General features: G+C 47.5%; 1 protein-coding gene across 5 annotated transcripts; it reads left to right on the top strand.

Moving 5' to 3' along the window:
• The first annotated feature begins 36,593 nt into the window (after nucleotides 1-36,593).
• On the top strand, nucleotides 36,594-65,870 carry CA6 (carbonic anhydrase 6). 5 transcript variants are annotated; one of them, XM_054440690.1, is made up of 9 exons: nucleotides 36,600-36,691; nucleotides 39,965-40,144; nucleotides 47,791-47,939; nucleotides 49,561-49,653; nucleotides 53,279-53,348; nucleotides 58,440-58,597; nucleotides 61,625-61,739; nucleotides 65,103-65,311; nucleotides 65,398-65,845. In XM_054440690.1, the coding sequence occupies exons 1-8, from the start codon at nucleotides 36,601-36,603 to the stop codon at nucleotides 65,276-65,278; spliced, it is 1,032 nt and encodes a 343-aa protein (XP_054296665.1). In that variant the 5' UTR covers nucleotide 36,600; the 3' UTR covers nucleotides 65,279-65,311; nucleotides 65,398-65,845. The 5 variants fall into 5 exon arrangements, with proteins under 5 accessions (XP_054296683.1, XP_054296693.1, XP_054296665.1 ...); XM_054440727.1 differs by lacking the exon at nucleotides 65,398-65,845 and adding an exon at nucleotides 61,895-61,897 and having other exon boundaries at nucleotides 61,625-61,743; nucleotides 65,129-65,219; XM_054440708.1 differs by lacking the exon at nucleotides 65,103-65,311 and having other exon boundaries at nucleotides 36,594-36,691; nucleotides 65,398-65,870.
• The last annotated feature ends 5,107 nt before the right edge of the window (nucleotides 65,871-70,977 follow it).

The raw sequence follows: 70,977 nt of genomic DNA, 5'->3' as shown, positions 1-70,977 counted from the left end.
GGACTGCCCAGTCTGTAGGCTGCAAAGCTGACGGCCACCACCCTCATGACATCATAGATGACATCAATAGTGGTGTGGTGGAATGCCCAGCTAATTAAGAAGCACAAAGGAAAATACTTCAATAAAGGATCATTTAACAGGCCGGGCTCAGTGGCTCATGCCTGTAATCCCAGCACTTTGGGAGGCCAAGGCAGGCGGATCACCTGAGGTCAGGAGTTCTAAACCAGCCTGGCCAACATGGTGAAACCCCGTCTCTACTAAAAATACAAAAATTAGCCGGGCGTGGTGGTGCATGCCTGTAGTCCTAGCTACCTGGGAGGCTGAGACACGAGAATCACTTGAACCCGGGAGGCAGAGGTTGCAGTGAGCTGAGATCGTGCCACTGCACTCCAGCCTGGGTGAAGGAGTGAGGATCTGTCTCCAAAAAAAAAAAAGGATTTTTTGACAACTAAAAATAAGAAAAGATAAAAAAGATATATAGGCTCCAGGCTCCAGGCTTCAGATACATTTCTCTAGGTGCTTCTCACCGTTTCTGTTGCTGCTCATGTAGGCTGGGTCTGCGTTACCTCTTGCCTGTGTCAGCATGATCGCTTGCTAACTGGCCACCCTGCTTCTGCCCTGGGCCCCCACAGCTTGTTCTGTGCACAGACTGCCCAGCTTAGTGACATCATCAGATCCCTGTCTTCTGCTCAAAATCTGCCAATAACTTCTAGGGAAAATCCAAGTGTCCTACCATGGTCTCTAAGGCCCCCCAGTATCTGCAACTCCAGTCACACTCTGACCTAATTTCTTATTATCTTCTCATTGTCTCTAATGTTGACATATTCGAGGAACAGGAGAAAGGGCAGTGTGGCTGGATCAAGTAAGAGAATGAGGGGGAGAGAGGTATAGGGAAGGGTTACACACGGAAGTGTGTCTTGTGGACCTCCTCTAAGAAAGAACTGGCCATTCAGCTGGGGAGTACAGTTAACTAGTAGACTACAGGTTTTCATCTTTTTTTTGTTTTGTTTTCTTGAGACAGGGTCTCACTCTGTACCCTGCAGTGGTACAATCATGGCTAACTGCAGCCTCCATCTACTGAGCTCAAGCAATCCTCCTGCCTCAGCCTCCTGAGTAGCTAGGATTACAGGCACATGCCACCATGTTTGGCTAATTTTTAAGAAGTTTATTTTTTTTGTGGAGATGGGGTCTTGCTATATTGCTCAGGCTGGTCTGAAATTCCAGGGCTCAAACAATCTTCATGCCTTGGCCTCCTAAAGTGCTGGGATTACAGATGTGAGCCACTGCACCCACCAGGCCTCCAGTTTGTGAGCCAAGGCCATGCTCTGTCTGGGTAGCCCCAAGACAATGACTAAGCATGCTGGGACACCAGGCCTGGTCATTTCTGCCCAATGGGGCTGTAATGATGGCCTGTATTTGCTCCAGAGCTCCCCGTTGGGTTAGCCAAGATGGTTCTGCATCATGATCTGAGACTCTCCCTGATAAATCCTGCTCCCTCCTTCTTTTTCTTTCACAGCTGCTACCCCCAATACACCGTTTTATTTTAATAGTTTTTGGGGAATAGGTGGTTTTTGGTTACATGGATAAGTTCTTTAATGGTGATTTCTGAGATTTTGGTACCCCCGTCACCCAGGAAGCACACACCATACCCAACGCGTAGTCCCAATACACTCTTTTTTGTTTTGTTTTGTTTTTTGTTTTTTGAGACGGAGTCTCACTCTGTCACCAGACTGGAGTACAGTGGGGCGATCTCGGCTCGCTGCAACCTCCGCCTCCCGGGTCCAAGCGATTCTCCTGCCTCAGCCTCCCAAGTAGCTGGGACTACAGGAGCACACCACCATGCCCAGCTAATTTTTGTATTTTTAGTAGAGAGGGAGTTTCACCATGCTGGCCAAGCTGGTCTCAATCTCTTGACCTCGTGATCCACCCACCTCGGCCTCCCAAAGTGCTGGGATTACAGGCCTGAGCCACAGCACCCGGCCCCAATACACTCTTGCATTCCTAAGTCCACCTGAGTGCCCACTTCCTGGAGGACCCCAGTGACTTAATAATCACATCACAAGACATCTTACACTCGTGAACTGTCCCTACATTAGGCCTAAAAACAGATGAAATCCCTGGACGCCTAAACCAAACCACATTCACCGCCACACGACCAGGAGTATACGACAGTCAACGCTCAGAAATCTGCGGAGCTAACCACGGTTTTATACAACCATCTGGAGAGGAGAGGTGGCCGGGGATTGGATCCTATAGGACCTTGTGGGCCGTGGTAAGGGGTTTGAATTCTGTTCTGGTTCTAATGGGAAACCATTGCATGGTTTTAAGGAGAGAAGGGCAATAGATTCATCTTTTTTTTTTTGAGACGGAGTCTCGCTCTGTCTGTACCCCAGGCTGGAGTACAGTGGCTCGATCTCTGCTCACTTCAACCTCTGCCTTCTGGGTTCAAGCGAGTCTCCTGCTTCACCTTCCTGTGTAGCTGGGATTACAGGCATGCGCCACCACGCCTGGCCTGGATTCAGCTTTAGAATGCTTTCCCTGGACTGTAGAAAATAGGAGTGAACACAAGAACCTGGTGGTGATCTTTCAGGAGACAGATCCCGCTTGGACTAGAGTTGCAGCAGCTAAAGTGCGAAGCAATGGTTGGATTCAGGACATGTGTTTGGAGGGAGAGCCAACAGGCTTACTGATGGGTGGGATGACTGGTATGAGCTACTGGTGATAACATTTGCTGAGATGGGGAAGACAAGGAGGGGAATGGAGCTGGAGAATGAGGAAGGTGGCAGGTTGGAGATGCCTGGTAGACCTCCAGGGGGAGGCTGAGAAGGTGGTTGGGATTACAAGTCTTGGAGGTGGGAGGAGAGGTCTGGTTGGAGACAGACATCTGGGAGGTGATATTTAAAGCAGCAGAGCTGGCTGAGACTGAGGAGAGAATGTGCCACCATTAAGCACAGATGTGCAAAGAAGGAAATGGGCAATTTCCTCATCAATACTCTATTACAGTACATACAAAATACTGAATGTGTTTCAACAATTAAAACAATGAGGTTGGCCAAGTGTGGTGGGGGAGGTAGGGGGGTGGGGGTGCGGCGGGGATCACTTTCACTCAGAAGATCGAGACCAACCTGGGCAATATGGCAAAATCCCATCTCTACAAAAAATACAGAACCCAGCCGGGTGGGCTTGGTGGCATGCCTGTAGTCCCAGCTACTCTGGAGGCCAAGGTGGGAGAATCACTTGAGCCCAGGAGGCAGAGGTTGCAGTGAGCTGAGATCACACCACTGCACTCCAGCCTGGACGACAGAGCCAGACCCTGTCTCAAAACAAAACAAAAAACCAATGAGGTTGATCTACAGTGTATGTACAATGTGGAAAAGGGTCCATAATACAGAAAGTGAAAAAAATCAAACCTCTGAACCAGGTGTGTAATAACCCAACTGCGTGTGTGCGTGACTTTGTGCATCTGGAGTCTGCAGAAGGGCATGACCACTTGGTTAACAGGTCAACAGCGGCTCCCTCTGCAGAGGGAGCTGGAGGGAAGACAGGAAACAGAGGGATTTGCTTTTGCTTCTCTACACATTGCTTGGATATTTTATTTATTCCTTCATTTTATTTCATTTAATTTTGCTTTGTTTTTAACAAAGGCATGTATTCCTTGTAGTGTACAATTTCCGGAGCCCACACCTGTTTGCCTGTAGCTGGGACTCAGATCAGATACAGTAAAGGGTGGCCAGGCAAGAGGCAGTGACATCCTCTGTTCCCTGGGGCAGATCCCAGAAGGGGACCATGGGGAGCAGGAAAGTGGGGACTGAGCGGCTAGTGGTACATCTGGGTTTTCCTCTTCGGTTCCTCCCTCCTCCGCCTATGAACCACAATCTAGCTAGAGCCCCTAGAGGGGCTGGGAGGATCCACTCTTCTTTCCCTTTTTTAAGGGGAAGGGTTTGTTTTGGGAGGAGTTCTTTTGTTAGTCAGAGTGGCCCTAGGGCTCCAGAGGTAAATACAAGCACTCCACTCTCTTCAGTCTCTTTTTATGTTGTCTTCTCCAGTGGGGTGTTAAGGGCTGGCCAGGGCATGCTTCCACAAGTTCCTTTGATTATTTAGAAAAAGCCTTACATAATTCAACCCAAAGGACTCTGAGAGATGAATCGAGTGTGCAGGAATCAAGTGGACAGTGGCCGAACAGAAAGTTCAAAATGTGTGAATAGTGTTATTTTGATTAATTAACCATCTCAGTCTCCCAGGGAGGGGTCTCTAAAGACTGGGCAGTAAAAAAAGCAACAACAACAACAAAAAACAACAAAAACCTCCCAAAACTGTGCAGTAATGTCTTTGCCTGTCCTGGAGGGCGCCTTGGGTAGGTTTTATATGAGCTCAGGTGTCTTGAGTGAGTCCACCATCTGGGAGGCAGGCAGTGCCAACCCAGGGGACCACAGTGGATGGGAGACTGGGTCAGGGGTGACCCCCAGGGGACCCTGGTCCACTGGTTGGCCAACTTTGTTGTTGTCATCTCTGAGGTTGGGCTGATTGAAAGTGGCCCAAAGACCCAGGGTGATTACAGTCTCTAGAAGATTCTTGCTATTCTCACTGAGTATTTTAAAACTACATTTTACTACATGGGAAACTCCTCAGAAATCATCCCAGTGTTCTTTTTCCTTCTTCTTTTTTTTTTTTTGAGACTGAGTCTCGCTCTTTCGCCCAGGCTGAAGTGCAGGGGTGCGATCTTGGCTCACTGCAACCTCCATCTCCCAGGTTCAAGCGATTCTCCTACCTCAGCCTCCTGAGTAGCTGGGACTACAGGTGTGCGCCACCACACCTGGCTAATTTTTGTATGTTTACAAAAATTAAATGGGGTTACAAAAATTAGATGGGGTTTCACCATGTTGGCCAGGCTAGTCTCAACCTCCTGGCCTCAAGTGATCTGCCATCCTTGGCCTTCCAAAGTGCTGGGATTATAGGTGTGAGCCACCGCGCCCGGCCATCCCTGTGTTATTCTTACTGATTGCTCTGTGTGTGTGTGTGTGTGTGTATTTGTGTGTGTGTGTGTGTGTGTGTGTTGGGGTGGGTGGGTGTGGGTGTGTTTTCTTTTCTTTAAAAAGTTTTTAAAATTTGAGTCAGGGTCTTGCTCTGTTGCCCAGGCTGTAGTGCAGTGGCATAATCGTGGCTCATGGCAGCCTCAAACTCTTGGCCTCAAGCAATCCTCCCATCAGCCTCCCCAAATCCTGGAATTTAACAGGTTGGCCAAGAGCAGTGAGCCATTGCACCTGGCCGTGTGCGTGTTTTCTAAAAAGTTCAGATAACTTACTCCCTGGTTTGTTTTCTTAGTGAGCTCATATTGTCTACCTTCTAAAGACCAAAGGGTCAGGACTGCAGAGCCCCATTCTGGCTTTGGCAAACACGTGGAGTGAGACTGGTTTCCACCTGAGAAATAACCCTTCTGGTTTCCCTCCGAGCATGCGCCTCTCCTGCGCGTTACCTACGTGGTAGGGAGATGGTGTTGCAGACTGTAGAGCCTCACCCCATAGAGGGAGAACTTCCTAAACTGAGCTGAGTCCTGGTGTCCCGTGAAACACTCTACAGAGGCTGCCTGGGGGTGTCTCTAGCGGAAAAGACTCCCCCAGGCAGCGAGGAAGGCAGGACCTGGCAGAGGGAGAACCCAGTGTTGCTGGAACTGAGGCCGATTCTGCAATGAAGCTCTGGTCCCAAATCGAGACATGAGATCTGAGCCTTTGCATCTCTGTTTCTTTTTACTTTTACTTTTAATTTAATTTTTTCTTTTTTTTGAGACGGAGTCTCACTCAGTCGCCCAGGCTGGAGTGCAGTGGCGTGATCTTGGCTCACTGCAACCTCCGCCACCCGGGTTCAAGTGATTCTCCTGCCTCAGCCTCCAGAGTAGCTGGGATTGCAGGTGCGCACCACCACGCCTGGCTAATTTTTGTATTTTTAATAGAGATGGGGTTTCACCATGTTGGTCAGGCTGGTCTTGAACTCTTGACCTCAGGTGATCCACCCACCTTGGCCTCCCAAAGTGCTGGGATTACAGGCGTAAGCCGCTGCTCCCGGCTCTTTTTACTTTTCAAAACTATGGCTACTTGAAAATTAAAATGACATCCAGGGCTCACTGGATTTGCTCATACAAAGGCAGGGGCGTCTAGACCGTAGAGAGTAATCGGTGCTGGTTCAATGGTCTTGAACACTACTCATTTTATCAATGAAAAATCATTCTAGCTCTCATTGTGCTAATTAACAAACCATCTGGTGTGGATTGGAGATAGAGCTAGAGTGGCTTTTGTTGAGCCTTTCAAATGTAGGTTCTAATCACCCCTGGAATTTCACCCTCCCAATTCCACAGCACTGACTGCCCCTAGAAAGCAGACTGAAGCTAAGTGACACGTACAGCTCAGGCTGAGGGTTTTTGAAGCAAATTACAGGCACCATAACACCCTTTTCAAGCTCTGAGCTCTTGAGAACACCACTGAGCTCAAAGTTAGTCCAACAAATAATGTTCATCATACACAGCATCTTCTGTTTAAGAAGACAGGAAATTGGCCGGGTGCGGTGGCTCACACCTATAATCCTAGGACTCTGAGAGGCCGAGGCTGGCAGATCACTTGAAGTCAGCAGTTCGAGACCAGCCCACATGGTGAAACCCTATCTCTACTAAAAATACAAAAAATTAGCCAGGCATGATGGCGTGTGCCTGTAGTCTCAGCTACTTGGGAGGCTGAGGTATGAGAATTGTTTGAACCCAGGAGTCGGATGTTGCAGTGAGCCCAGATCATGCCACTGCACTCCAGCCTGGGTGACAGAGCGAGACTGTATCAAAACAATCAAGCAAAAATGGTTGTTGTCAACGTAGTGGGTAACATCTAAACCAAACAAGCCAGGACATTGAGCACTTGGTTTTAGAAAACTTTTCATCCAAAAAGGGTTAACAGATTTATAATGTGAGTTTAAAGGGGTCATCTCGAGTTTTCAAGAACATTCATTTATGCCAAGCAGCTCCTTCTCCACTGATATCAAAGATATTTTACTGTAGAGGGCACCAAATATACCCCTTCATTATTTTCTCCTTTTAAAGAAAACAGGACAAATTAGTGACCTGGAAGCTTTGGATAAAAACACATCAGAGAAATCATGTTTTGAGAGTTCTTTTCAGCTTAATTAATTCACATTGGCTGCTCAAATTCATTTTAGGTCTGGAGGCGATTTTCAAACAAAATGTTATGACAGAGCTCATAACAAAGATTTGGAGCAAAGATTTCTGTTTGCTGAGCTGTCACTCAAGCTAAACAGATAGCAACAGGGAATCTTTGGGCAAATTAACTTTCCCCTGAATGGGTTCTTTTATCCCGTCCATCTGCATTCATTCCCATGGGTACTTGGAGACCGAGCTAACAAGTCAGATATACATAATAAAGAAAATTGCTCAAGGGAAAAAAAAATCAACTGTTCATTTGGGAAAATGTGGTGCTAGTCTACATAAAATTCTCTATTAATTTCAAGGGGTCTAAAAATCTGTCACCAGTTCTTCAAAAAGTTCAACAGACTTATCCTATGGCCCAGCAATTACATTCCTAGATATGCACCCCGAAGAACTGAAAACAGATAGTCAAACAAATACTTGCACACAAATGTTCATTGCAGCACTATTCTCAATAGCCAAAAAGTGGAAATTACTCAAAATTCCATCAACAGATGAATGGATAAACAAAATGTGATATATACATATACAACAGAATATCATCCAGCCATGAAAACAAATTAACTACTGATGTGTGATACAACATAGATGAACCTCAGAAATATGACCTTAAGTGTTAAAAGCCAGACGTAAAGGTCATGATTCCGTTTATATGAAATACATGAATGATCCCATTTATACGAAATATTCAGAATAGGTGAATTTATCAAGACAGAAAGCAGATTAGTGGTTGTCAAGGGATGGGGGAGGGGAGAATTAGGAATGACCAATAATGGGTATGGGGTTTTCTTTTGGGGTGATGAAAATGTTTTGGAACAAGATAGAGGGGCTGGTACACAGCATCTGTGAATGTACTAAATGCCACCAAAGTGTACTTTTTAAAAAGGTTAATGTGGTGAGGTGCGGTGGCTCATGCCTGTAATCCCAGCACTTTGGGAGGCTGAGGTGAGTGGATCACTTGAGGTCAGGAGTTCGAGACCAGCCTGGCCAACATGGTGAAACTCCATCTCTACTAAAAATACAAAAAAATTAGCCAAGTGTAGTGACGGGTGCCTGTAATCCCAGCTACTCAGGAGGCTGAGACAGGAGAGTCACTTGAACCGAGGAGGCAGAGGTCGCAGTGACCCGAGATCTTGCCATTGCACTCCAGCCTGGACAACAAGAGTGAAACTCTGTCTCAAAAAAAAAAGGTTAACGTGTCCAGTACAGTGGCTCAAACCTGTAATCTCAGCATGTTGGGAGGCTGAGGTGGGAGGATCGCTTGAGCCCAGGAGTTCGAGACCAGCCTGGCCCACAGGATGAAACCCTATCTCTACTAAAAATACAAAACTTAGCCGGGCATGGTGGCACGTGCCTGTAGTCCCAGCAACTTGGGAGGGTGAGGCAGGAGAGTCACTTGAACCTGGGTGGTGGAGGTTGCAGTGAGCTGAGATTGTGCCACTGCACTCCAGCCTGGGTTACAGAAGGAGACTATGTATCAAAAAAGAAAAAAAAAAAAAAAAAAAAGTCCGGGCGCCGTGGCTCACGCTTGTAATCCCAGCACTTTGGGAGGCCGAGGCGGGCAGATCATGAGGTCAGGAGTTTGAGATCATCCTGGCAAACATGGTGAAACCCCAACTCTACTAAAAATACAAAAATTAGCTGGGTGTGGTGGCGCGTGCCTGTAATCCCAGCTACTTGGGAGGCTGAGGCAGAATTGCTTGAACCAGGGAGTTGGAGGTTGCCGTGAGTCGAGATCACACCACTGCACTCCAGCCTGGCGACAGAGTGAGACTCCGTCTCAAGAAAAAAATATTTTAAAAAAGTGGCTCATGCCTGTAATCACAGCACTTTAGGAGGCCGAGACGGGAGGATTGCTTGAGCCCAGTAGTTCAAGATCAGCCTGGGCAACATAGCAAGACCCTGTCTCTATAAAACAGGGAGAAAAAAAGAGGTTAATGTTGTATTATATTACTTTAATTTTACCCCAATACAAGTTTGTAAACAAATCAAGTTCTCTGTAAACAAGTATGTGATGGTCTGGAAAATGGGATTGCCTCAGTATCCAAACAACTGTTTCTGGGCAGCTTCCTGACCATCTGGTAGGTTTCCTGGTCCAGCCCTGAGTCTCCTTGGCAATGCAGCAGGGAGACACCAGGCTCATTCCTCTTTCCTTGTAGCTCCCGTATCTGTCCATCCCTCAGCCCTCCACAGACCCAGCTGTTTGCAGTCACACCCTGGATCTCGTATGAAGCAAAAACATAAAAACAGGGCCAGGCGTTGTGGCTCATGCCTGTAATGCCAGCACTTTGGGAGGCTGAGGTGAGCAGATCACTTGAGGTCAGGAGATCAAGACCAACCTGACCAACATGGTGAAACCCCATCTCTACTAAAAATACAAACATTAGCCAGGGAAGATGGCCCACACCTGTAATCCCAGCACTTTGAGAGGCCAAGGTGGGTGGATCACCTGAGGTCAGGAGTTTGAGACCAGCCTGACAAACATGGTGAAACCCCGTCTCTACTAAAAATACAATAACTAGCCGGGCATGGTGGTGTGCACCTGTAATCCCAGCTACTCGGGAGGCTGAGGCTGGAGGATGGCTTGAACCTGGGAGGCACAGGTTGTAGTGAGCCAAGATCATGCCACTGCACTCCAGCCTGGGTGACAGAGCGAGACTCTGTCTCAAAAACAAAAACACAACAAAAATTCTGCACAGTATTTTTCTGACCACTGGGTGTCATGAGCGTACAATAAATGCCTGAGCTGGGAAAACTGCATATTTACAGGACTGCCTTCAATATGCTGGTGGTTCTCCTGACTGCCGGGGACGCAGCGGCAAGTAACAAGCCCTTCAAAAGCTGCTTTGTTTTTGCAAGCATGACATTGAGAAGCAAAGAAAATGTAGACAGTGGAAGATAAGCAAAAACACAGCACTGGCTGCTGCTTTGTGTTTTCCAGAATATTTCAGTGGAGCAGCTGTTATGGGAGGAATATAAAAATCTAAAGTAAGGCTGGGAGCAGTGGCTCACTACTGTAATCTCAACGCTTTGGGAGGCTGAGGCAGGAGGATTGCTTGAGGTCAGGAGTTCAAGACTAGCCTGGGCAACATAGCAAGACTGTCTCTACCAAAGCCAAAAAAAAAAAAAAAAATCTAAAATAAAGTATTCTTAGGGACACCTCTCAAGAATTGTAACTAAGAGGTGGGCAAGGTGGTGCTTGCCTGTTGTTTCAGCTACTAAGTTTCAGGCTGCAGTGTGCTAGGATCGCACTTGTGAATAGCCACTGCTCTCCAGTCTCGGCAACATAGCAAGACCCTGTCTTTAAAAAAAACAGTTCTGAAAGAAAAATGAGCAACCTTGAACCCTTTGGCCTCAGACAGTACAGGGCTTGCTCACCTAGAAAGTTAAAATAAAGAAAGCGGGCCGGGCGCGGTGGCTCACGCCTGTAATCCCAGAACTTTGGCAGGACGAGGCGGGTGGATCACCTGAGGTCAGGAGTTGGAGACCAGCCTGACCAACATGGTGAAACCCCGTCTCTATACAAAATTAGCCAGGCATGGTGGCTCATGCTTGTAATCCCAGCTACTCAGGAGGCTGAGACCAGAGAATTGTTTGAACACGGGAGGTGAAGGTTGCAGTGAGCCTAGATCGTGCCACTGCACTCCAGCCTGGGCATCAAGAGCGAAACTCCTTCTCAAAAAAAAAAAAAAAAAAAAGCAAGCAAGCAAGCAAGCAAGCAAGCAGTTGCTTATTGTCACTATCTGTATCCCAATGACTGGTCTTTTAATTTTACTAGAGAGCCACTTCCTTGTCAATTGCCCTGAACAGAGTTGATCTCACTTCAGAGCAGTATGATTATGAATTTTCAGCTCTACCAAGTTTTGGCACCAGCATTTCCTCATTGACAAAAGTACTCTTGGTTTCTTTCTCTCAGCTGGGGTAGCTCAGAGAGGCCTGAATGTGCAAACCAGTACCTTTATTTATTCTTCTTGGCTGTGGAAAATCGTCCATTATAGGAACATTGTTAACATTTTTTTTGCAGGGGTGGGGGTCGGAGTCTTGCTCTGTTGTTCAGGCTGGAGTTCAGTGGCACGATCTCGGCTCTCTGCAACCTCCACCTCCTGGGTTCAAGTGATCTCCTGCCTCAGGCTCCTGAGTAGCTGGGATTACAGGTGTCTGCCACCATGCCCAGCTAATTTTTGTATTTTTAGTGGAGACAGGGTTTCACAATATTGGCCAGGCTGGTCTCGAACCCCTGACCTCAAATGATCTACCCACCTCAGCCTCCCAAAGTGCTGGGATTACAGGCGTGAGCCACCGTGCCCAGCAACGTTTTTTTATATAATTTTTTTTGAGATGGAGTCTTGTTCTGTTGCCCAGGCTGGGGTACAGTGGTACAATCTTGATTCAGTGCAACCTCTGCCTCCAGGGTTCAAGCGATTCTTGTGCCTCAGCCTACTGAGTAGCTGGGATTACAGGCATACGCCACCATACCCAGCTGATTTTTGTATTTTTAGTAGAGATGAGGTTTTTTCATGTTGGCCAGTCTGGTCTCTAACTCCTGGCCTCAAGTGATCTGCCTGCCTTGGCCTCCCAAAGTGCTTGGATTACAGGTGTGAGCCACAGTGCCCTGTCAACTTTTTTTTTTTTTAATTAGGAAGGAAGGTCAACAAATTAAGTCGGAAGTAAATCGGGGCTCTTGACAGGTTAAATCTAACACTTCCAAGGACACCAGGGTCATTTATACCGACGGGGTCTGCCTACAAGTTATAAGGATTTTAATGTGTTTTATTTTAGAGATGGGGTCTCGCTAAGTTGCCCAGGCTGTATTTGAACTCCTGGGTTCAAGGAATGCTCCTGCCTCAGCCTCCCAAATTGCTGGGACTACAGGCGTGTGCCACTAGGCCCAGCTTAATTGTTCTTAAAAGCCTATCTATGTTCATGAAGGTCAAAGTGTTGAAATCTGGCCATGCAGGGTGGCTCACATCTGTAATCCTAGCACTTTCGGAGGCTAAGGCTGGTGGATCACTTGAGGCCAGGAGTTTGAGACCAGCCTGGCCAACATGGCAAAACCTCATCTTTACTAAAAATACAAAAAATTAGCTGGGCATGGTGGCATGCTCCTGTAATCCCATCTGCTTGGGAGGCTAAAGCAGGAGAATCACTTGAACCTGGGAGGGGGATGTTGCAGTGAGCTGAGATCATGCCACTTTTCTCCAGCCTGGGTGACAGAGTGAGACTCTGTCTCAAAAAACAAAAAACAGGATGGGTGTGGTGGCTCACGCCTGTAATCCCAGCACTTTGGGAGGCCAAGGTGGGCCAATCACCTGAGGTCAGTGTTAGAGACAAAGTTACCCCTCCCTTCCCCCATAAGCCTCACAAACAGCTCTTGTAACTGCTCTGTGAGGCTGCTAAACCGCTATAACTTCCTCCGTAGACTGCCCCCATTACCCGTCTTCTTTGTTCTATTCCAGTAATTGTTTTTGCAAAATTTCAAGAGGCCTGGCAAACAGACCCAGGATGTGGTCGCACCTGGAAAATCCCCAAGCCTTACCCCCTATATCAACCCCCTGCTTTGCTAGCTCGGGGTTGCCTCCTCTGACTATAAAGGAGCAGCCCGGCAGGTTAATAAACTTGCTGGCCTGACTTTGGGTCTACTTGTCTTTTTTCTCGGCAACCCTTACATTTTAGTGCCGAAACCTGGGAAGGGGATAGGCTCTGGCTGGACATCCTTAAGGGACTCTCCCTCTCTCTCTCTCTCTCTCTCTACTCCCCACCGCCATCACCCCCTCTCCCAGCTGACCTCCCCTTCCCAAACCTGCCAAAGACCCGAAGAATCTCTTAGACTCTTCCATTGCTGGAGACTGCATCCACCATTAGGGCCTCCACAGGGGTGAGTAAGAGAGACCCTCACCGTTTACCTGGAACCCTTGACCGACTCTTTCTTGCCCGAAAGACCCAGCACTGGGTCAAGGGCTTCCTCCAGCCTCCAGGCCTTTAGTTCCTCCATCTCAGGGATGCCTGATTCGGGGGTTACCTCCCTTCTCCTGGCACGATCGGCAGTACAGGGGATGCCTTCTCCTGTCGTTCTTGTCATTGGCAGTGTCTTATTCCTCTACCCTCTCCTTCCCTTCACCATGGGGGCCTCTCAGTCTACCCTTTCCAAGACCACCCCCTTCGGGTGTCTCCTGCACAATCTCAATGCTCTCCGCCTCAGTTCAGAGGTCCATCCTAAGAGGCTTATCTTTTACTGTAACACCACATAGCCTCAATATAAATTAGACAATGGTTCCCAATGGCCCGAAAACGGCACTTTTGATTTCAGTGTACTCAGGGACTTAGATAACTTTTGCCATTGCAATGGAAACTGGTCTGAGATTCCTTATGTCCAGGATTTTTTCACCCTCGGTTGCTACCCTTCTCTTTGCCAGTCCTGTTCAACCTTCCAAATCCTCCTTGCCTGCTCCAAGCCTGACTCGTCTTCTGCTTCCCTCCCATCAGCTCCAACTGACGACTCCTCTTCTTTTGATCCTGCTGACTTTTCCATTCCCCAACCGCACCCTAATCCTCCTCCTCATCACCCCAACCCTCCACCATATACCCCTGCTCCAGCTCTGTCCCCTTCTCCTCCTCTCTCAAACCACCTGGCTTCAGACTCTAAGTCCTCTCTGTCTCCACTTCTTACCTGCTCGTGGACCCAGCATGCCCTTCCTTACTCCCGCTCCAAGAGGTCGCAAGAGCTGAAGGAATTGTCCATGTCCATGTTCCTTTCTCTCTTACCGATCTTTTGCAAATCAAAAAGCATCTTGGGTCCTTCTCGTCTGATCCCAATACTTATATCAAAGAATTTAAATATCTCACCCAGTCTTATAAACTTACTTAGCATGATCTCTATATTATTCTCTCCTCTACCCTCCTTCTGGAAGAGAAGGAAAGAGTGTGGCTCTCAGCCCAGGCACATGCCAATGACCTCCATCAGCAAGATCCTACTAAGCCAGTAGGGGCCGCAGCAGTCCCCCAGGAAGAGCCTTCCTGGAAATAGCAACCCACAGACCCCAGCTGAGCGTCCCAAAACCATATGGTTACTTGCCTCATTGTAGGCCTTAACAAAGCTGCTCATAAAGCTGTAAACTTTAAAAAACTCAAAGAAATTTCCCAAAGGGCAGATGAAAACCCTGCTGAGTTTCTTTCCCGCCTTACAGAGGCTCTCCAAAAATATACCCGTGTTGATCCTACCTCCTGTAAAATGACTGTTGTCCTCAATACTCATTTTATTTCCCAATCAGCCCCAGACATTTGGCGCAAACTTAAAAAGGTCGAGGACAGCCCTCAAACCCCACAGCAAGACCTCCTTAACCTGGCTTTCAAAGTCTTTATAACAGGGTTGAGCAAAATAAATTAAATAAAGCCCAAAGAGATTGTGCTAAATACCAGCTTCTAGCAGTGGCTATCTGTCAGCCTAGGCATAGTACCGAAGGGCGCAAAAGATCTGATAGCAGCATCCCTCCCGGGCCTTTTTTCAAGTGCGGCAAGGAAGGCCACTGGGCGGAGGCATGTCCTAATTCACGAGTACCAAAGAGCCCTTGCCCGGTTTGTCAACAGACAGGTCACTGGAAATCTGACTGTCCCCTCAAAAAACAGTCAGACAAGCCTGTCCCTCTAGACCTCCACCTCTTCAGCAACACAAAGGACGAAGAGCCGCTTGCACTCTTGCATCTCCTTAGCATGGCCACTAAAGATTGACAAGGCCCAGGGCCCCCGGCCCCATCTGCAATCACTGCATCAGAGCCCAGGGTTACTCTACTAGTGGCAGGTATGCCAATCTCTTTTTTAATTGATACCAGGGCCACCTACTTGGCTTTGCCTGAATTTTCAGGACCCACTTATCCCTTCCAGGTCTCAGTTGTAGGGGTTGATGGACTTATTTCTCATCCACGTGTCACCAGGCCTCTCACCTGTTCCCTGTTTGAAACTGTCTTCTCACACTCTTTCCTTATCATGCCTTGCTGCCCAATCCCTATTTTAGGACGAGATCTTTTAGTCAAATTCAAAGTGTCTATCACTTTCTCCAGTCTCCCTCTACCGGAGTCTCTCCTGCTTCTCGCTGCTACTTCATCCCCTGACCCCTCTCCCCAGTACCCACTTCCCGTCTCCCTTGTCAATCCAATTATGTATGACACCACCACCCCTTCCTTAGCCACTCACCATGACCCCATCAAAATTTGGCTCAAAGACCCTTCCAAATTTTCCAATGTCCCCCAGTACCCTATTTCTCTGACTCACCAAAGAGGCCTACAGCCCATCATAAACAAGCTCCATGCATGTGGTCTTCTTAGACCAACACATTCCCCATATAACACCCCCATTCTCCCTGTTAAAAAATCAGATGGCTCATACTGACTTATCCAGGAACTCTGAGCCGTCAATCAAGCTGTCCTCCCTATTCATCCCATAGACCCCAACCCATATATGCTTCTCTCTCTCATCCCCTCTGACACTACCCATTACACTGCTATTGACCTAAAGGATGCCTTTTTTTTTTTTTTTTGAGACCGAGTCTTGCTCTTTCGCCAGGCTGGTGTACAGTGGTGTGATCTCGGTTCACTGCAACCTCTGCCTCCTGGGTTCAAGTGATTCTCCTGCCTCAGCCTCCTGAGTAGCTGGGACTACAGGTGCCTGCCACAGCATCTGGCTAAATTTTGTATTTTTAGTAGAGACGGGTTTTCACCATCCTGGCCAGGCTGGTCTTGAACTCCTGACCTCATGATCCACACGCCTCGGCCTCCCAAAGTGCTGGGATTACAGGTGTGAGCCACTACACCCAGCCAAGGATGCCTTCTTCACCATTCCTTTATACCTGGATTCCCAAGACCTCTTTGCTTTCACCTGGACTGACCCTGACATCCTCCAGTCACAACAACTCACATGGACTGTCCTTCCTCAAGGCTTCAGGGATAGCCCTCATTTCTTCGGACAAGCTTTAGCCCAGGACCTCACCTCCTTAGACCTCTCTCCTAGCCGTCTCCTTCAGTATGTGGACGACCTTCTCCTTTGTAGCCCTTCTCTAAAAGACTCTCAGACTCACACAGTCACTCTTTTAAACTTTCTCGCTGCCAAAGGGTATAGAGTTTCCCCTTCCAGGGCTCAGCTCTCCATCCCCAAAGTGACTTGCTCAGGATTTCAACTTTCTCCTGGGGCCCGGGCTATGACCCCAGCCTGAGCAGCACTCATAAACAATCTGCCCCCGCCTTCCTCCAAAGATGAAGTCCTTTCCTTTCTAGGGCTGGCAGGCTTTTTTAGAATATAGATTCCCAACTTTACCCTTCTGGCTCACCCCCTCTATGAAGCAGCCAAAGTCCCCCTCAATGAACTCCTAAACGCCTCATGTAACGTACTCCCCAATTTCCGCAAACTCCAAACCACTCTTCTCACTGCACCGGCTCTGTCCTTACCTGATATCACCCAACCTTTCACTGTCTATGCTGCTGAGAACCAAGGAACAGCCCTCAGTGTACTAGGGCAACAGAAAAGAAATCCTCCTTCCTTTTCCCCTGTAGCCTACCTCTCTAAACAACTCGATAACACAATCAAAGGATGGTCTGCTTGTCTTAGGGCTTTAGCAGCAGCAGCCATTCTAGCTCTAGAAAGCAGGAAACTAACATTCGGACAAAACGCCACCATCCACAATCCTCATAATCTACAAGATCTCCTCTCCTCCCGAGCATTAAGCTCCCTTCCTCCTTCCTGGATTCAATCACTCCATGCTCTCTTTATCAAAAATCCCGAATTCAGCCTTGCCAAGAGTGCTACCCTCAACCCAGCATCCTTCCTGGGAATACCTTACTCCCTGTATCCTCTTCCCCTCCTACTCATTCTTGCACTGAAATCCTAGACCACCTGCAGCCACATTTCCCAAACATTTCCTCTGAGCCTGTCACCGACCCTGATGACCAGCTATTCATAGATGGCTCCTCTTCTGGGCCCACTGGCTCCCCCAAAATTGCTGGATATGCAGTTGTTTCTCTTGACCGAGTAATTGAAGCCAAGCCCCTACCTCCAGGAACCTCCTCCCAAAAAGCAGAACTTACAGCTTTCACCAGAGCCCTAACCCTTTCCAAAGGCAAATGAGTCAACATTTATACAGACTCCAAATATGCCTATCACATCCTTCATTCCCACACCACCATCTGGCAAGAGAGGGGATTCCTTACTGCCAAAGGGAACCCCATCACTAACGGCCCCCTTATTTACCAACTCCTTCCGGCTGCACACCTGCCAACTCAAGCAGGAGTTATACACTGTCAAGGACCCCAAACAGGATCAGATAACATTTCAAGAGGGAACAGTAAGGCTGATGAGGCAGCAAAAGAAGCCTCCCTTTCTTCTGCCCCTGCTTCTCTCCTCCTCATTGCCCCTGCAATCCAACCCCAGTATTCCCTCACTGAGAGATCTTCACTACTACAATGAGGGGCTCTGCCTTTATAGACAAAGCCCTCACCCTCGCTGGAAACTATCCTACTGCCTTAGCTAACAGAGCTACCAAACTCCTCTCCACATGTACTGCCAGCTACGACTGCTCCAAGCTCCCTCACGCTACCATTCAAGGCCCCATAACCCTCGACACCACTAGAATTGGCCAAGTTCCCTTATGTATCACTTCTTCCAATAGACACGTACACATAGGCACCATCCTTCCTTCCACCTGTAATTCAACCCAAACCATCTCTCACCCTTCTTCCCACTCCTCACTCCGAGTAGATTATTCAGTCTTTCCTGAAGCCAGTGGTCTCTTCACTCAGCCCCTTCGCATCACCTCTCCCCTGGCCTCTCAGACATAGAAACTTCTTCCCCAAACACGGGTTCTCAAAGAGGTCTCTCGCTCCTCCTCACTCTGGGTTGCCGAAGCCAAGCCTAGTCCCTCTAAATGAGGAACGTACATGCTACAGCATCTGTTCTCAATTCACTTGTCTGTTTGTATCAACACCTCAGGCATCTTTTTCTTCTGTGGATCCACAACCTACTTCTGTTTCCCTACCAACTGGACAGGTACCTGCACCTTAATTTACCTTACCCCCAATATTAATCTCGTTCCCCCAGACCAAGAACTCCATATTCCCGCCACAGTCCATGCCTGTTCAAAGAAGGCAATACAATTTGTTCCTTTATTAGCAGCCCTCAGGGTCACAGCAGGTGTTGGACTAGGAGCCGGCAGCTTAGGAACTTCATTATCATATTTTCAGTCACTCTCCAAAGACTTTCAAGCATCATCAGAAGAGATTGCAGATTCTATCACTTACCTCCAAAATCAATTAGGCTCTCTAGCAGCAGTTACCCTACAGAACCGCAGACGCCTTGATCTTCTTACAGCAGAAAAGGGCGGTCTCTGTGTCCTTTTAGATGAACAATGTTGTTTCTATCTCAGCCAATCTGGATGAGTATGAGACGCAGTAAAAAAACTCAAAGACCGAGCACAAAAATTAAGGGACAGTCAATCCACATGGCCCCAGTAGTTCAGTAACTCCTGGGCTCCCTGGCTTCTGCCCCTCCTAGGTCCTGCTATAACCCTTTTTTTCTTTTTAGCATTTGGCCCCTGCCTCTTACGTCTCCTTACCCAGTTTTTACAGAACCGTATCAGAGCATTCACCCATGGAACAATAAAAGACATGATGCTGCTCCAAGGATACCAACCGTTCCAAACCCAATCTCCACCATCCGGCCTTTCCCCTTAACCAGCGACCCTCTTTAGCTTGAAGTAGCCAGAAGAGAATGGCGCCCCTCTTCTATTATCTATTATCTATTATCTATTATCTATTAAAAGGCTGAAATGTTTGAGGCAAAGCTACCCCTCTCTTCCCCCATAAGCCTCACAAACAGCTCTTGTAACTCCTCTGTGAGGCTGCTAAACCACTATAACTTCCTCCTTAGACTGCCCCCATTACCCATCTTCTTTGTTCTATTCCAGTAATTGTTTTTGCAAAATTTCAAGAGGCCTGGCAAACAGACCCAGGATATGGTCACACCCAGAAAATCCCCAAGCCTTACCCCCAATATCAACCCCCTGCTTTGCTAGCCCAGGAGGCAGAGGTTACACTCCAGCCTGGTTGATACAGTGAGACTCCATCACAAAAAAAAAAAAAAAAGGAAAGAAAAAAGAAAGTAACTGGGGCTCACACTGGGTTAAAGTGAACACTTCTAACCAGGGTTATTTTCACCCATGGGTGGGTCCATCTGTAAGTCTTAAGGATTTTAATGATTCTTAAAAACTACTCCCAGCTGGGTGTAGTGGTACGTGTCTGTAGCCCCAGCTACTCGGGAAGCTGAGGCAGGAGCATCACTTGAGCTCAGGAGTTTGAGAGCAGCCTGGGCAACACAGCGAGACCCTGATTCTTAAAAAAAAAAAAAAAAAAAAAAAAAAAAAGCCTATTCATGTTTATGAAGGTGGGAATATTGAAATCCCAGGCCCAATCCATTAACAGAACCTAACAGGACTACCTTCAATATATTTTCTAAGTTATGCTTAGAAAATATACACTGAAACAGTGTATATGTGAGGATGTATCACTTAGGAATGCTTTTAGATGCAAGTAGCAGAACATCCAACTACCAGTGACCCAATAAAAGAGGAGTGGCTGGGTGTGGTAGCTCATGCCTGTAATCCCAGCCCTTTGGAAGGCTGAGGCAGGTTGATCACGAGGTCAGAAGTTCAAGACCAGCCTGGCCAAGATGGTGAAACATCATCCCTACTAAAAATACAAAAATTAGCCAGGCATGGTGGTGCGTGCCTGTAGTCCCAGCTACTCGGGAGGCTGAGGCAGAGAATTGCTTGAACCCAGGAGATGGAGGTTGCAGTGAGCCTAGATCATGCCACTGCACTCCAGCCTGGGTGACAGAGCGAGACTCTGTCTCAAAAAAAAAAAAAAAAAGAAAGAGGAGTAATTTTTCTTGGAAAACAAGACATCTGGTGGCAATTGCTGACACTGCTTCAGGTGCCCTATGAAGCTTTTGAGGACCCAAGCTCTTCTTCTCTTCTGCTCTACTGTCATCAGCATCTGGCTTTTTATCTTCATGGCTGCAAGATAGCTGCCACAGCTCCAGGCATCAGACCTAATTTTAGGACCAAAGAAGGGAGAAGAAGCAATGTTGTCAGGCTCCCCTGCTCTCCTCTGGCCTGTTTTTTGTTTTTCTTTTTTTGAGACAGGGTCTGGTTCTGTTGCCCAGACTAGATTGCAGTGGCGCGATCACAGTTCACAGTAGCCTCTACCTCCTGGGCTCAGGTGATCCTCCTATCTTAGCCTCCCCAGTAGCTGGGACCACAGGTGTATGCCACCACATCTGGCTAACTTTTTTTTTTTTTTTTGAGACAGAATCTTGCTCTGTCACCCAGGCTGGAGTACAGTGGTGTGATCTCAGCCCACTGAAACCTCCGCTTCCTGGTTCCACCTTAGCCTCCTGAGTAGCTGGGACTACAGGCACATGCCACCACACCTGGCTAATTTTTGTATTTTTAGTAGAGCTGGGGTTTGACCATGTTGCCCAGGCTGGTCTCGAACTCCTGACCTCAAGAGATTAACCAGCCTTGGCCTCCCAAAGTGATGGGACTACAGGCGTGAGCCACTGCAGCTGTCGTGCCTGGCTAACTTTTTACATTTTTTGTAGAGATGGAGTCTCACTTTGTTGCCCAGGCTGGTCTCAAACTCCTAGCCTCAAGTGATCCTCCCGCCTCAGCCTCCCAAAGTGCTGGGATTACAAGCATAAGCCACCATGCCCAGTTGCCTATTTTTATAAGAAAGCAAAACCTTGCCCAAAAGTGTCTCCAGGGCCCTGTATGTCTCATTAGCTAAAAGTGAGTGATATGTCTGACCTTAGCCACAAGACGGGCTGGGAAGGGGACAAGGGAAGGGGATTGGTGTCCGTCACAGTTGAGTAAATGGAAGAGATTGATCAATAAAAGATGACACTTATATAAGGGACCAAAAAAGCCCAGCAAATATGGGCTGAAAACTACAAAAGTCTTGGGAAGATCATTCAGCCATTTATTCATTCATTCCTGCTATTCAATCCTGTTAGGATTTTTACATCTAAGTTCATGAATGGCACTGGCTTATAATTATTTTTCATGCTGTTCTTGTTAGATTTTGGTGCCAAAGATATATGAGCCTCACAAAATGAGTTGGAGAGAGTTCTCTGTTTTTGGCAAACTTTTCCTGTAAAGGGCCAGATGGTAAACATATTGGGTTTTCCAGGCCCTGTGTCTCTGTTGTGACTGCTTGGCGCAGCCGTTAGAATGTGAGAGTAGCCACAGACGATACGTAAAAGCCAAATTGGGCCCACAAGCTGTGGTTTACCTAGCCCTGTCTAAGCTATGTTTTATGTAATTTTGGAATTGTTTGTTTCTTCAATGTTTGGGAAAACTTGCCCATAATATGTTATGGGCTTGTTTCTGATTCATGAGAATAGTTTTCTACTGTTGGTTTGATTTCTTTAATAAATACAGAATTATTCTGGTTGTCTCCTCTTAAACATTGTTACGTTATATTCTTGTAGGAATTTGTCTATTGGATCTACATTCTCAAATTAATGGACAAAGAACTTTTCATTATTAACTTTTTTTTTAATCACAGTAAAATATACACAACATAACATTTACCATCGTAATCTTTTTTTTTTTTCTTTTTTTGAGATGGAATCTCGCTCTTGTCACTAAGGCTGGAATGCAATGGCGCGATCTCGGCTCACTGCAACCTCCGCCTCCCGGGTTCAAGCAATTCTCCTGCTTCAGCCTCCCGAGTAGCTGGGATTACAGGCACCCGCCACCACACCCAGCTAAGTTTTGTAAATTTAGTAGAGGTGGGGTTTTACCATGTTGGCCAGGCTGGTCTCAAACTCCTGACCTCAGGTGATCTGCCCACTTCGGCCTCTCAAAGTGCTGGGATTACAGGCGGGAGCCTCTGCACGCGTTCTGTCCTAATCATCTAATCGTCTTGAGGTGTACAGTTCAGCTATGCACGTTCACATTGTGGTGCAGCCAATCTCCAGAACTCTTCATCTTGTAAAACTAAACATTTAAGCCACTTTTTTTTTTTTTTTTTGAGACCAAGTCTCACTCTGTCACCCAGGCTGGAGTGCAATGGCATGATCTCAGCTCACTGCAACCAATGCCTTCCTGATTCAAGCAATTCTTCTGTCTCAGCCTCCCATGTAGCTGGGATTACAGGTGTGCACCACCACACCCAGCTAATTTTTTGTATTTTTAGTACAGACAGGGTTTCACCATGTTGGCCAGGCTGGTCTCAAGCTTCTGACCTCAAATGATCCATCTGCCTTGGCCTCCAAAAGTCCTGGGATTACAAATGTGAGCCACTGCACCCGGCCTTAAGCCACTTTTAAGTGTACAATTTGATGGCATTAAGTCCAGTCACACTGTTGTGCAACCATCACTGCTATCTATTTCTAGAACTTTTTCATCATCCCAATCTGAAACCGCGTATCCATCAAAAAATAACTCCCCATTCCCCTCTGTCTCCAGCCCCTGTTAACCACTATTCTACTTCCTGCCTCTATGAATATACCCATTCCAGGTGCCTCATATAAGTGGAATTATATAATATCTGTTCTTTTGTGCCTGGCTTATTTCACTTAGCGTAGTATTTCCAGCATTCATCTTCATCATAGCATGCACCTCTCAGAATCCCATTAGCTAAAAGTACATGACATGTCTACCTTTAGCCACAGAGGGGCTGGGAAGTCCGTGGCCACTTTATTTTTTTTTTTATTTTATGTTTATTTATTTATTTTTTTGAGATGGAGTCTCCCTCTGTCCCCCAGGCTGGAGTGCAATGGCACGATCTAGGCTCACTGCAACCTCCACCTCCCAAGTTCAAGTGATTCTCTTGCCTCAGCCTCCCAAGTAGCTGGGATTATAGGCACCCACCACCATGCCTGGTGAATTTTTTGTATGTTTAGTAGAGATGGGGTTTCACTGTGTTGGCCAGGCTGGTCTTGAACTCCTGACCTCAAGTAATTCACCTGCCTCAGCCTCCCAAAGTGCCGGGATTACAGGCATGAGCCACCGCACCTGGCCCTATTTTATTTTATTTTGAGACAGAGTCTTGCTCTGTTGCCTAGGCTGGAGTACAGTGGTGCCATCTCGGCTCACTGTGACCTCTGCCTCCCAGGTTCAAGTGATTCACCTGCCTCAGCCTGCCGAGTAGCTGAAACTACAGGCGTGTGCCACTGTGCTGGGCTAATTTTTGTATTTTCAGTAAAGAAGGGGTTTTACCATGTTAGCCAGGCTGATCTTGAACTCCTGACCTCAGGTGATCCACCAGCCTTGGCCTCTCAAAGTGCTGGGATCACAGGTGTGAGCTACCGCACCTGACCTCATTTAATTTTTTTAATTTTTAAAATTGAGGTGGGATCTCACTATGTTGCCTAAGCTGGCCTCGAACTCCTGGGTTCAAGTGATCCTCTTGCTACTGCCTCCATTAGAGATGATTTTGTGAACTGTACATTTATAATTTGTGCAATTTTCAGTAGATAAAACTTAAAACGTTAATAATCAGCCAGGCATGTTGGCTCACACCTGTAACCCCAGCACCACCAGAAGAAAGTTATACCCCAAAATAACTGTTACACCCCTGAGTAACTTGTCTCCTGGGTCAAAATCATGCCCAGCTCTCCTGGAGTCCCCCTTCCAATCATTTCTAACACTATAGGTCAGCTTTGTCCATTTTGGAACTTTATAAAGATAGAATTAGATTCTATACTTCTTTTATGATTGGCTTTTTTCATCAACATATTCTAAGATTCATCCATTTTATTGCCTGTATCTGTAGCTAATTCATTCTGTTGTATGAACGAACATAGCACCATTTATTTATCCATTATGCTATTAGTGGCTATTTGGTTTGTTTCCAATCTGGGGATATAATGAATAGGGTTGTTATGAACATTTCTTTTTTTTTTTTGAGATGGGCTGTGTTGTCCAGGCTGGAGTACAGTGGCATGATCTTGGCTTACTGCAACCTCTTCCTCCTGGGCTCAAGTGATCCTCTAGCCTCAGCCTCTGGAATAGCTGGGACTACAGGCACGTGCCATCACGCCTGGCTAATTTTTGTATTTTTTGTAGAAATGAGGTTTTGCCATGTGGCCCGGGCTGCTCTCAAACTCCTGGACTTTAGTGATCTGCCTGCCTCAGCCTCCCAAAGTGCTGGGATTACAGGTGAGAGCCACCATGCTCAGCCATGAGCGTTCTTATACATGTCGGTTGGCACCCAAATGTACAGGTTCCTGTTGGGTATATACCTACCAGCAGAACTGTTAGGTCACAGGATTTGGATATATCAACTTTAGTAGATAGTGTTTTCCAAAGTGGCTGAACCTGTTTCCTGCACCCTCACTAGCAATGAGCAATGTATGAGAGTTTGCATTGCTTTGCAATCTTGCTAACATTTGGTATTGTCGGTGTATTAGTCCATTTTCACACTGCTAATAAAGACATACCCGAGACTGGGTAATTTATACGTGAAAGAGCTTTAACGGACTCACAGTTCCACCTGGCTGGGGTGGTCTCACAATCATGGTGGAAGGCAAGGAAGAGAAAGTCACGTTTTACATGGATGGCAGCAGGCAAAGAGAGTTTGTGCAAAGAACCCCCTCTTATGAAACCATCAGATCTCGTGAGACTTATTCACTCTCACGAGAACAGCATGGGAAAGACCCTTCTCCATGATCAATTACCTCCCACTGGGTCTCTCCCACAACACATGGGAATTGTGGGAGCTACAATTCAAGATGAAATTTGGGTGGGGACACAGCCAAGCCATATCAGTTAGCCTTTTAAATTTTTGCCAGCAGGGTGAGGGTGACTTTGCAGTGGTATCACTATGGTTTTAATTTTCATTTCTCTCATCACTAAAGAGGTTGAACCTCTTCAGATGTTAATTGGCCATCTGGAAATCCTCTTTTGAAAGGTACCATGAGTCTTGGCCTGTTTGAATATGAGCTGGATTTTTTTTCTCATTTATTTATAAGTGTTCTTTATATATTCTGGATGTGGGTCATTTGTTGGTTGTATGTACTGAAAATATCTTCTCCTACTATGGGGCTTGACATCTCACTTGGTATGATATGTTTTGATGAACTAATGTTTTTAGATTTTCTTTTTTGGGGGGTAGAGATGGGGTCTTGCTATGTTGTCCGGGATGATCTTGAATTCCTGGCCTCAAGTGATCTACCTTGACCTCCCAAAGTGCTGGGTACAGGCGAGAGCTACCACGCCCCTTGAGTTTTTAACTTTTGTGTTGCTCAGATAGTCTTTCTCTCTCTTTTTTTTTTTTTAGATGGAATCTCGCTCTGTCGCCCAGACTGGAGTGCAATGGCATGATTTTGGCTCACTGCAACTTTGCCTCCTGGGTTCAAGCAATTCTCCTGTCTCAGCCTCCCAAGTAGCAGAGATTATAGGCACCACCACATCCGGCTAATTTTTGTATTTTTACTAGAGATGGGGTTTTGCCTTGTTGGCCAGCCTGATCTCAAACTCCTGACTGCAGGTGATCTGCCTGCCTTGGCCTCCTAAATCTCTGGGATTACAGGCATGAGCCACTGCACCCAGCCCTGTTTAAGAAATTCTTTTTTTTTTTTTTGAGATGGAGTCTCGCTCTGTTGCCCAGGATGGAGTGCAGTGGCACAGTCTCAGCTCACTGCAACCTCCGCCTCCTGGGTTCAAGCGATTCTCCTGCCTCAGCCTCCAAGTAGCTGGGACTACAGGTGCGTGCCACCACACCCGGCTAACTTTTTGTATTTTTAGTAAACCACCGTGTTAGCCAGGATGGTCTCAATCTCCTGACCTTGTGATCTTCCTACCTCGGCCTCCCAAAGTGTGCTGGGATTACAAGCATGAGCCACTGTGGCCGGCCAAGAAATCCTTAAAAAAAAAAAAAAAGAAAGAAAGAAATTCTTTAGTAGCACAGAGACTGAAGAAAAAAATTCTTGCCAATTCCCTCGTTTATTCAGGTATTGAATTTCTCTCAACAACCTTTGGCCAGGTGTGGTGGCTCACACCTGTAATTTCACACTTTGGGAAGCTGAGACAGGCAGGTCACTTGAGCTCAGGAGTTCCAGACCAGTCTGGGCAACATGACAAAAACCCATCTGTACAAAAAGTGCAAAAAAAATTAGCTGGGTGTGGTGATGCATGACTATAATCCCAGCCTCTCAGGAGGCTGAGGCAGGAGGATTGCTTGAGCCCAGGAAGTAGAGGCTGCAGTGAGCTGAGATCATGCCACTGTATTCCAGCCTGGGCAACAGAGTGAGACCCTGTCTAAAATAATAATAATCTTTTATTAGAGTTATTCATGGGTGTCTGATATTTTCTGATGCCATTGTATAATGGTAGAAGTTTTTAAAGAGAGACTTAATTTTAGTATAGTTTTAGATTTACAGAAAAGTTACAAAGACTGTGCAGACTTCTTATAGTGGTATAATTTTTAAAATAAAAAAAATTTACATTTCATTTTCTAATTGTTGCTGTTTTGTAGAAATACAATTGTATTTTGTATATTGACTTTTTTTTTTTGAGAGTCTCTCTCCCTGTTACATCTTTTTTATTTTTAGATCAATATAGTGAAAGTTTGCTGGGTGCAGTGGCTCATGCCTGTAATCCCAGCACTTTGGGAGACCAAGGCAGGATGATCACTTGATCTCAGGAGTTCGGAACCAGACTGGGTAGCACGGTAAGACCCTATTTCTACAAAAAATTAAAAATTAGTTGGGGATGGTGGTGCAAACCTGTAGTTCCAGCTACTTGGGAGGCTGAGGCAGAAGGATCACTTGAACTTGAGATTCTGAGGCTGCAGTGAGCTTTGATCATACCACTGCACTCCAGCCTGGGTGACAGAGTAAGACTCTAAGAAAAAAAAGTATGGGGCCAGGCACGGTGGCTCACACCTGTAATCCCAGCACTTTGGGAGGCTGAGGCAGGCGGATCACGAGGTCAGGAGTTTGAGACCAGCCTCGCAAACATAGTGAAAGCCCGTCTCTACTAAAAATACAAAAAATTAGCCGGGCGTGGTGGCGAGTGCCTGTAATCCCAGTTATTTGGGAGGCTGAGGCAGGAGAACCGCTTGAACCCAGGAGGTGGAGGTCGCAGTGAGCCAAGATCGCGCCACTGCACTCCAGCCCTGGTGACAGTGCGAGGCTCTGTCCCAAAAATAAATAAATAAATAAAAGAAAAAAAAATGATAGAAGTTTGTGTGGACACTAAGTAAAAGATTGCATATTTCTTTTTTCTTTTCTTTTTTTTTTTGAGACGGAGTCTCACTCTGTCACCCAGGCTGGAGTGCAGTGGTGTGATCTTGACTCACTGCAACCTCAGCCTCCCAGATTCCAGTGATTCTCCTGCCTCAGCCTCCTGAGTAGCTGGGATTACAGACACGCACCTGACTAATTTTTGTATTTTCAGTAGAGACGGGGTTTCACCACTTTGGCCAGGCTAGTCTCGAACTCCTGACCTCAGGTGATTTGCCCACCTAGGCCTCCCAAAGTGCTGGGATTACAGGCCTGAGCCACCGCGCCCGGACACAAGACTGTATATTTGTGGTGCGGAGCTTCCCTCTACGTGCCAGACTGTGATTCAGCCAAAAGTTGACTCTTGTGTCTTGGGTGAGGGAGGCCACATTCAAGGAGTGCTGGTCTGAGCACGGTCTTTTTTTTTTTTTTTTTTGAGACAGGGTCTCACTCTGGTGCCCAGGCTGGAGTGCAGTTGTGTGATCTCAGCTCACTGCAACCTCCGCCTCCTGGGCTCAAGCGATCCTCCCACTTCAGCCCCACAAGTAGCTGGGACTGCAGGTGCGAACCACCACACCTGGCTAGTTTTGTTTGTTTGTTTGTTTTTGAGACGGAGTCTTGCTCTGTTACCCAGGCTAGAGTAAAGTGGCGTGATCTTGGCTTACTGCAACCTCCACCTCCTGGGTTCAAGTGATTCTTCTGCTTCAGCCTCCTGAGTAGATGGGACTACAGGCATGCGCCGCCATGCCCAGCTAATTTTTGTATTTTTAGTAGAGACAGGGTTTCACCATATTGGCCAGGCTGGTCTCGAACTCCCGATCTCATGATCTGTCTGCCTCGGCCTCTCAGAGTGCTGAGATTACAGGTGTGAGCCACCGTGCCCGGCCCCACCTGGCTAATTTTAGTATTTTTCGTAGAGATGGGTTTTCACCATGTTGTCCAGACTGGTCTTTAACTCCTGAGCTCAAGTGATCCACCCGCCTCAGCCTCCCAAAGTGGTAGGATTACAGGCGTGAGCCAGCGAGCCCGGCTCACATTGGGTGTTTGACCCCACTTCTCTCTTTACTGTTTTGCAGGTTACCAGGACTTTTCCAGTCTAGTCAGCTGACCCTGGTCATATCACTGTGACCATTAAGAGCTCAGAAAAGTTCCTGGCAATAGTACATTCTTTGGACAGGCTAGCCCTTGTTCATTTGTCTCCTGTACGACCCTCTTCGTTCCTGGTATATTTCATGATATTGCTGAGTTATTACTCCGTTCTCTGAAGTCTAAATCCAATTTTTAGCAACTCATGGTTTAGTTTATCTTGGTAACTCCCAATATCTTTGTGGTAGGCTGAATAATGACCCCCCAAAAATGTCCACATCCTAATCCCCTGGAACCTGTGTATGTAACATTACAGAGCCAAGGGGACTTGCAGATGTGATTAAGTTAAGGATCTGGAGATGAGATCATCCTGGATGACCTGGGTAGACCCTAAACGTAATCACAAGGACCGTAATATGAGGGAAGTCAAGAAGATCAAAGGAGGAAGTGAGGGAGGGGGCAGTTAGGGGCTGGTTAGGCAGATAGAGAGGGAGGGTCTCTGGAGAAGGACAGAGAGGGACAACGTTCACAGGAACAACTGAAGAACAGCTAAGGGGAAGAAATGTGGTTAAGAATTTCCCCTTGTGCCAGGATGTTGCTCAAAAGTGACTGTCCCAACTAAGGTGCAGGTGCAATAAATTAATCTAAATGTCCTTCACTTGACCCAGCTCATTATAATGTCATTAACATAACATTAGCATTGTGGTTTTAGCCCCCCTGTGGGTTTTATTTAGACACTCATGGATAATAACCAAGATAGAGTCACTCTGGCCAACCCCAGGCATATACAGATGCAACACTCCTAGGAGGGAATTTTACCCTCCCATTTGAGCAAAGCCCACAAAAGACTTCCTGGCTTCTGCAGCATAAAAGACACAGAACTCAGCCCTGTTTCTGGCAACTTGCTTTTGTTGCAGTAAACTGAGGAATGGAGAGACCAATATGAGAGAAACAGGAGGATTGTTTATTTTCGGTATGCACTGGCTCAGTGGACTCACATCCAAAAAGCTGAGCATTGAACAAAGACAGAGTGGGGTTTTTGTAAGTGGCCTTACAGAAGCAAAACAAAAGCAGTTAATCATACAATGACAGGTCACGTAATCTATAGCATAGCATAACTTGTGACCTTGCATAGCTGGTGGCCTTGTAGCTGCATCGAAAGAAAAACAAGAACTGGCTAAATACAGACATTTGTAAAACATAATAATGCTTAAGAAGACTGAGAAAAGAGTAACAGTAAAAGAATCTGTCTTTCTCTCTCTCTCTCCCTCTTTTTTTTTCCCCTCAACCTTGCTCTGGAAGCAGGGGAGTGTCTGGAGCCCATTCCTTTGGCCTTGGCTATTCTGACAGCATTATAACAGTCCTTGAAATGAGCTTGCTAGGTAGAGGAAAGCTTGTTCTTTTCTTTTTCTTTTGAAACCTTGCCTTGCCACATTCTGGGCCTTAGCTTTTACTTTTCTTGGAGTGAATAAGTGCAGTACTTATTATTATTATTATTGTTATTTTTAAATTTCTGCCTTGCTTTCAGGACCCCTCTCTTTGCTGAGAGTTTTCCTTTTGTTTAATAAATCCTGTTCTATTCTACTCACTCTCCACTGTCTGTGTGCCTTATTCTTCTTGGTCATAGAGCAAGAACCCGGACCTAGCTGCACTAAGGACTAAGCAAACTACAAAGGAAGCAAGAGATTGGAGTGATTCAAGGAAGAGGCCACGAGCCAAAGAATGCAGGTGGCCACCAGGAGCTGAAAAATGCAAGGAACAGATGATCCCCTCAGAGCCTCTGAAGGAGCCAGCCCTGCCCACACCTTGACTTTAGCCCAGTGAAACTGGTTTTGAATTTCTGACCTTTAGATCTGTAAGAGAATGAACTTGTGTTGTTTTAAGCACTGAGTTTTTGGCAGTTTGTTACAGCAGCAGGAAACGAATACAATCCTCTGCTTGCATAATCGGTCCCTTAGGCATGAGGGGAGGGTGAGGACTCATTATGCATTTGATCAGGAAGGGTGGATTTGACCTGCTTATTGACCAGGGAAGGGTGGAGCTGAAAGACATACAAATCTGCCTTGCAGATGTAAACTAGGGGTGGAGCATACTGAAGAGATATAAGCAAGACCCTGGCCTACTAGGGGTGGAGCATACTGAAGAGATATAAGCAAGACTCATGGATAATAACCAAGATGGAGTCACTCTGGCCAACCCCAGGCATAAACAGAGGCAACACTCCTAGGAGGGAATTTTACCCTCCCATTTGAGCAAAGCCCACAGAAGACTTCCTGGCTTCTGCCGCATAAAAGACACAGAACACAGAACTCTACTTCTACAAGAAGTAGAAGGTAGAACCAGCAGGAGATACAAACAGAACATCCAATTCTCGTGGCAGGAGGATGGTGAGTTTGCACAGAGAAGGGACACAGGATGTTGATGGCAGGCTGAGCTGTAAATATTTTTAGGTATTTGGTTCCTATTTTGCTTATACCTAAATTAATGACAGAAAAGAGGATTTCCACTAGGGTTTTGGGCTGATTGCTTTTGGATGTGGGTTACTGGTACCCAGTGGGGAAGAGGATAGAGACACAGGAGGAGATGCCTGTTGGGAGACAACTCTACCCGACAGGTGCTGAATTCCAGGAGGATGTGTGAGGCTGGAGATGCTCTCTAAGACCAGGGAACTCATCACCAGGAGGCTAGTGAGAGAAAGCAAGGGCCCCCCCCCCGTGGAGTTGGACCTGACTGTAGCTGGATTTTCTGCGAGTGGGTTAGTTCACACAATGACTTACTTGTGTCGATGCTCCATTTATATGGATATAGCTGAAAGTCATAAAGGAAATAGAAATCTGTGAGTTTAGCATCGAAATGCCAAAGGCATTTCAGAGTGTGTGTATTTTAGATAGAGGACAGTCTCTGGGCTGTTGGCTTAGCTGTATCTATTCTTCTTGTATATGTAATTCTAAGAAGTGTGGTCATCTGGTTTCTGCCAAACAGATGAGGAAGCCAGGAGATGAGAACAGACAGACGACCCTAAGAGGCAAGAGCTGGAAGCCCATGTTAGAAATACTAATAGTGGGCCGGGCGCAGTGGCTCACACCTGTAATCGCAGCACTTTGGGAGGCCAAGGCAGGTGGATCACCTCAGGTCAGGAATTCAAGACCAGCCTGACCAACATGGCGAAACCCCGTCTCTACTAAAAATACAAAAATTAGCCAGGTGTGGTGGTGGGCGCCTGTAATCCCAGCTACTTGGGAGGCTGAGGCTGGAGAGTCGCTTGAACCTGGGCGGTGGAGGTTGCAGTGAGCGGAGAACACGCCATTGTACTCCAGCCTGGGTAACAAGAGTGAAACTCCATCTCAAAAAAAAAAAAAAAAGAAAGAAATGCTAACAATGAAAAAATCAATACACACACAATGACACAATGGTACCTCCAGCTGCTCCTGCTGCTCAGCCCTTCCCAAGAACTTCCCAATCTCCCTACAATCCACCAATCCAGGGTTAACTCCTGGCAGAGCAGGGAGCTTCCAGACTTTCCTCCACACCAAGTCTGGCTTCTGTTCTGATTGGTTGTGTCCCAGCCTTATGGATACCCATGAGCATAGATGTGCATTACTTTAGCAATCAATTAAGCTAGCTAACTTTCCCCTCTCAGTATCTGGTAAAAGAAATCCAAAAACATTACAGTTAGGGGTCATTTCTTTCCTTTCTTTCTTTTTTTCTATTTTCTTTTTTTTTTTTTTTTGAGACGATGGAGTGTCCCTCCTGAGCCTCCCGAGTAGCTGGGATCACAGGCACATGCCACCATGCCTGGCTACTTTTGTATTTTCAGGATAGACGGGGTTTCACCATGTTGGCCAAGCTGGGCTCGAACTCCTGACCTCAGGTGATCCGTCCCCCTTGGCCTCCGAAAGTGCTGGGATTATAGGTGTGAGCCACTGTGCCTGGCCAGTGGTCATTTCTTGCAGGGATAATTATATATATATATGTTATATGTTATAGGCCCAGCAGACATCAATATATTACAATGCAGGAGAATAATTGATGTTCATATTAGTGGGACTCAGTCATTAAGAAAAGTTTAATAAAATTCAGCTTTATCTATTGAAAAATGTACCGTACATTTTAGAGGTTTTAGACATCTTGGTGCTTACATAGGATTGAGCCTGTAACCATCTAGAACTTACTTGTTCAGAGTGACTCATTCTTCAGGATGAGCTCACACTCCTGCATGAAACAGAACAATAGCCTTTCTGTGTTACTTACAGCCGAGATAAGCATATTCTTGTGTAGCCAGACTCTTTCTTTTTTGTTTGTTTTTGTTGTTGTTTTTGAGACAGAGTATCGCTCTGTTGCCCAGGCTGGAGTGCAGTGGCGTGATCTCAGTTCACTGCAACCTCTGCCTCCTGGGTTCAAGTGATTCTCGTGGCTTGGCCTCCCAAGTAGCTGGGATTACAGGCACGCACCACTATGCCTGGCTAATTTTCATATTTTTAGTAGAGACGGGGTTTCACCACGTTGCCCAGGCTGGTCTTGAACTCCTGACATCAGGCGATCACCCACCTCGGCCTCCCCAAGTGCTGGGATTACAGGCGTGAGCCACCGTGCCTGGCCTGCCAGACTCATTCTTTTATGCTGGTCCTGTGCAGCCTGGGCTAATGGTGCCTCCCTAGTCATTTGGTTCATCATCTGTCCCTGCTCACCTGGGCTGATGGTGCCTTCTTGCCCACCTGGGCTGGCCATGCCTCCCTACCCCCTTCTTTTTCCTTGCCTCAGTGGGCCTTGTCGGGGGGCAGTGGTAGAAGCAAGGAAGAACAAAGGCTCCTTTCTCCCTTTGACCTTATGTTGTAATAATGATAAACTTGTCAACTCATCTCCGACAGCCAATCCAACCATAGGCCCTAGAAAAATAGGAGTTTAGAATTAAAAAAACCACCTTGATCCGCCAAGGATATGGTTGGATGAAGGCAGAAGGAAGCTCATAGCATAGAGAGACACACTAAAAATAAAAGCAACAAAAACAGAGCAGACATAGGGCATGCACCTGTTGCCCCAGCTACTTGGAGGGGATGAGGCAGAAGGGGGTGCTGCTGAGGCGGGAGGATCACCTGAGCACTGGGAGGCTGCAGTGAGCCATGATTGCACCACTGCACTCCAGCCTGGGCAACAGAGTGAGACCCTGTCTCAAAAAAGAAACCAAAAACCAAAAAAAACAACAACGAAAACCCACTGCCACCACCACCAACAAAAGCAAACCCAAACAAACAACGTGCCTCCCAAATCCAAGAAGAAGACTCATGTTCAAAGGTGATGGAAAATTTCAGGGTTGAAGTAGACAAGGAGTCATAAAATAGGCAACACTACTGACCACACCTGATTCTGGGTCCAGTATGTCCTTGGCAGGGTGTTGCACAGAGAAGGGAGGGGACCCTCTCTCTAGAAGTGTGCCCTCGTTGGCAGATGGCATTGCTTCTCCAAGAGGCCATCATCTGATCTGACCCCTTATTGCCTTAATTACTCACATTCACAACAATTCTCAACACCAGCCAGGTCAACAGGTTGCTGGCCAGCCCAGGCTCTTGCCTGCGCGAAAGGCAAAACCAGGGCAAAGCTTCAGATGTGATGGGTGGATACGCTGCACAGCAGTTCTGCAGCAGGGCTGCTGGCATCATGGCTTCACAGACGCAGCATGTGCACTGTATTTTAAGGAGCTGTGTGAGGCGAGGAACGTCCCAGAGCTCTCCTGGGAAGCCCCAAATGCTCACCGCAGGGCAGTGAGACCCGTGGGGCTGGGAGCTGCCAGGAGTGGTGGGCCCTCTCCATTTCACTGTGCTCTACCGCAAGCACTCCTCTCTCTGACTCTCCAGGGCCCCTTCCTGCCTCCCTCTCTGGGCAGTCTCCCCTCCTCGTTGGCCCAGGCTTTCTCTGAGCTCCTTCCCGCTCCAGTTCCCCTCACCTGGGCTCATCCAGTCCTCGCAGGCTTCCATGACAGCCTGACATTTTGGTCTCTGCCCGCCTGCAGCTCCCTGATTCTTTCTGGGTCTCCCAATTCAGATTCCCAAGCAAAAATTCAGATGACCGAGTTCGTGTTTTCCTGCCAGTTTGATGTCAAGGGTCCTGCCCGGGCTTGTAAAGGGTCTTGCTCTCCTCAGCAGAGGTGGGGCCTTGTGATTTACGAGGTGGCCCTTTCCACAGGGCTGGGAGTCAGCAAGTGGGCGTCACTGATTTAGCAAGGACAGAAGAGTAGGTTTCTCATTTTGGCAAATAAGTGGTCCATAAGCTGGAGATTGAAGCATTTTTCCTCCAGTTCCCTCACTAACCAGCTGGGCGGCAATGATAAGTCACTTCCTTTTCCTATAAAATGAGGGGTCTGAATAGATGCTAATGCCATTTGCTACACACCAGGCACTGCTCCAACTACTGCAGTCACATTTATTGCCAAATCCCCACAAAGGATGTGCTATCACTAACTCCTTTTAAAGAAAGGAGGCGGCCAGGTGCGGTGGTTCACGCCTGTAATCCCAGCACTTTGGGAGCACGAGGCAGGAGAATCACTTGAGTCCAGGAGTTTGAGGCCAGCCTGAGCAACATGGTAAAAACCTGTATCTACAAAAAATACAGAAATTAGCAGGGCATAGTGGCATGCGACTGTGGTCCCAGCTACTTGGGAAGCTGAGGCAGGAGGATTGCTTGAGTCCAAGAGAAGTGAGCTGAAATCGTATCATTGCACTCCAGCCTGGTGACAGAGAGAGACCCTGTCTCAAAAAAGAAAGAAAGAGAGAAAGAAAAGAAAGAAAGGAAGAGAAAAAAAGAAAAGGAAGGAAAGCTGAGGCACAGAGCACTGTGTTGCCCATGGTCACACAGTTAGCAGGTGGCACAGATCCTGTCTAGTTTCAGAATCCTTGTCCGTGAACATGCTTTGCTCTCTCTCTGAGATTCTTTCAGCTCTTGAGCTTTAGAAATGGAAGTTTCCAGCAAGTTCTTTGCAGCAGCTGATGTTCTCTATTAAATGACAGCGGGGAGTCTTTGAAATATTTGGGAGAGCCTACGTTTACCGCTAACATCCTTGTTGTGAAGGCCTGCTGCCGTTTGCCATTCCAGGACCAAGTGGATAATGAGTTAAGCTAGGCCAGGAGGGGGTTCAGCTCCCCACGACAAGGCAGGGGCGGCCCTTTGTGTCCGGCAGCCTGGTAGCCCCCCTGCAGGAGCTCCGGCTACCCTTTGTATTTGACCTTGTGGAAGGGCATGGGAAGCGCTGGCCTGTCAGCAGGCATAAACTCAAAAGTTTCTCCTTCAGCTAATTTCAGGGACTGTCTAGCCAAGTGAATACACAGGATTAGGTAATCCATGGATCCTGCGAGGGCAATTGGCTGATTGGCTTAGGTGTGCCCAAGCGCCCTGCAGGTGTCAGAACAAATCCATGCAGAAACACAGACGCCCACACCAGCTTGAATGGCATAAAGGCACGCATTGGAATGTGGCTCATGAGCTGGGGCCCAGGATCAACCACTGGTTTAAGGAGAGGACCGTGAAATGTCCAAACATGGAGGCCAGGCCATCTCCCTGGGTGCCCGGCTGAGGGCAGCCACGTGTCTGCAGCGGTGGCTTGTGTCCATGACTGAGACGGGCAGGGTTTGCAGGCAGTGGTGATCCCATCAGCAGTCCCCAGATCTCTAACGTCAGGAAAAAGAGCATGGGAAGTCCGACGGTCCAGGAAAGTCCTTCATCCTGCTTCTCCCTGCCTTGGGCCTTTTCCCATTTCCGCAGTCACCTGTCCACAATGGCTGCACTGTGTGGCCCTTCAGGTGTTCCTAAAACACTGAACAACCAAACCCATGGACTGACCGGATATGAAATTGACGTGGGAGGAGATCAGGCAGGTGCTAGGGCTGCCTGGCCCAATACACGGAGCCAGAAGTGCTGTTGTGGGGAGGGTGTTATTGTTTTAGTGGGTGCAGCAAAGGGTGGTTTAGCCAGCTGGGTGGATCAATTGTAAATTGTTATTTACAGTTTCTGAGCCTTTAAAAGAAGAGCTTCGCCGGAATCAGTCTTCATTCCAGATGTGCAGCACAATGAGGGCCCTGGTGCTTCTGCTGTCCCTGTTCCTGCTGGGTGGCCAGGCCCAGCATGGGTCTGACTGGACCTACTCAGGTAAGCCCCTAGCTTCTGCATGCTCTCTCAGTTACCCTCACACCCTTACAACAGGACAAGTGCCCTTCTTCTTCTTTTTTTTTTTTTTTTAGAGAGAGAGAGTCTTGCTCTGTCACCCAGGCTTGAGTGCAGTAGTGTGATGTTGGCTCATTGCAACCTCCGCCTCCTGGGTTCAAGTGATTCTCCTGCCTCAGCCTCCCGAGTAGCTGGGATTACAGGTGCCTGCCACCATGCCTGGCTAATTTTTGTATTTTTAGTAGAGACAGGGTTTCACCATGTTGTCCAGGTTGGTCTCGAACTCCTGACCTTAGGTGATCTGCCCATCTCCCAAAGTGCTGGGATTACAGGCATGAGCCACTGCGCCTGGCCAAGAGTCCTCCTTTAGGGCATTTCCCAGGATGGCCAGGCAGCCCACCTGCCATCTGTTGGGGGTCTGCTCATTGTGGCTTCAGATGTTACCTTTTCAGTGTCTCAGAAGGTATGGAGAACAAGCTGAACTTAAACTTCAAATAAGGAAAAGAAGGAAATAGCTTTCCCCTTCACAAACTCCTGATTTAATTACAGGCTTTTTGCTTTAAATTTTTTTCCACCCACGGTGTTGGCTGGTTCGAAAGCACACTCACTGCTTCTCTTCGTAAAACCATTTGCTTTGTTGGTCCATGTAAGTGGAAAATAAAGTTCTTAGAAAAGACTCTCGGTAACCTCACGGAAGGTGCTGTGGGGTTTGCGAGACCTTCTTTCTTGGAAATTTTATGGTAGGCAGTTTACCCAGAACATCTTGACATAAGGATCCAGTGCCCTTTGGTCTGTGGGCTGCCAAAACCAGAGGTTTTTTTTTTGTGTGAGACAGAGTCTTGCTCTGTTGCCCAGGCTGGAGTTCAGTGGCGCCATCTCGGCTTACTGCAACCTCTGCCTCCTGGTTTCAAGAGATTCTCGTGTGTTAGCCTCCCAAGTAGCTGGGATTATAGGCACTCATCACCATGCCTGGCTAACTTTTGTATTTTTAGTAGAGATGGGGTTTTACCACATTGGCCAGGCTGGTCTCAAACTTCTGACCTCAAGTGATCCGCCCACCTTAGCCTCCCAAAGTGCTGGGATTACAGGCATGAGCCAGCGTGCCAGGCCCCAAACCAGACTTTTAAAATGTGAAATGTAAAATCCTGGCATTCAACATGGGCTCTGGTCCACATGTGAGCCAAAGCTAGAAGGCCGTGTCTGTGGGGTTTGTGGACACTAAACAGCCCTTTCCAGGGGCAGTGAGGAGAGCTTCTTCCCGCGTACCCCTCCTTTCTGTACAGGACCACGGATTGGGGCCCATGAGGAGGCTGGTGGCCACTGGCCGATGCAGAAAGTGAGACAAACGTCTGCTTCCTGCAGAGTCCGCCCCAGTTCAGCTGCTCCGGAAGCATTCCTTCAGGGTGAACGAGATGATCTGTTAAGTCAAGGGCAACGGAATTAGGGACATCCTGGGAGGTTCAGAAAGTCCAGCCAACTCTGACCAACCGCTCTGTTCCTGAGCACAGTGATCTTACACATGGCAGTGCCTCGGAAGCCTGGGGCATTCTGCTTCACTTGGCCACGCAGTGCAGGCAGGTGGTTCAGAGGTGAAGGAAGAGAGAATTCAGACAATGAAGTCCTTGTCCTCCCCAGGCTCTGCCCAGCCTCTGAGACAGTGGGCTTCCTGGAAAACTGCTAGGGGCTCCGGGAGAACTTGAGAGTAGCTTTTGTAAATGCCTTCCAGGGAAACCTGAGAGATGTTCCAGTATTGACAGCGCCCTGGGCCAAAGCATCTTGCTCTGAGAAGGCGTTGTGCTACAGGCCTCTTGCCTTGATTACAAATCAAAAAGCGGTGAGGGCCTTAGTACAAACACCTCTTTTTTTTTTTTGAGAGTTTCACTCTCGTTGCCCAGGCTGGAGTGCAGTGGTGCAATCTCGGCTCACCGCAACCTCTGCCTCCTGGGTTCAAGTGATTCTCCTGCCTCAGCCTCTCAAGTAGCTGGGATTAAGGGCATGTGCCACCACGCCCAGCTGATTGTTTTGTATTTTTAGTAGAGACGGAGTTTCTCCATGTTTGTCAGGGTGGTCATGAACTCCCAACCTTAAGTGATCCGCCCGCCTCGGCCTCCCAAAGTGTTGGGATTACAGGCATGAGCCACCGTGCCCAGCCACAAACACCTTTCTTAAAACAAGCTGTGTACTCGCCACACAGCTACCCCCGAACAGGGAACAGAGGTGGGATTCTCCATGTCACATGGCTGACTCCAAGCTCCACAGCTGTTTGGGGGCCAAGTCACCGATGATAATGATTCACCTATGTTACTCTGTCCCCTATGATTATCAACCCTCTCTGAAAAGATAAACTTTCTCCTTATGAGTTTTAAAAAAGTACTCACTCTAGGTTGTCCTGGAATCTGATGCTTCCTTAGTTTCCCTGAATCCATAAGTGTAGACACCTAGATGGTCTTTACCATACTGGGAATCCATAAAAGGGGCTGGAGCAAGAAAATAGTGGTGGGGGGTTCCTGCAGCATGGGGAGGTGGGGGCTGTGTTCCTGTTGGGGACATGGAAGGACAACTGGGCCCTTGAGAGGAAATGAGGAAGAGGCCCCTGGAGCAGCACAGGAATAGCAAAGCCAAGGATCCCTCCATGCATTCATCAGCTGGAAATAAGTCAAACGAGAGCAAAAAGTTATGTATAAAAGACTCTCAGGCCGGGCGCGGTGGCTCACGCCTGTAATCCCAGCACTTTGGGAGGCCAAGGTGGGTGGATTATCTGAGGTCAGGAGTTAGAGACCAGCCTGGCCAACATGGCGAAATCCTGTCTCTAATAAAAATATAAAAATTAGCCAGGAGTGGTGGTGCATGCCTGTAATCTTAGCTACTTGGGAGGCTGAGGCAGGAGAATCTCTTGAATCTGGGAGGCAGAGGTTGCAGTGAGCCAAGATCACACCACTGCACTCCAGCCTGGGTGACAGAGCGAGACCCTGTCTCAAAAAAAAAAAGACTTTCATTGATTTCAAAACACTAAGTCTTGCTCCCAGGGCCAGCAGTTGCCATAGGAAAGTTAGAGGTTAGCACCAAGGCCCCCAAACACCAGAGTCCTTGGAGTTGACCTCGTTGTCTTTTTGGCCTCCTTCTGGGGGCCCTGCTTCTGCTTTCTGGAAGGTGCCTCCGTGGGTCCCCACCCAGCAGGCCCTGGTCTCTGGCCTGGTGAGTTTCCTCCAGAGTGGGCGTGGCCAGGCAGCCCCTTGAACTGTGTCTTTCCTGTCTTAGAAGGGGCACTGGACGAAGTGCACTGGCCACAGCACTACCCTGCCTGTGGGGGCCAGAGACAGTCGCCCATCAACCTACAGAGGACGAAGGTGCGGTACAACCCCGCCTTGAAGGGGCTCAACCTGACAGGCTATGAGACCCAGGCGGGCGAGTTCCCCATGGTCAACAACGGCCACACAGGTAAGGGGAAGGGGTGGCGAGGGGCTCCAGTCCACGGGCAGCCCGCAGGGGAAGGCAGGTGACAAGTGTCCCTGCCAGGAGTGGCTTGCACAGAGACACAGAGCACGGCCTCAGAGCTGGAGGCCTCGAACATGAGGGTCGAACATGAGGGCTGACTGGCCCCGAAACCTAGTGGCTCTTCCAGAGAGGGCAGCATCCATCTTTCGACTCAACTCCCTCCTGGTCCCTTCCTGCCGCATTATGCTCTTACCCGAACTCACCCAACCCACCCAGCAGGTGACAGGCAGGGCAGGCCATGCTGCTGAAGCCACCCTTCCCACGGGGGCTTTCTGTCCATCAGCTTGGGTCAGCTTTTCCACATTTCCTATATTGAGTCTATTCAGCTTAAAGCACCTGACAGGTAGGACCAGGGTTTCTCAGAGTTTTAAGAAGAAAGCTCTGGTTTTCTGCTCCCTACAAGAAAGAAGGTGAAGGTCAGACAGAAAAAGCAGGGCCGTGGGGATGCCCCACTTCAGGAATCCGATATGAGAAACTGTAAATTTTATTTATTTTTTTTGAGACAGAGTCTCACTCTGTTGCCCAGGCTGGAGTGCAGTGGCGTGATCTCAGCTCACTGTAGCCTCCACCTCCTGGGTTCAAGTGATTCTCCTGCCTCAGCCTCCTGAGTAGCTGGGATTACAGGCAAGTACCACCATGCCCAGCTAATTTTTCTTGTATTTTTGGTAGAGACAGGGGTTTCACCATGTTGGCCAGGCTGGTCTGGAACTCCTGACCTCAAGTTATCTGCCCACCTCAGCCTCCCCAAAGTGCTGGGATTACAGGCACGAGCCACCACGCCCGGCCTGGAAACTGTGAAATCTGTGCTTTACTTGTGCAGAACATCCTCCTGATTTTCCAAGTTGGCTTGACTCCTCTGAGCCTCATGACCACCCCAGGAGGGGGCATTTTTTAGGCAAGAAGTCTGAAGCCTCAGGAGGTCGAGGGACTCACCCAAGGCCACACAGTGTCTAACGGCCAAGATGGGCTCACACCCCCAGATGTCGGGTTTCTTGGCCACATCCTTCTTAGGTACTGCACTCTCTCATTCTTGCCTGGGTTGAGACACTTCCCTGCCTGCCACACAGTGATAGGACAGTCACTGGACTTGGCCAGGCATGGTGGCTCATGCCTGTAAACCCAGTACTTTAGGAGGCTGAGGTGGGAGGATCACTTGATGCCAGAGTTTGAGACCAGCCTGAGCAACTTGGTGAGACTTCATCTCTCCAAAAAAATCAAAACATTAGCCAGGAGTGGTGGTGAGTGCCTGTAGTCCCAGCTACTCGGGAGGCTGAGGTGGGAGGATCACTTGAGCCTGGGAGGCCAAGGTTGTGATGAGCCGAGATTACCACTGTACTCCACCCTGGGCAACAGAGTGAGACCCTGTTTCTTTAAAATAAAAAAATAAAAGGGTCACAGGACTTAGTTTTCTTATCTTGCACAATCAAGAAAATAAAACCAGCCTGGTGAGGTGGTTCATGCCTGTAATCCCAGCACTTTGGGAGCTCGAGGCGGGCAGATCACCTGAGGTCAGGAGTTCGAGACTAGCCTGGCCAACATGGTGAAACCTTGTCTCTACTAAAAATACAAAAATTGGTTGGGCGTGGTGGCGCGTGCCTGTAATCCCAGCTACTCGGGAGGCTGAGGCAGGAGAATCACTTGAACCCGGGAGGCAGAGGTTGCAATGAGCCAAGATCGCGCCATTGCACTCCAGCGTGGGCAACAAGAGCAAAACTCTATCTCAAAGAAAAAAAAAAAAAAGAAAACCAATTGTCCTTTATAGGGGTGGTGAAAGTAGCAAATTGGAGAATGAAGCTCTGTCTGTAAAAGGACTCAGGTTTATGTGGCCAGGAGCCCTGAAATACACAAAGAATGAACAAAAGCCTCATTTTCATGATAATGTCAAGCTCTTGTTTCCAAAATTACTCTCTGACACTTCCAGATTGGCAGGCGGAACTCTTCTTCCCCTCCTTGTCCTCTCCTTGTGGAGAAGGGGTGAAGCACAAAGGCCAAAGGCAGTGGCTTTGTTCACCCTCCCTGGACAGCGGGTGGGAAGCAATCAGTGCTGGAGGATCTCTATGGGCAGCCCTTGCTGAGTGCGGGCTTCCTGCTGAGGGCCCAGCAGAGGGAAGGCATATGGAAGAGAAGAGCCCAGCTTCCCAAGGGGCTTGCAGCGGCTCCCTCCTCCCAATTTCCAGAGGACCCTGTACCTTCTTCCTTTAGGAATCTGCTCAAATTTCTGTGATCCGGAAGCCTGTTCCTTTGGGGTTCTCACCTCACATGACAGCATGTCGGACATTAGAGTGCACCCAAAGTTCACATTAATTATATACATATTAAAAAAAAAATTTTTTTTTGAGATGGAGTCTTGCTCTGTCGCCCCAGCTGGAGTGCAGTGGTACAATCTTGGCTCACTGAAACCTCCACTTCCCAGATTCAAGAAATTCTCCTGTCTCAGCCTCCCTGGTACCTGGGACTACAGGCATGTGCCACCACGCCCAGCTAATTTTTGTGTTTTTAGTAGAGATGGGGTTTTGTCATATTGGCCAGGCTGGTCTCGAACTCCTTGCCTCAAGTGATCTGCCCACCTTGGCCTCCCAAAGTGCTAGGATTACAGGCACGAGCCACCAAGGCTGGCCATAATTCTATTTTTCAATGTAAAGGGTTTTTTTCTGAGATGGAGTCTCACTCTGTCACCCAGGCTGGAATGCAGTGGCATGATCTTGGCTCACTGCAACCTCTGCCTCCTAGGGTCAAGCAATTCTCATGCCTCAGCCTCCTGAGTAGCTGGGACTACAGGCGCATGCCACCACCCCCAGCTAATTTTTGTATTTTTTGTAGAGATGGGGTTTCAGCATGTTGGCCTGGCTGGTCTCGAACTCCTGACCTCAAGTGATCTGCCCACCTCGGCCTCCAAAAGTGTTGAGATTACAGGCATGAGCCACCGTGCCCAGGCGGATATAAAGTATTTTGAAAGATTTTTATAATTTAGCTTTTGAAGTTATTTGGCTATTGCCACTGGCTACTTTTCAGCAAGCTCCAAGCACATTCAGGAATTCTACTGAAGGGGGAAAAAAAAACTAATCTACAAACTTTGAATCTAATGAGATTTTGATGAACACTAAGCTTAACAGTAAAGTTGACATGACGTATTAAAGATTTGTTAATTTTTGGTTTTGCAAGGTTCTTTTATTTGAGACGAAGTCTTGCCCTGTCACCAAGGCTGGAGTGTGGCGGCATGATCTCGGCTCACTGCAACCTCCGCCTCCCGGCTTCAATCGATTCTCTTGCCTCAGCCTCCTCAGTAGCTGGGATTGCAGGCACGTGCAACCATGCCTGGCTAATTTTTGTATTTCTAGTACAGACGAGGTGTCACCATGTTGGCCAGGCTGGTCTCAAACTCCTGACCTCAAGTCATCCGCCCACTTCGGCCTCCCAAAGTGCTGGGATTACAGGCGTGAGCCACTGCGCCCAGTCAGGTTTTGACAGGGTTCTAATCACATGTATCGAGCAATCATTTCAGTGTCATGAAAATCTTGTGTTCCACCTGTTCATCTCTCCCTTCCTTCCTAAACCCTGGCAATCACTGATCTTTTTATTTGACCTATAGTTTTTTCTTTTCCAAAATGTCATATGGTTGGAATCACACAGCATGTAGCCTTCTCACGTTGGCTTCTTTCACTTAGCAATACGCATTTAAGCTTCCTCCACGTCTTTTCATGGCTTGATAGCTCATTTCTTTTCAGTCCTGAATATTCTATTGCCTGGATGAACCAGTTTATCCATTCACCTATCCAAAGACATCCGGGCTACTTCTCAGTTTTGGCAGTTATGAATAAAGCTGTTATAAAACCTGTATGCCGGCCAGGCATGGCGGCTCATGCCTGTAACCCCAGCACTTTGGGAGGCCAAGATGGGAGGATCACTTGAGCCCAGGAATTCAAGACCAGCCTGGGCAATGTAGTGAGACCTACGAAAGTAATAAAAAAATTAGCCTGGCATGGTGGCTCAAACATACAGTCCTGGCTGCTTAGGAGGTTGAGGTGCGAGGCTCACTTGAGCAGCTTGGGAGGTCAAGGCTGCAGTGAGCTATGATTGCACCACTGCACTCCAGCCTGGGTGACAGAGCAAGACCTTCTCTCAATGAATCAATCACTCAATCAATTCCATGTGCAGGTTTGTGTGTTTTCAGTCCATGTGGGTAAATACCAAGAGCTTGCTTGATTGCATAGATGTCAGAGGCATTTGAACCAGAGTGACCCCATCTTGAATAGTGGGTGGGTAAAATAAGGCTGAGACCTACTGGACTACACTCCCAGGAGGTTAAGGCATTCTCAGTCACAGGATGAGATAGGAGGTTGGCACAAGATACAGGTCATAAAGCTTGCTGATAAAACAGGTTGCAGTAAAGAAGCCTGACAAATCCTACCAAAATCAAGATGGCCACGAGAGTGACCTCTGGTTGTCCTCTCTGCTACACTCCCACTAGCGCCATGACAGTTTAAAGATGACATGGCAACGTCAGGAAGTTACCCTATGTGGTCTAAAAAGGGGAGGCATGAATAATCCACCCCTTGTTTAGCACATAATTAAGACATAACCATAAAAACGGGCAACCAGCTGTCCTTGGGGCTGCTCTGCCTATGGAGCAGCCATTCTTTATTCTTTATTCTACTACTTCCATTTTTTTTTTTGTTTGTTTTTTTGTTTTGTTTTTTTGGAGACAGAATCTTGCTCTGAGGCTGGAGTGCAGTGGTACTATCTTGGCTCCCTGCAACCTCTGCCTCCCGGTTCAAGTGATTCTCGTGCCTCAGCCTCCCAAGTAGCTGGGTTTACAGGCTTGCACCACCATGCCCCGTTAAGTTTTGTAATTTTAGTAGAGACGGGGTTTCGCCATGTTGGCCAGGCTGGTCTTGAACTCCTGACCTCAAGTGATCTGCCTGCTTCGGCCTCCCAAAGTGCTGGGTGGTGAGCCACCGCGCCTGGCCTATTCCTTTACTTTCTTAATAAACTTGCTTTCACTTTATTCTGAGGACTCACCCCAAATTCTTTCTTGTGTGAGATCCAGGAACCCTCTCTTGTGGTCTGGATTGGGACCGCTTTTTGGTAACATATAGACCAAGTTGGAAAGAATTGACACTGAGATAATATTACGTCTTCCTATCTGTGAACATGGAATATTTATCCACTTATTTAGTTCTTCCTGATTTATTTCATTAGTTTCGTGATTTTCCTTATATAGATTTTGTCCATATTTTGGGGCTATTTTTGTATTTTTAGTAGAGACGAGGTTTCGCCATGTTGGCTAGGTTGGTCTTGAACCCCTGACCTCAGGTGATCTGCCTGCCTTGGCCTCCTAAATTGCTAGGATTACAGGTGTGAGCTGCCGGGCCTGGCCTCCTCATTTTAAAATTAAATTTAAATTAGATTCAACATTTCAATAAAGAGAAATTCAAATTGAAACACAGGCTGTTGAGACAAAGACAAATTGCTACAAAATTTCTAAAACGAACTCCCAATTTCTCTGTTTTGCTGCAGACTAGTAACAGTTGGTGGGCCAGCACTGATCCATTAATATGTATTGCCCAGGTGCCGTGGCTCACCTACAATTCCAGCACTTTGAGAGGCCAAGGCAGGCGGATTGCTCGAGCCCAGGAGTTTGAGACCAGCCTGGGCAACATGGTGAAATTCTGTCTCGACAAATAAACTTAAAAATTAGCTGGACATGGTGGCGTGTGCCTGTAGTCCCAGCTATTTGAGGGGCTGAGGCAGGAGGATTGTTTGAGCCTGGGAGGTTGAGGCTGCAGTGAGCTGAGGTCATGCCACTGCACTCCAGCCTGGGTGACAGAGTAAGACCCTGTCTCAATAAAAAAATTTTTAAAAAAGCACAGTCACAGGCTCAGGGTTGTGGCTCTTTTCCAATTGGGCCTGTGTGGGCCTGTCAGTGTCACCAGAAGTGACACATTCCGTCTCCTGGGAGCTGTGTTTTGGGGAAATTGTGAGGGACCTCTCTCATTTCTCCTGTGGTGCTTACTGTCCATTTAGGGAGCTCTGCTCGGGTCCTCAGCTCCTCGGCTCCCGTCTGCTTTCAGCATCGCTGACCTTGCACACCTCCTTTTAAGGCCCTTCCGTCCTTTTCTTGCAAGCATTGATTTTTGAGGCCAGCCACATCTCAAGCTCTAAATACAAAGCAATTGTTCTGCCAAAGGGCCGGTGAAAACCTTTCAGGCCAAATTACTGCGTTACAGCACATTACGTTATGAATTTAATCATAGCTCCCCGCTCCTTTAGACAATTTGGAAAGGAAGAAGGGGGCACGTGACAGGTTTTAAATACCTCATATTTGCTATCTTTTAAGAAAATGTTCTTGTTTACAGCCACCATTGATGACTTTAAATAGGAAGATCTTGCCGGGCGCAGTGGCTTGCACCTATAATCCCAGCACTCTGGGAGGCTGAGGAGGTCGGATCACTTGAGGTCAGGAGTTCGAGACCAGCCTGGCCAATATGGCAAAACCCCATCTCTACTAAAAATACAAAAATTAGCCGGGCATGGTGGCATATGCCTGTAATCCCAGCTACTGGGGAGGCTGAGGCAGAAGAATTGCTTGAACCCAGGAGGCGGAGGTTGCAGTGAGCCTAGATCATGCCATTACACTCCAGCCTGGGTAACAGAGCAAGACTCTGTCTCAAAATAAATAAATAGGAAGATCTTGCTCATGAGACACATGCTGCCTGGCCCTTTCCAACGCCGAAATTATATCCTCATAGATATTTTTCTTAGTCACTTTTCTTAGTAACTGAGTCCATTTTTTCTTTTTGTGTAGTTCATTCCAAAAGGCAGAGATTTCAGCTGGGCGTGGTGGCTCATGCCTGTAATCCCAATACTTTGGGAGGCTGAGGCAGGTGGATCACTTGAGGTTAGGAGTTCGAGACCAGCGTAACCCATATGGTGAAACACCGTCTCTAGTAAAAATACAAAAATTAGCCAGACATGGTGGTGGGCACCAGTAGTCCCAGCTACTTGGGAGGCTGAGGTGATAGGATCCCTCGAAGCCAGGAGTTGGAGGCTGCAGTGAGTTGCTGCAGCGAGTCACGATCGTGCCACTGCACTCCAGCCTGAGCAACAGAGTGAGCGTGAAAAAAAAAAAAAGAAAAAAAAGCAGTTCTAAGAGGCCCCACTTCCTATTCTTATACCTTTGGCAAATTCCAAAATTGGCCAGAGATAGAGAGTAGAATTCTAGTTTCCATGACTATTGGCCATAATTTTTCAGGACCTTCCCTTTCCCTGGGGCCAGCAAGCTGGACCTGCCACTGTGTGGTCCTGCCTCTGACCTGTTGGTTCTCGGCGGGAAGGAGTGTGCTAGGGAGAGGCACTTGCCCAGCCTGGTTTACTTAGTGCCTGGCCTCCATCCTGACTTCTCCCTGTGCTCTGTGTGCAAACGCCTCTTCTCCTTTGGTGACCCTGCCTATGGCATTCTAAGCCAGTCTATGGTATTGGCTTGCCCTGGGCTCAGACTGGTGGGAGGTGAGCAGAGAAGCTACCCAGCCTGTAGGCCTGACCCCTCTGTGTTCACCTACTCTGCTCTCAGCCCCACCTCGTCTCTCCAGTGCAGATCAGCCTGCCCTCCACCATGCGCATGACAGCGGCTGACGGCACTGTGTACATAGCCCAGCAGATGCACTTTCACTGGGGAGGTGCGTCCTCGGAGATCAGCGGCTCTGAGCACACCGTGGACGGGATCAGACATGTGATCGAGGTACCTGAGGACCCCCACTGCATCCTCTTTCCTTTGAACCCCGTAGTCACTTTTCTTTTTTTTAATTTATTTTGAGACAGAGTCTCGCTCTGTTGCCCCGGTTGGAGTGCAGTGGCATGATCTCAGCTCACTGCAACCTCTGCCTTCTGGGTTCAAGCAATTCTTCTGCCTTAGTCCCCCGAGTAAATGGGATTACAGGCACCCGCCACCATGCCCTACTAAGTTTTGTATTTTTAGTAGAGATGGGGTTTCACCATTTTGGCCAGGCTGGTCTCGAACTCTTGACTTCAGGTGATCCACCCACCTTGGCCTCCCAAAGTGCTGGGATTATAGGCGTGAGCCACAGTGCCCGGCCTTCACTTTTCTTATTAAAATAGCCAAGGTCGGGTGCACTGGCTCACGCCTGTAATTCCATCACTTTGGGAGGCCAAGGCAGGGGAATTGCTTGAGCCCAGGAGTTGTAGATCAGCCTGGGCAACATAGCGAGATCCTGTGCCTAAAAAAAAAAAAAAAAATTAGCCAGGAGTGGTGGTGCACGCCTATAGTTCCAGCTTCTGAGGAGGCTGAGGTGGGAGGATCGCTTGAGGCCAGGAGGCTGAGGCTGCAGTAAGTCCTGATCATGCCGCTGCACTCCAGTCTGAGTAACAAAACAAACAAACAGAAACAGCCAAAAGACTTTGTGCAATGGTAGCAGTTAAGTCATCCTGAAGTTGAGTTTATTTTTTATTCACTCAGCAACTATTGACAGATCTCCACTTTGTGACAGGGTTTCAGGCAAGGTCCTGCCCTCACAGGACTCAGGTTGGTAGGACTTCACAGCCCACACAGGGTGTGGCAAGCCCTCCTTTGTTTCAGCTGGATTTCTATGTGTTAGATTTTCTTTTTTTGTTGTTTTTTGAGACAGAGTTTTGCTCTTTTGCCCAGGCTGGAGTGAAGTGGCATGATCTTGGCTCACTGCAACCTCCGTTCCCTGGATTCAAATGATTCTCCTGCCTCAGCCACCCGAGAAGCTGGGACTACAGGCACCTGCCACCATGGCCGGCTAATTTTTGTATTTTTAGTAGAGACGGGGTTTCGCCATGTTGGCCAGGCTGGTCTCAAACTCCTGACCTCAAGTGATCCACCCGCCTCGGCCTCCCAAAGTGCTGGGATTACAGGCATGAGCCACTGTGACTGGACTGTGTTAGATTTTCTGAGTTTCCTCTTTTGCCAGAATCCATCCATAGGATGACTACACGTTAACAGTGGTTGCCTGGGACAAGGGGCGCAAGCTCACTCTCCCTGCAAAGCCCCCAGACACCCCAGGAGAACCCAGCGTCCTCATGTGATCCCTTCAGACTCTGCCAGCTTGTCTGCCTGGAGGGAAGTGTAGTCAGGAAATGGCCTCGAACTGCCATCTTCCAGAATCCTACTCTTGCGCTTTCCATTCTTGGGGAAGTTTCTGCTCTTGATAGATGGAATTTGCAGCCCAGATGGAGGGAGATGGAGGTCCAAGTTGCTTGTGTGGAACAGTCTGAGGCCTCAGACAGAGCACCTTTCTTTCTCTTCCTCCTTCCCTGGAAATCTTAAGCACTTGAATTTCTATGAACTGCCCTTGACCCACTCTACGTTGCTCTTACAGATTCACGTTGTTCACTACAATTCTAAATACAAGAGCTACGATATAGCCCAAGATGCGCCGGATGGTTTGGCTGTACTGGCAGCCTTCGTTGAGGTAGGCAGAGACTACCCATGTGTGTCTGCATTTGAAGTTATAGGTTGATGTCCAAACAAGGTGTGAAGACTAGTTGAACAGTCTTCTTTATTATCACTCTTCATCTTTTCCCGAGCTCACAGTTCTTGGAAACATTGACTCGATGGAAGATCACTGTGCTCCTTCTGTGCTGTCAGTCTCCAGACCTTGGTTAACGTGGACAAGCTGACTTAAAAGAGCTGGAATCCCAGAGGGGTTGCGTAGATGCAAATTGTTCAAAGGGCAAGGGGAAACCTGCAACTCAATCAGACAAAGGCAACACCTCTGCATTTCTGCATTTCCTTTTTTTTTTTTTTTTTGAGACGAAGTTTCACTCTTGTCGCCCAGGTTGGAGTATAGTGGCACAATCTCGGCTCACTGCAACCTCCGCCTCCCAGGTTCAAATGATTCTCCTGCCTCAGCCTCTCAAGTAGCTGGGATTACAGGCGCCTGCCACCACGTCTGGCTAATTTTTGTATTTTTAGTAGAGACAGGTTTAGTAGAGACCAGATGTTGACCAGGCTGGTCGTGAACTCCTGACCTCAGGTGATCCACCCACCTCGGCCTCCCAAAGTGCTGGGATTACAGGCATGAGCCACTGCGCCCAGTCAACACCTCTGCATTTCTAAGAAAGTCTAGATGGTGGGGCCGGGCATGGTGGCTCACATCTGTAATCCTAGCACTTTGGGAGGCCAAGGTGGGTGGATCACTTGAGGTCAGGAGTTCAAGACCAGGCTGACCAACATGGCAAGACCCCATCTCTACTACAAACACAAAAATTAGCTGGGCATGGTGGCGGGTGCCTGTAATTCCAGCTACTTGGGAGGCTGAGGCAGGAGATTCACTTGAACCCGGGAGGCAGAGGTTGCAGTGAGCCGAGATCGTGCTACTGCACTCCAGCCTGGGCAATAAAGCTAGATTCCGTCTCAAAAAAAAAAAAAAAAAAAAAGCTGGGCGTGATGGCTCATGCCTGTACGCCCAACACTTTGGGAGGCTGAGGCAGATGGATCACCTGAGGTCAGGAGTTCAAGACCAGACTGACCAACCTGGGGAAACCCCATCTCTACTAAAAATACAAAGGTAGCCAGGCGTGGTGGCGCACGCCTGTAATCCCAGCTACTTAGGAGGCTGAGGCAGGAGAACTACTCGAACCCAAGAGGCAGAGGCTGCAGTGAGCCAAGATAATGCCACTACACTCCAGCCTGGATGACACAGCGAGACTCTGTCTCAAAAAAAAAAAAAAAAAAAAAAAAAAGTTGGGCATGCAAAGAAATAGGAAAACATAATCCATATTTAGGAGGAAAAAATAACTCAAAACAATCTCTAGAAACTGACCTGAGTGGACCCAGAGTAATTAAGCAGACAGGACTTTAAAACATCTATCAATGCTGTGGCTGGGAGAAAAATTAAAAAAAAAAACCAACTATCATAAATGTTTGAAGAATAAAGGAAACTATGTTCAAAGAATTGAAGGAGAATATGATGACAATGAGTCAAAAAAGGAATCTCAATGGAGAAATAGAAACTTTAAAGATGCACCAAATGGAAAGTCTAGAGTTGAAAATTACAATAAACAAAATGGAAAAAAAAAATCACTAGATGGGCCCAAAGAAGATGTGAGGCAGCAGAAGAAAAAAGAATCAGTGCATTTGAAGATAGAGCAATGAAATTATCCAACCTGAAAAAGAGAGAAAAAAGACAGAAGAAAAATGAACAGCCTTGTAGACTCATGAGGACAAAATCAAGTATAGCAACACATACACACACACACACACACACACACACACACACACACACATATATAAAATGGGAGTCCCAGAAGGAGAGGAGAGAGAGAAAGTGGAAGAAAAACACAACACAAAACAAAACAATGGTCCAAAAGCCTCAAATCTGAGGAAAAACATAAATTTATCAATCCAAGAAACTAAAAAAACCCCAAGTCTGATAAATAAACCCCAAGTCTAGATACATCAAAAATCAAACTGCTGAAAGCAGCAAGAGAAAAGGGATTTATTATATGTAGGGGAATGACAGTACAATTAATGAATGACTTTTCAAGTCATCAGAACACAGTGGAATGACTGTCAATCAAGAATTCTATATCCAATAAACCACCCTTCAAAAATGAAGGTGAAACAAAGACATTCCCAGATATATGAAACCCAGTATAATTGCTAGCCAGTCTATCTTACAAGTCATATGTAAGCATGCTCTTCTGGCTGAAAGAAAATGATACCAGATAGTAACTCCGATCCACAGAAAGAAGTGAAGAGTACCGGAAATGGAGAATAGAAAAGACTACATACATATATTTTTTGTGTTTTCTTCTTTTAATTTCTTTTTAAAAACCATCAAGATTATTTAAAGCAATGACTATACCACTGTGTGTACCACTGGCTTATAATATATGTAAATGTAATGCATATGACAAAAATAGAAGAAAGGATGAGGACAAAATAGAGCTCTTTTGAAGCAAAGTTGCTATATTTTACTGAAATTAAATTAATATTAACCTGACATAGATTGTGATTGAGTTGTATATGGTAATCATTTGAGCAACCACTGAGAAAATAACTAAAAATGATTAAATGGTACATGAGAAGTATTTGCTTAACACAAAAGAAGGCAGTAAAGGTAGACCAATGCAACAAAAAAGGCACGAGACATCTAGAAAAGAAACAGCAAATGCAATCATAAAGCCAAGAAAGCCAAATTTATGCACAGTGAAAGAGATCGACACCACTTGACTGAAAACAGCCATTGAAAATAGATCTTTTTCACCCAAAGCAACTTTTCTGACTGTTAAAGTCAATACTCATACAGAAAGAGTGACCTGGTGTTGGGGGAATTGTAGTTGTTCTGCCTTGGATATCTGGCTCTCTGTTGGAAGTCCTAAGGATGAGGAAGGGAGCTTGTGAGATCAAGCCCTCCTCATCACAAAGAATCTGACCGTGGCTGACACTGCCCAAAACAAGTGCACAGGCCAGGCGCGGTGGCTCACGCCTGTAATTCCAGCACTTTGGGAGGCCGAGTTGGGTTGATCACCTGAGGTCAGGAGTTCGAGACCCGCCTGGCCAACATGGTGAAACCCTGTCTCTACTAAAAATACAAAAAAATTAGCCAGGCGTAGTGGTGGGCACCTGTAATCTCAGCTACTCGGGAGGCTGAGGCAGGAGAATTGCTTGAACCCTGGAGGCAGAGGTTGCAGTGAGCCGAGATCATGCTGCTGCACTCCAGCCTGGGGAAGAGAGCAAGACTCTCTCTTAAAAAAAAAAAACTCACAAACAAACAAAAACAAGCGCACAGGGGACTTTTTTAGAGTAAGAGTTGGCCATTTCTGAGGGCATCACCAATGACCGAGAAGCTTCTTTCCCTGGAAGCTGCCAAAATACTTCAGATAGTGCCTTTCTGGAAGGACTCATGAACCTGCGTGGTTGGTAGCAAAGAACAGCCAGACTGTCTCTGCCAAAACACAAGACGGCACAGGCTGCCTCTCCTTACTCTCTAGGCTCGGTCCAATCAGCTAGAAAGCTGAGTGGGTGGATTAGTAGCGATGGTGCTGGGGCCTCTTCTTCACTTATACTCAGTGCTTTGCGTTTCTTTGCAGGTGAAGAATTACCCCGAAAACCCTTATTACAGCAACTTCATTTCTCATCTGGCCAACATCAAGTACCCAGGTAAGGGAAGCCAACTGTGGCTGCAGGAGGGAAGGGGAATGAGTGCGAGTGTGAGTGGGAGGTGGGCCCAGGGGGCAGGGGATTGATGCTGGTGGGGAGGGTGGCCCGTGGGCCCTGCCAAGGGAGTCCACCCCTCCCTGTGCCAGGTTACTTATTCCAGTGATTTCTGCTGTTGGCTTAGGCAGCAAACCTCTCTGAGAAGCCTGTGCATAAATTCGATGTGTCAGTTCCCATGATTGGAACTTCTGGCTGGAGTTGCACTAAGTAGGCATATCCTTGCTTCGATGACTGTCACCTCAGCTGGCAGTGACAGTCCTGGCGGCTAGAAAGATGTCCACCTGGCTCCAAGCTGAGATGAACGTCAAGAGGGAAGCCCTTGTCACACCACTTGGACATACAGACACTCGGGGTGTTCTTCCGTCCCCTCTCCTCCAGAGGGTGGCATTCTTGTAAGAGCCATCTCCCACCCAGGGTCAACCCTTGACTTTTGAGCTATAACCACATTAGCTCTGCATCCCCGACTTCACACGTCCCATTCCGGCCACACCTCCCAGCCTCCCAGTCCTCTAACTTCAGCACCCAGCCCCTCCTGCAATTCACCTGACCGAGTCCTCCAAACCTGGGACTTCCATATTCTCACTCCTAGTGACGCCTGTGTCCTTTCATCTCTCTCCCAGCTTAGATTCCACCCCGACACTCTCAAGTCTCCCTTAACACTCCCATGCAAACACCCTCTAGCCCTTACCCCTCCACCCCTCCACAAACTCACCTGGCAAAGCTCCAGACCAACTCAGAGCTGGCAGTCAAACAGCTGAATGCAACTGGACAGAAATCCATAGACATCTAACTGGTATTATTATCGTTATTATTTTTGAGACATGGTCTCACTCTGTCGCGCAGGCTGGGGTGCAGTGGTGCGGTCATGGCTCAGTTCAGCCTCGACCTCTGAGGCTCAGTTGATCCTCCCACCTCAGCCTCCTGAGTAGCTGGTACTACAGGTACACCACCATGCTTGGCTGGTTTTTTGTATTTTCAGTAGAGACAGGGTCTCACCATGTTCTCAGGCTGGTCTTGAACTCCTGGGCTCAAGTGATCCGCCTGCCTCAACTTCCCAAAGTTTTGGGATTATAGGCATGAGCTACCACACCTGGCCAATTGGTATTATTTTTTATTCATAGCTACAAATATGAACAGTACCCAGAAATCCTAAAGTACCACCCTGGGCATTTTCTTTTTGACCTCCCAAACTCTTGTCACACGCTTTCTCCTCTCTCCTGAAGCCCCTGTGCCTGGGCTCCAGCAACTCCCCTGGAGCTGACGCTCCCACTCCCACTCCATTGAGAAGACAGAAGCCACAGGCCAGAAACACTCCGCTCCTTAACCCACGTGCATCTGGACCAAATTCCACATCCCCTCTTCAGCTGCAACAGATGACAAATCCCTGCTCTTGTCAACACTACCCCTCCCACGTGGGGCCCAACCCCACTCCTCTCCCACACTCAGGGCCTCCTTTCCTGCCATTTTCTCCCTGGTCTTCTGCATCGTTGATTTCTCTCTCTCTCTCCCTTTTTTTTTGTTTTTTTGAGACGGAGTCTTGTTCTGTCACCAGGCTGGAGTGCAGTGGCACGATCTCAGCTCACTGCAACCTCCGCCTCCTGGGTTCAAGTGATTCCCCTGCCTCAGCCCCCTGAGTAGCTGGAATTACAGGCACACACCACCATGCCTGGCTAATTTTTTGTATTTTAGTAGAGACAGGGTTTCACCATGTTGGCCAGGATGGTCTCGATCTCCTGACCTCGTGATCTACCCGCCTCGGCCTCCCAAAGTGCCGGAATTACAGGCATGAACCACCGTGTCCGGTCTGCATCGTTGATGTCTTACTCTTTATTAAAGCCTCCTGCTCAGCACACACATCTGCCCTAATTCGTCCCACCTCCAAACACAAGCAAACAAACATTATCTCCTGACCTTACCATTCCCCGGCTTCCCCCCAGTTCTCTGGCTCCCCTTGAAAAGGTCATAGAATAGTCCTGTTCTCCGTTCTCACCCACCCCACCCTGAGCTGGCCCCACTGCTCCACGGAGCCAGAGTGACGGTCAGATCTATGGGCCACTCTTCTTCTCTTGTCTTAGTTTACCTTCAAAGGGTGGTCTGGCACGCCCCAGCTCTGCCCTCTCACTCTCTTTCTGGCTCCTGCCCTAAATGTTGGGTGGAGTCAGGCTCTGTCTCATCTCAGTGACTCCATGCAGTCCCACAGCCTGAATTAAAACTTACCACTTAAGGCTGGGTGCGGTGGCTCACACCTGTAATCCCAGCACTTTGGGAGGCAGAGGCGGGCGGATCACCTGAGGTCAGGAGTTTGAGACCAGCCTGGCCAACATGGTGAAACCCCGTCTCTACTAAAAATACAAAAATTAGCCAGGCGTGGTGGCGCACGCCTGTAACCCCAGCTACTCGGGAGGCTGAGGCAGGAGAATCGCTTAAATCCAGAAGGTGGAGGTTGCAGCGAGCTGAGATTGTGCCGCTGCACTCCAGCCTGGATGACAGAGCGAGACAACATCTCAAACAACGACAACAACAACACACTTACCACTTAAGCCATTTTAAATGTACAGTTCAGTAGCATTAAGAACATTCACAATGTGATGCAACAATCACCCCCCTCCATTGCCGGAACTTTTTTTCGTCTTCCTAAACTGAAACTCTGTACCCATTCAACAGTAACTCCCCATCTCCCCTTCCAGCTTCTGGTAACCACAGTTTCTGTCTCTAAGAATTTAACTATTCTAGGTACCTCATATAAGTAGAATCAAACAGTATTTGTCTTTTTTTTGTGGTCTGGATTATTTCACTTAGCATAATGTCTTTTAGGTTTGCCCACATTGTAACATGTTATCAGAATTTCATTCCTTTTAAAGGCTGAAGTGGCTGAGCAAGGTGACTCACGCCTGTAATTCCAGTACTTTGGGAGGCCAAGGCTGGTGGAGCACTTGAGGTCAGGAGTTTGAGACCAGCCTGGCCAACATGGTAAAACCCCGTCTCTACCAAAAATACAAAAATTAGCCAGGTGTGGTGGTGGGTGCCTGTAATCCCAGCTACTGGGGAGGCTGAGGCAGAAGAATCGCTTGAACCCGGAAGGCAGAGGTTGCAGTGAGCTGAGATTGCGCCACTGCACTCCAGTCTGGGTGACAGAGTGAGACTCTGCTTAAAAAAAAAAAAAAAAAAAAGGCTGAAGTATATTCCATTGTGTGGCTATATGATATTTTGATATTTTGTGTATCCATTTATCTACTGGTGAACATTTTGGTGGCTTCTACCTTTTGGCTATTGTGAGGTAATGCTGCTATGAATATGGGTGTATAACGCTGCTATGAATATGGGTGTATAACGCTGCTATGAATATGGGTGTATAACGCTGCTATGAATATGGGTGTATAACGCTGCTATGAATATGGGTGTACAAGTATCTCTTTGAGTTCCTGCTTTCATTTCTTTTGGGTAGATAGGAGTAGAAGTGCTGGGTCACATGGTAATCTATGTTTTTTTAATTTTAATTTTTTTTGTTTTTTGAGACAGAGTCTCGCTAGGGCGGGAGTGCAGTGCCTCGATCTCGGCTCACTGCAACCTCCACCTCCCGAGTTCAAGCGCTTCTCCTGCCTCAGCCTCCCAAGTAGCTGGGATTACAGGCACATGCTACCATGCCTAGCTAATTTTTGTATTTTTAGTAGAGATGAGGTTTCACCATGTTGGCCAGGCTGGTCTCAAACTCCTGACCTCAGGTGATCGGCCCACCTCGGCCACCCAAAGTGCTGGGATTACAGGTGTGAGCCACCATACCTGGCCGTATGTTTATTTTTTCAGGAACCATTATACTATTTTCCATGGTGGCTGCATCATGATTTTGGAATTCTTGACTTTCACTTAAATATATTAGAGTTACAAAAATAAATCTCTACCACAGAGCCCTTTTGGAGGTTATATCTTGAAATCTTCCAATAATAATAAAACTTAGAACTCTTTTGCCTACTCATGGGCTTATGCACTCTGAGACATTGTGGCCTTGGTTGAACAGCCCTATCTACATATGTATCAAAACTATGTTCTCTGCCTTTAAGAAGCGCAGAAGTGCTCAGGGAAGGTGAAGCAAAATCCATCTCAATCTTGTGTTGCCTTGAGAGTCTTGTGCTGAGCTCAGGGGCTCAGTGTTGTTGACATGAATGAAACAAGGACCTCTCTAGAACAGGAGCAGGTGTGGCTGCTGCAGGAGCTTTGCAGGCCTGGTGGAAGTGGCCCCTCCCTATGCCCCGCCTGTGTCTGGACTTGGTTTCCAGCGGTCGTGGCAGGAAGAGCTCAGGACCAAATGCCTGTACCTGGACCCTACCTTGGTTCTGATTCTGCATTTATTATTTAAAAAGATTTTTTAAAAAACTTATTGTAGAGACGGGGCCTCCCTGTGTTGCCCAGGCTGCTCTTGAACTCTTGGCCCCAAGCAGTCCTCCCGCCTTGGCCTCCCAGAGTGTTGAGATTACAAGCGTGAGCCACTGCACCCAGCCTGATTCTGCATTTACAACTGCTGTCTACCCACTTCTCAATGAGCCCAAACCAAGGCATTTTGGTCTTTTCTTCGAGTGCACTTACCCAGAAGTCTCCAGGGGCCATATTTATTTCTTTCATTGATCATAAAATGTGTCCTCTGCCTAGCCATGATAATGGTGACCGCAGCAGTTACACTTAGGAGTACTTCCCTATGTAATGGTTCAATGCCAGTCGCTTATCCAGACGTTATTCCTCCTTACCCTCACAGCAATCCTGATGATTATTCCCTTTCTACAGATGAGAAAACAGCAGCAGGGTGAGCACCCGGCCAAGAGCACTCAGCCAGGAGCAGGTGTCTGAGTGCGTCTATCCCCAAAGTCTCTCCTCTCAATCCCTTCCAGGGAGAAGTAAACTGGGAAATTGTTTCCTAATCATCAGCTTCTATGTTCTGCTGAACTCAAGAGATTGGAACCTGGCGAGGCCTGGGCCTGAGCTGTCCTCCCGAGGGGCAGCGGTGGTCCCTGACATTCTGTTACCCTCTGTCTTCTCGGTCAGGACAAACAACAACCCTGACTGGCCTTGACACTCAGGACATGCTGCCCAGGAACCTCCAGCACTACTACAGCTATCATGGCTCGCTCACCACGCCTCCCTGCACTGAGAACGTCCACTGGTTTCTGCTGGCAGATTTTGTCAAGCTCTCCAGGACGCAGGTAATGTATGGCATCACTTTGCCGAAGTCTTCCCATTCGATTGCCTGGTTAACAAGGTTTCTCCCCAGCATCTCAACGAACGTCAACAACTGGGGGGTCCTGTGTTATTTTCTGTGTGCAGGGCTACTGTGCCTCATCTAGCCAACCTTTTTTTTTTTTTTTTTTTTTTGAGACAGAGTCTCGCTCTGTCACCTGGGCTGGAGTGCAGTGGCACGATCTTGGCTCACTGCAACCTCTGCCTCCCGGGTTCAAGCAATTCTCCTGCCTCAGCCTCCTGAGTAGCTGGGACTCCAGGCATGTGCCACCACGCCCGGCTAGTTTTTACTTTTAGTAGGGACAGGGTTTTACCATGTTGCCCAGGCAGGTCTCAAACTCCCGGGTTCAAGCAGTCTGCCTGTCTCAGCCTCCCAAAGTGCTGGGATTACAGGTGTGAGCCACTGCGCCTGGCCATCTCCTTTTCTTAAACTTTTCATTTCCTTAGAAAAAGGTGGAAAAGACCCCTGTTCAAGGACACCCACACCCCAAAATGTTGCCAGTCAGGCTAGAAGTGCCCCCAGACTCCTGACAAAAGCAAATGGTAAATTATCTCTGGGAAAATGACCTTAAATCCAGACCTAGAAGAATTTTCACAAATAAAGTTACCTGAAATTAGCTCAATTAAGAAAAAAAATACAAAACATATGAGAAAAAAAGACATTATAAATGAGAACCAACAGAATCAGACCTACAAAGACTTCAGTTAGTGGAATCATCAGACAGTTAATATGACATAAGAATGTTTAATACGTATAAAGAAATAAAAGGTTTAAATACGAGAAAAGAGCAAAAAAGTATAAAAATGGACATCCAGACTTGGGACAAAAACTCAAATAGAATTTCTAGAAATGGAAAAATAGTATCAAAAATTAATAATCCAGGCCAGTTGCAGTGTCTCACGCCTGTAATCCCAGCACTTTGGGAGGCCAAAGTGGATGGATCACCTGAGGTCAGGAGTTTGAGACCAGCCTGGCCAACATGGTAGAACTCCGTCTCTACTAAAAGTACAAAAAATTAGCCAGTCATGGTGCTGGGCGCCTGTAATCCCAGCTACCCCAGAGGCTGAGGTGGAAGAATCACTTGAACCTGGGACGTGGAGATTGCAGTGAGCCAAGATTGCACCACTGCACTCCAGCCTGGAAAACAGAGCAAAACCCTGTCTCAAAAAAAAAAAGTTTGCCGGGCATGGTGGCTCACACCTGTAATCCCAGCACTTTGGGAGGCCAAAGCGGGTGGATCACGAGGTCAGGGGTTCGAGACCAGCCTGGCCAACATGGTGAAACCCTGTCTCTACTAAAGATACAAAAAATTAGCTGGGCATAGTGGTGCGAGCCTATAATCCCAGCCACTCAGGAGGCTGAGGCAGGAGAATCGCTTGAATCCAGGAGGCGGAGGTTGCAGTGAGCTGAGATCATGCCATTGCACTCCAGCCTGGGCAACAGGGCAAGACTCCATCTCGAAAAAAAAAAAAAACAAAAAAAACCCAATGAGTGGGTTTAACAGCATGTTAGATACAGTTTGAGAGAGAATTAGTAAATTGGAGACAGCCAATAACATTATCTAGAATGCAGCACAGAGAAAAAGAGATGGAACTATGAAAAGAAGTGAAGAGACATTGTGTACTGGAAAGGTCTAGTAAATGTCTAATCGAAATCCTAGAAGGAGAAGAAAGGCAGAGTAGGGAAGAGGCATGATTTGACAAAATATTGGCTGACAATTTTCAGGAAGAGATACCAAGTCATATATTCAAGAATGCCAATTAGTTTCTCTCTCTGTCTCTCTCTCTCTCTGGGTGTGTATATATATGTGTGTGTGTATACACAACACCCTGCACTAAATGCATCACATTGAAATCATCAAAGACAAAGAAACAATTTAAAAATTAGCCAGAAAGAAAAGACAGATTATCACGAAAAGAGTATTATCAGACAGAGTTGATTTAACAGCGACAGTGAAAGTCAGAAGGGAGTGGAAACATAATTTCAAAGTGCCGAGGGAAAAAAAATAGCCAATATAGAATTGTATGTGCAGCAAAAATGCCTTTCAAGGATGTAGACAAAATACAGACATTTTCAGGCCAGGTGAGGTGGGAGGCTGAGGTGGGCGAATGGCCTGAGGAGTTTGAGACCAGCCTGGCCAACATGGTGAAACCCCATCTCTACTAAAAATATACAGATTATCTGGGTGTGGTGGCGGGCGCCTGTAGTCCTAGCTAGTCAGGAGGCTGAGGCAGGAGAGAATAACTTGAGCCCGGGGGTGGAGGTTGCAGTGAGCCGAGATGGCTTCACTGCACTCCAGCCTGGTGACAGAGCGAGACTCCGTCTCAAAAAAAAAAAAAAAAAAAAAAAGAAAAACCCGACATTTTCAGAAAAACAAACAAAAATTGAGTTTGCCACTTGATATATTTCTGCTTCTTCTTTCTCTCCTTTCTACTGTTGGACAAATACTCATATAAAAAGCTGAAAAGAGAGCTTGTGTGCAGATACCAGAAGAATGCACGGATAGATTAGTTCTGGAATAATGCCTGACACACAGCACCCAGAACCTCCCCTGGACTTGAGATCTTCTTACAGTCACTTCATCAGGGTTATATAAATCCAAGCTCTAGCCCAGTTCTTAATTCTTTTTTTCTTTTTCTTTTTTTTTTTTTTGAGACAGAGTTTCGCTCTGTCTCCCAGGCTGGAGTGCAGTTGCGTGATATTGGCTTACTGCAGCCTCTGCCTCCCAGGTTCAAGCAATTCTCTTGCCTCAGCCTCCTGAGTAGCTGGGATTACAGGTGCACACAACCATGATCAGCTAATTTTTAGTAGAGAAGGGGTTTCACCATGTTGGCCAGGCTGGTCTCCAACTCCTGAGCTCAAGTGATCTGCCCGCCCCAGCCTCCCAAAATGTTGGAATTACAGGCGTGAGCCACTGTGCCTGGCCAATTGTTATTTCTTTTAAATTACCCAGTGCCTCTGCCCCTCCATAATGCACTCATGTTGCCCCCAGGTTTGGAAGCTGGAGAATTCCCTACTGGATCACCGCAATAAGACCATCCACAATGATTACCGCAGGACCCAGCCCCTGAACCACAGGGTAGTGGAATCCAACTTCCCGAGTCAGGGTGAGTGAGACCGACTCTTGATCATGCTCTGCAGTTTAACTCCTGTTTTGCTCCTTCCTCTAGGTGGACCCATCTCTTCTGGAAATAGTAAGGGAAGGAGAGTCATTTCAGTAGCAGGAGGCTCAGGTGGGCCAAGCTGCACAGGGCTTGGGCAGAGGGTGATGACTTTTTCCCAGCCCAGGCAGGGATGCCAGTGAGTAGAACACACGAGACAATCAGGAGCGACAGCTACGTGATTTATTACCTACCTAGTCTTGGCTAGAGATAGCAGGAGAAGCAAGAAGACCGCAACATCCAGAAGCTCTCATAAGAGTGTAGGTTCAAGTTAACATTTTTTTTTTTTTTTTTTTTTTTTTGAGACAGAGTCTTGCTCTGTCACCCAGGCTGGAGTGCAGTGGTGCAATCTCATCTCACTACAACCTCCACCTCCCGGGTTCAAGCAATTCTCCTGCCTCAACCTCCCCGGTAGCTGGGATTACAGGCACCTACCACCACACCTGGCTAATTTTTTTTTTTTTTGTAATAGAAATGGGGTTTTGCCATATTGGCCAGGCTGGTCCCAAACTCCTGACCTCAAGTGATCTGCCCACCTCGGCCTCCCAAAGTGCTGGGATTACAGGCGTGAGCCACCGCACCTGGCAAAGTTAACCTTATTAACCCCACTCAGATTATTTCCTGCGCATCTTGATCGTAGTCTGTGTTATGAACCCACCCCCAACGCCTCCTATACATTCTCTCAAAGTGGAGTTAACTAGACCACATATTGTTCACTGCATCTGCCTGGGGCGCAGGCCCCAGACCCCAGCGTGCTGGAAGTAGGTGCGGGCAGGCCACCCTCCACTGCATCCTCCAATTCCTTGGATCAGGCTCCAACTGTGTCCTTGGCACACCTCGTTTCTGTGTCGGCAAGAATGTAAATATTTCACAGCCTCCTCATCTTTATTTTGTCTGCTTTCTGTAAAGTTGTGGTGAATCCATTGTCTTTACAGCCCATTCTGTTAACCATTCCTGATACCTTTATATTTTCCAATACAGTAGAATCAGTATCCTATCAATATTATGTACTCAATATTATCCCACTTTTTTTTTCTTTTTTGAGACAAGGTCTCAGTCTGTTGCCCAGGCTGGAGCTCAGTGGCACAATCATGGCTCACTGCAGCCTCAACCATCCAGGCTCAAGTGATCCTCCCACCTCAGCCTCTCCAGTAGCGGGGACTGCAGGCATACACCACCACACTCAGCTAATTTTTTTTGTATTTTTTGTAGAGATGGAATCTTACTATGTTGCTCAGACTGGTCTCAAACTCCTGGCCACAAGCAATCCTCCTCCCTCAGCCTCCCAAAGTGCTGGGATTATAGGCACGAGCCACCTCGTTTGGCCTTATCCCACCTTTATATGTACCTTTTAAAACTTAAATTTCCTCCAGGTGCGGTGGCTAACGCCTGTAATCCTAGCACTTTGGGAGTCCGAGGCAGGCAGATCACGAGGTCAGGAGATCGAGACCATCCTGGCTAACATGGTGAAACCCCGCCTCTACTAAATATACAAAAAATTAGCCAGGTGAGGTGGCGGGCGCCTGTAGTCCCAGCTACTGGGGAGGCTGAGACAGGAGAATGGCGTGAATCCGGGACGCGGAGCTTGCAGTGAGCCGATATTGTGCCACTGCACTCCAGCCTGGGTGACAGAGAGAGACTCTGTCTCAAAAACAAACAAACAAACAAAAAAACTTAAATTTCCACCTCCCTAACCCGAATAAGGCCTATTTGTGATTTCTCCCCACATTTCTTTCCCGGTTCACTTATTGAATTAATAGGGGATATAGGTGTTTTCTATATTGTTTCCTCCAATACAATCCACTCCTCCAATACAATACTAACAGAGGAAAAAAACTGACATCAGTTACAGTAATCATTTCCCCATATTATACCATATACAACATTAACAGCAAGAATCCCTTTTTCCAAAGGTGATGTCGTCTTTAACAGGTCCAGTTGCAAGCTGGCTGACCAAAGGGAGCTTAGACTCATGGGTCTGTCTCCTAATTCTTTTGGAGTCTCTCACTCAGTCGCCCAGGCTGGAGTGCAGTGGTGCAATCTCATGGGCTCACTGCAACCTCCGCCTCCCGGATTCAAGCAATTCTCCTGCCTTAGCCTCCCAAGTAGCTGGGATTACAGGCATGCGCCCCCATGCCAGGCTAATTTTTGTATTTTTAGTAGAGATGGGATTTCACCATGTTGGTTAGGCTGGTCTTGAACTCCTGACCTCAGGTGATCCACCTGCCTGGCCTCCCAAAGTGCTGGGATTACAAGTGTGAGTCACTGTGCCCGGCCTGTCTCCTAGTTCTAAATGTTGCCATGTTTCCCCTGCTTTCCCTAAAACAATTTTATGCTGTTCTTGCAATAGTCACCAACAGACTGCGTATCATTCTATACGCCACATCTGAAATGCTTTTTCCACTAGAGCGTTACTCTAGCATCTCCCACGAGGGGGTCAGATGTTCTAGGTACTGGCCCCAGACTGAGGTATTCCATGCTGTGATTTGTCTGCAGATCCACTGAGAATCGCTGTTTAGGATCGATTACTTCAACTCCCAGTTCAGCATCAGAGGGCTTCCTTACCCCCAGGGAATCCGAATTGTGGCCTCCCTTTGCTGATTATAGAACAGACAACTGGGCATCATCTTGACCCACCTTCCCTCAGGCCTGGATTTTCCTTTCTTTCTCTCTTTCTTTCTTTCTTTCTTTCCTCTCTCTCTCTCTCTCCTCTCTCTCTCTCTCTCTCTCTCTCTCCTCTCTCCCTCCCTCCCTCCCTCTCTCTCTCTCTCTCTCCCTCTCTCTCTCTCTCTCTCTCTCCCTCTCGCTTTCTTGCTTTCTTGCTTTTTTGACAGAGTCTTGCTCTGTTGCCCAGACTGGAGTGCAATGGCGCAATCTTGGCTCACTGCAGCCATGACCTCCAGGGCTCAAGCAATCCTCCTACCTCAGCCTCCCAAGTAGCTGGGAGTAGCATGTACCACCACACCCAGCTAATTTTTGTATTTTTTTTGTAGAGACAGGGTTTGGCCATGTGGCCCAGGCTGGTCTCGAACTCCTGAGCTCAAGCAATCCACCCACTTCAGCCTCCCAAAGTGCTGGGATTACAGGCATGAGCCGTCGCACCTGGCCAGGCCCAGATTTCTATGTAGCAGTGATTGGCTCTGGTCAACCCAGCTGCGTGACTCATGGTATTTCACTGTTCTGTAGAGAACTGTATCCCAGCGGGGTTGATATGATTAACCCACCCACAAGGAATGAATTGAGAAACCAAGGTCAGTTACAAAAACAAGACGATGGCCAAATACGGACCTCTTGTAATTTATTTACTAGAAAACACCTATATCCCCTCTGGCAAGGGCCACGGGGCATCGAGGGAGAAGCCAAAATCCAAGAGTACAGCCCACCTCAACACGCCACCCCTTGGCTCTGGGCAGCTTAGAAGCCTGAGTTCAAACACAGTGAAGATGCATAAAGGCAATGCACTGGGCACGTGGAGAGCATTCTAAGGAATCAAAAGACTTCCCAAAAATACAATGCGGGTATGGTGTCTGGCCGTCCCCCTTTCTCTGTTTTTGTGAGGACTGTACAAGTTTTAACCATTTCCAACTAACTCTTCTTTTTACAGAATATACTCTAGGCTCTGAATTCCGGTTTTACCTACATAAGATTGAGGAAATTCTTGAGTACTTAAGAAGAGCATTGAACTGAGGAAAGCTAAGAGGAAGATTCAATATTAACTAGCTTGAAGCCTGACCTAGCCAGAAGAGGTGCCTGTCTGCTGCAGCCGCACCCTGCCTTGTCTAAGAAACCATGTGTGTCTGGAACACGCTGCTCCCCCTGGGGCAGCTGTTGAATTTCTGATTAAAAGAGGGAAACGATCATCCTGGACAGGAAGTGAGATGGCTTCAGTTCGTGAGAAGGGATCTGAGTTAGACTTCACCAGTGGAAATTGATTGGAATAGAAATTTAAAGGAAATAGAACCCTAACTATTCTCCCATCAAATCATATATGTTGACCTGTCTAAATTATAAACCAGCCTGACCTTTCCTTTAGCATTAGATGTAATAAAATAACTTTGGAAATTTGTCATTTAAAAATTTCTTTCCTATTCCTTTGTATTACTTCAAATATCCCTTCTTTGTTCTGTCCACCCGCCACTCCCTCCCCCCGACCACACACAGGTGAAGGGATAGAGATCAAAGTGGGAGGGATTTCCAAGACTAAGGTTAATAAAAAGGAGAGAGGTGTTTTTTGTTGTTGTTACTAATTTTTTTGAGATGGAGTCTCACTCTGTCGCCAGGCTGGAGTGCAGTGGCACAATCTTGGCTCACCGCAACCTCTGCCTCCTGGGTTCAAGCAATTCTGCCTCAGCCTGCCTGAGTAGCTGGGACTACAGGTGTGCACCACCATGCCCAGTTAATTTTTTGTATTTTTTGTATTTTTAGTAGAGATGGGGTTTCACCGTGTTGCTCAGGATGGTCTCGATGACCTTGTGATCCGCCCGCCTCGGCCTCCCAAAGTGTTGGGATTACAGGTGTGAGCCACCGCACCCGGCCTTTTTTTTTTTTTCCTTTGAGACAGAGTCTCGCTTTGTTGCTCAGGCTGGAATCCAGTGGTACAATCTTACTGCAACCTGTGCCTCCTGGGTTCAAGCAATTATCCTGCCTCAGCCTCCCAAGTAGTTGGGATTACAGGTGTGCACCACCATGCCCAGCTAATTTTTGTATTTTTAGTAGAGATGGGGTTTTGCCATGTTGGCCAGGCTGGTCTCAAACTCCTGATCTCAGGTGATCCTCCTGCCTCGGCCTCCCAAGGTGTTGGGATTAAGGCGTGAGCCACCACCCCTGGCCTAGGAAGAGATTCTTACACTGAGAATTTGTCAGTGGGGGAGTTTGGAGCAGTGGCTGTGAGTCAAAGAAAAAACAGGAGACAAGAAAGAAGAAGGGCTCCCAGGACAGAAGGAGAGAAGAGAGGGGACCTCACTGCAAACCCCCTTGTTGGTCAAATGGTGCCTGGGCCTTGTTACCATTTGAACCTAGACCAGGTTCAGGCATCCCATTAGTTATGTGGGATGATAACATGACCTCACAGGGCTCATAGGGCTGTGGCTTCATTAAATAACACTGAGAAGTACCCAGAAGAGTGACCAATATTTTTTATCATTTTTATTTTTATGTTTTTTGAGACAGGGTCTTGCTGTGTGACCTAGGCTGGAGTGCAGTGGTGATCCTAGCTTCAGGGCAGCCTCAACCTCCTGGGCTCAAGCGATCTTCCTACCTTGGTCTCCCAAGGTGCTGGAATTATAGGCGTGAGCCACCACACCTGGCTGCTACTAATTTTCTTGGTCACTTATGCATTCCCTTCATCGATGCCCCTTCCTTACCCATGCCTTAGCTTCCTCCTCACCTCTGATTGAGCTCACTCTGGCTCTTCTGAATTCCTTCTGCTCTTGTTACCACCGTTGTTTTTCCATGTCATTATTTATCATATCCTAAGCACTTCTACCACACGTGACTGCCCTCAGCCCCGAAGGCCACCCTCAGTGAACTTGCATTATCCCCGGTTTACAGAAAGCAAACCAAGATGTCGACTTGCCCAAGATCTCCTAGGTGGCAGATGAAAAGCCAGGATTTGAACCCAAGTCTTTTGTATCCACATTCTTTTAACAATAGGAAGCCTCCCTTTCATTTTCTCAACAAGCTTTCTTATGCACCTACTCTGAGCCTGATATAGCACTAACTGCTGGGGGTTCAGAGATGGGAGAGAACAGCTCCCACACTCCTACAGCTTGGGTCTGGTGAGCAGGGTGGACACTGAAATAAGTAATCACCATATCGCCCTATGGTGGAGGGAGCGCCTGTGTTTAAAATCCAAGTGCTTGGCCTGGGTTTTGAAGGCTGAGAAAGAGTTCACCTGGGAAACCAAGTCAGAGAGGGGCGGGGGCATTGTAACCCGAGAGCGTGGCATGTGCTGATGGGAAGACACCTGGGGAAGTGGAAGCAATTTGGCGTGGTCAGAGGACCAAGTTCAAGGACGCTGGCACGGAAAGCGGGGGTGTGGCCAGGGGAGCTCAGGCCATCACTAGTAACTTCTGTGCCAATGAGGGTTTCGGATTTTACCCTGTGGGTGACGGCAGCGACTGCAGGCTTTCCACGGGGGAATGACATGGTGAGATTCATTCTTTCCACCAGATATGCCTGTCTGTAATGAATGAGAGATGCAAGAGTGGGCGGTACGGCCAAAGAGCTTACTTACATTCCTGTGGGAAGGCAGACAAGGAAATGAAGATGGAAATGGGATTACACTTGCCTGTGCTCAGGGATCCAGCCCTCCCACCCCTGAAAGTCTATCCTTAAGAGAGACTTGCAGCCGGGCACGGTGGCTCATGCCTGTAATCTCAGCACTTTGGGAGGTTGAGGTGGGTGGATCATGAGGTCAGGAGATTGAGGCCATCCTGGCCAACATGGTGAAACCCTGTCTCTACTAAAAATACAAAAAAATTAGCTGGGTGTGGTGGCGTGCACCTGTAATCCCAGCTACTCGGGAGGCTGAGGCAGGAGAATCACTTGAACCCGGGAGGCAGAGGTTGCAGTGAGCCGAGATCGTGCCACTGCACTCCAGCCTGGCGACAGAGCAAGACTCCATCTCAAAAAAAGAAAGAAAGAAACTTGCAAAAAAGCCATTCATGCTGACCTTTTTAACGGCAAAATACAGGAAAAAACACAAATGTCCATCAGTTGGGGATTGGTTGACTAAACCAGGGCTATTCACACCACAGAGAACTGCCTCGGGAATAATCTCTAGGCTACATTTGTTTCTTTTTTTTAAGATGGAGTCTCTGTCACCCAGGCTGGAGTGCAGTGGTACAATCTCAGCTCACTGCAACCTCTGCCTCTCAGGCTCAAGTGATTCTTCTGTCTCAGCCTCCTGAGTAGCTGGGATTACAGGTGCATGCTACCAACGCCCTGGCTAATTTTTGTAATTTTAGTAGAGATGGGTTTTGCCATGTTGGCCAGGCTGGTCTTGAACTCCTGACCTCAGATCATCTGCCCGCTTTGGCCTCCCAAAGTGCTGGGATTACAGGCATGAGCCACTGCGCTTGGCCTGTAGGCTATGTTTTTAAGCCTGAAAAAAGCAATTTTACAGATGGCATAAGAAGAGTTAGAAATATGAATACAGTTAAGTATTTGTTTATGTTTTGAAGCACAAACAAGGGAAAAAGAAACCAAAAATAAATTAAAATGGTTTCCTAGGCCAGGCATGGTGGCTCACGCCTGTAATCCCAGCACTTTGGGAGGCCGAGGCGGGCGGATCACGAGGTCAGGAGATCAAGACCATCTTGGCTAACACGGTGAAACCCCGTCTCTAATAAAAATACAAAAAATTAGGCAGGCGTAGTGGCGGGCGCCTGTAGTCCCAGCTACTAGGGAGGCCGAGGCAGGAGAATGGCATGAACCCGGGAGGCGGAGCTTGCAGTGAGCCGAGATCGCACCACTGCACTCCAGCCTGGGCGAAAGAGCAAGTCTCTGTCTCAAACAACAACAACAACAACAACAACAAAAGGTTTCCTAAAAAGAGAAGGCAGGGGAAGGGTGCTGAGGGTGGTGTGGGAAGGTGGAGCTTTCTGGATGTGCCCTGTTTGGTAGTTTTGACTTTGGAACATTAGGCTTTATGTAATTGCAAAGCAAAATTAAGTAAGTAAGGAAAAAAGCATTCCTGAAACATAAAACGCAAGTTATGTTTCAACATAAAAATATAGCAGAACAATTGAACAATTATACATAAGGCCGGTGGCATAAACACTGAAGGATTTTTTTCATGTTATTTTAGACACAGTATTTTTCATCTACATACCTGGTGCAGTATATCCTAAGGACAAGAAGAAGTACCAAGGAATCTTAAACAGTACTTAGGAATCCTCTTAATAATCATATTGGTATTGTTATTTTGAAATTGTGTGTGTGTGCAATTACTATCCTCTACTACTATATGTGCACAAATAATTATGTTAATGTCCTTACTAACAAGATTTTCAGCATAAAAAACAGAGATCCAAATTTAAAAATTAGGCTGGGCTTCATGGCTGACACCTTTAATCCCAGCACTTTGGGAGGCTGAGGTGGGAAGATCACTGGAGCCCAGGAGTTCGAGACCAGCCTGAGTAACACTGCAAGACCTCATCTTTACAAAAAAATAAAAATTCAGCCAGGCTTGGTGACCCATTCCTGTGGTCCCAGCTACTCAGGAGGCTGAGGTGGGAGGACTGCTTGAGCCAGGGAGGTGAAGGCTGCTGTGAGCTGTGGTTGTATCACTGCACTCCAGCCTGGGTGACAAAGCAAGACTCTGTCTCAAAAAAAAAAAATTTACAAAGCTAGATAAAAAATCTGTAATCATAAATTTAGAAATATCAGTATAAATTTATAAATTCTTTTTTTTTTTTTTTTTTTTTTTTTTAGGGACAGGATCTCGTTATGTTGCCCAGGCTGGAGTGCAGTGGCTATTCACAGGCATGATCCCATTACTGATCAGCACAGGAGTTTTGACCTGATCCATTTCTGACCTGGACTGGTTCACCCCTCCTTAGGCAACCTGGTTGTCCCCTGCTCCAGGGAGGTCACCATAATGATGCCAGACTTAGTGTGGACACCTGATTGGCACAGTGCACTGCAGCCCAGAACTCCTGGGCTTAAGCTATCCTCCTGCCTCAGCCTTCCAGCTACCTGGGACTACAGGCACGCACCACTGCACTTGGCAATAAATTTTTTCTCTTTCTAAAAACATGTATTTCCTAGGTCTGTTCACTGAAACATCTTACCAACAAAAACAACCTACGAGCAATGAACACCTTATAACCAGATAATGGTTCCCCTTTTTTTTTTTTTTTGAGATGGAGTCTTGCTCTGTTGCCCAGGCTGGAGTGCAGTGGCACAATCTCAGCTCACTGCAATCTCCACCTCTCGGGTTCAAGTAATTTCTCCCGCCTCACTCTTCCAAGTAGCTGGGGTCACAGGTGCGCGCCACCACACCCGGCTAATTTTTGTATTTTTAGTAGAGACGGGGTTTCGCCGTGTTGGTAAGGCTGGTCTTGAACTCCTGACCTCAAATCATCCACCTGCCTCGGCCTCCCAAAGTGCTGGGATTGCAGGCGTGAGCCACTGCGCCCAGCCCAGATAGTGGCTTCTAAATATCATTTTTCACTATGAG

Source organism: Pongo pygmaeus, chromosome 1 (assembly GCF_028885625.2).
Source record: "Pongo pygmaeus isolate AG05252 chromosome 1, NHGRI_mPonPyg2-v2.0_pri, whole genome shotgun sequence".
In the NCBI taxonomy this organism is placed as follows: domain Eukaryota; kingdom Metazoa; phylum Chordata; class Mammalia; order Primates; family Hominidae; genus Pongo; species Pongo pygmaeus.
The sequence above is the reverse complement of the archived record's forward strand: the minus strand, read 5'-3'. Positions and strand labels throughout refer to the sequence as shown.

What these genes read in the sequence shown, in the direction of transcription:
- CA6 (XM_054440690.1), top strand. Translation starts at nt 36,601, where the DNA reads ATGTGCAGCACAATGAGGGCCCTGGTGCTTCTGCTGTCCCTGTTCCTG. An exon ending in TCAAGCTCTCCAGGACGCAG is followed by an intron (nt 58,598 to 61,624) that starts GTAATGTATGGC and finishes TGTTGCCCCCAG; the next exon opens with GTTTGGAAGCTGGAGAATTC. An exon ending in ATCCAACTTCCCGAGTCAGG is followed by an intron (nt 61,740 to 65,102) that starts GTGAGTGAGACC and finishes TTTATTTACTAG; the next exon opens with AAAACACCTATATCCCCTCT.